A 60948-nucleotide genomic window follows, 5' to 3' on the forward strand; every position below is an offset into this window, starting at 1 on the left:
TTTATGTGGTGAATCTGAGCCCTCCCAGGGGCTCTGTGATTCAAGCTTCCAGGAGCACTTTGGCGTTTAATTTGTGTTTGGGATGTCAGTCTTGTTCTCTTTTAGGTTTCCTGATTCTTGTATTTTTTGAGTAGGTTTTATTGGCACCGACTGTTCACTCACTCTCTCTCTCTCTCTCTCTCTCTCTCTCTCACACACACACACACACACACACACATACACACACACTTTTTTAAACATTTAAAATGTTGAAGCAATATTCAGTCCTCTAAAGCTGTAGTTCTTAACCTGGGTGATATCACCCCCAGTGGGCGATTTCATTTTTCAGGGGGGCAATGGAACGAAAAGGGGTGTTGTGGGGGCAAAGGAACAGAAGGGGGCAATATGGGGTTGATGAAGTTATCATCACCCCCTCCCCGTGACGCCGGATACACAGCCATGGAAACTCACTGAGGGTGTGGAACTCCTTAAATATCGTTCCTTGAAAGCCTTATTAGGCTTTCGGTACATCAGTTCTGACTTGACAGTACGCAACAGCAGCAGCAGTAGCAACAACAACAAGCCATATAAGTCAATGCAAATCATCATGGAGTCCCCTCTACTCTAAAAATCCATATTCATTTGTTCCATAGTCGACTTTTTTTAGTTGGTTTAATTCAATGTATTCTCAAAGGCTTTCATGGCTGGGATCTGATGGTTGTTGTAGGTTTTTTGGGCTGTTTGGTCATGTCCTTAAGATTGTTCTTCCTAACGTTTTGCCAGTCTCTGTGGCCAGCATCTTCAGAGGACAGGAGTCAGAACTCTGATAGCCTGAAAAACCTACAACTATGAATGCATTCACATTGTTTTAAGCAGTGCATGGCTTGAGCAGATGCAGCTTAATGGCTGAAAGAGTGACCAGAAGCTGGTTCACTCAGCTTCCTAGTTTAATGTGGGCAGAGAGCTCAAGGTGAGGAAGGGGCATTCATGGGCATGTCAGCTTCCCTCAACTGAGCACCCATTTATCTCCAAATCATTTTAAAAATGTATGTTTGTATGTATGTATGTATGTATGTATGTATGTATGTATGTATGTATGTATGTATGTATGTATGTATGTATGTATGTATGTATGTATGTATGTATGTATGTATGTATGTATGTATGTAATGGCTTGGTACCAATGCAGGAATAAACTGGGGTGGCGGGGGAGGAAATCAACAATCAGCCCTTGTTTTCATGACAAGCTGCTGGAAGTCCATTGGCAGAGAGGAAAAAAACTGATAATTAGCCCTTGCTTGCAACTTCTTAAAGCTGCATTATTGTCAATTTCCTCTTCCATCTTTGCTGACTCCTGTGTGGTTGGCTAAAGCAAATTCACCCAGGGAAACTGACCTCATGGGTGCAAATTCATAGCTGATCAATCCACATTTTTCCCACTATGTAGCAGCACACAATGTATTAAAGAACATAGGAAGCTATTTCCTCTCCTTATTCAAACTTCAGCCACTAATTAAAATAATGCCTAATTTTCACGCTTCCACAGTAGGAAAAGATTAAAGCTTCTGTATCCTGCGCTCCCCAGTACATTAGTGTCCTGATCTGGATAAGGTTCTCTGCAGTTTCATTTGGTGGAGAGAGGGGAATGGAACCAAATATTTAAGGCAACCTTTTAAGCTTTGAACTGCTGGCCTAGGTTGTTAACTAAAACTGCAAGAATGCACTTACACAGTACAATATCCTGCAGTTAGGAAGACAGACGTCCTATCAAGTCATTAAGGCAGTGCCCTTATTCACCAGATAGTCCAGTTCCCTCCATTGCTGCTTTAGTCACATGGAAGTGGTAGGTATAAGAAAGGGAAACTTGCACTTGTCAAAGCTCTTCATGCATGTCTAAACCTTGATTTTCCTTTGTTCTAGCTTTCATAAACAGCCTTCATGAGTAAACAATTCTCCTCCTTTTTTTGTTGCTTTCAAGTCAGCAAAACAGCAAGGGAGCAGGTGAGTCAAAGACTCCCCTTTCTCACATGTCAAATTAACATGCTGCCTTGATGACTGAATAGAGCCAGAGAAGGCACATCCCTGTGTGACATGCGTTCTCAAGAACTACCTTCCTGGGACTAGTAAGGAGGAAAGAAAAACTGGTAATAGATCTACAAGCCCAACTTATACTGTATAAAGGTTCCAAATAAGAATATTATGAAATTTTCCTGTCTTACTCATGAAATGTCACAGGCAATCCAACTGTCATTGCCATCCATTTCTAAACTTCCTTTGTTTTTCCATCATTTTATCCATATTTTTCTGTCCATAGAAACTCCATTAAGAATGTATAGATGAGATCCGTGTACATTATCCTTTCATAGATTAAGACTTCCACGGAAAAGCTTGTAGTTCATGTCCTATTTCTATATTTGTTTCTCTCTTTGTCTCTCTGTCTCTCACACACATGCATATCATACAGTGTTGCTATGTCTGGCTTTAACTACATATCAAGCAGTCAGAAATGTAAAGCAGTTTCTGGCTCAGAGAATACACTAAACAGAAATGTAGTTCAAAAAGAAAATCAAGATGATTTCAGTATAGAAGTCTGTCTCTGGCAAGAGGTGATGGTGGCGGTGGGGAGAGGTGGGGTGAGAGACCTGGGAATGCTATCATGAGTTCGTCAGTAACAACAGTTAGCACTGCCACGTTTAGTAGAAAGTTCGCTAAAATAGTAGTACTACACTATGAATTGTGTTTTTTTAAAAGTTTATTACTTAATGATTTTGAAACTTTAAATGCCAGAAAAATAAAGATTTTAAATGAACATTTTTCTTTCTAAAATGTTTGCAGTTTCATTGGCCCATAGGGGGAGGGGTAGTATTGCTACGAGGAACCAAAATATATTGATGGATAATAACACTGGCCAGCCTTCAGCCTGTTGTCAGGATTGTCCATAATAAGCATGTGATATAAATGTGAAGATTTATTTATGACTGTTAAGCTGACTATCATCATCATCATCATCTTGGAAGTGCAATATAAACACAGAGAAAGTTCAAAAATATGGAAACAACTGTAGTTCTGTTTAGCTTCTCAGTAAAACAACATCACCTAGTGTTCTCCAGATGTAAATAAGAGAATCCTTACTAACTGAGGATGATTTCAAATGTATTAGTGAAATAACAAAAAATATCAGTCTTTCAGAGGTTAAAGTTGTTGTTTTTCTTTTTTAAAAAAAGAATTACATCATTCTCACCTTCAGTGAAAAAAGTTACCCTATATTGTATTACCCTTGATTAAATATCTGTAGATTACAAAAAAAAATGCGCAATCAGGGAATTGGAGTGGGTTGAAATGTAGACTTTCCACCAAAACTGTAAAAAGAATCTTAACATTGCAGCTTTCATATTCCTTTTAGTTATTTGCCAAAAATGGATTAAAAATGACATTAAAAAGTCATCACCACAAAACTATCAGTGGGTCAATGCAAGTGCAGGGTTAGTGCAATTAATTTCAGGAATTTTTCAGCAGAGTTCCCAGATCATGCTTCCATACAGTCAAAAGTGCAAAACAAAAGAGAATCCAAATGATGACAATGCTTAGCAATCATGTTTTGGATGTGGGTGCAATTCCACAAAGAGCAGTGGAATTTACCCTTCATGCAAAAATGAGGCATCTTTTCTGTTTATTTGAGGGGTCACTATGAGTATGTAACATAGCCATTATCTTCTGACAATGAACTTCCTCACAAGACAAATTAAAAGCAAAAAAAAGTGATGATGTGTAAACAGAGGAAGAATGTTGTCAATATACTACAAGAAGTGTATTATAGTCTAAGTTATATTTCTTAGAAATTGGCTGGAGAATTCAGCAGTTTTATCAATTCCTCTTTCCTAGACTATCAGACTATTAAATTCTTTTTTTAAAAAAATCTCGTTTATAAATTGAGGTATTCTAATAGGAGCTAGCTGTGACTTCTGTTTGCCCCAGAGTTGTCCCCAATAAAGCTACAACATATCAATGCTCTTTCTGGCAAGCCTGCACCACAGATGTCAATGTGATAAGAAATCACTGTTTCTCCCTTTTGAAAAGCCTTTTTGAGCACCAATAATTCAGCCGGGATTCTTTCCAAATAGAGAAAAGCTTCTGGGGCCAACAATTCTATTTTATGATAAGCAAGATTGGTCTTTTCAATTTACATGAGATAGTTAAATATGGTGTAGTTTAGAGTTGCCTATTTCTGAAGAAGGGAAAATGGTTTAAATCAAAACATATATAACTAAAAAACCCTTCTTCCAAACCTCCCCAAATTCAGCACAGACCAAAAATAATCTCTGTGCTACAACTTTGCGACATTTGGTGCTGATCTGAAGCTCAGTTTCAAAGTTTCTTTTTGTTTGTTTTTGTTTTTGTCTTTTGTTTTGCTTAGGCTATCCCCTGTTTCAGAATTGCATTTAAGAATGTTGATCTGCTTTGCCACATAATATCATTGATACATTCTGATGCAACAATAATCCTTTTTCTGTAACCAAACAACAGCTGCCTCAACTCTACACACAGAATTACCTCAGAAGGTGGAGCTAACTAGGGAACTGAGTGCCCATGCCTCTAATCCTCCCTTACATTTTGTTTGTTTTTCAAATTCATAAGTTTCCTTCCGCATATTGATTCTGTATTGCTCTTTCTCCATGTGTGTGTGTGTGTCTGTTTCTCACAAGTCCTGTATGTACAGCCAATGAATAAGGAAGCATTAATTGAAGACGCCAGCTTGCTGACCCAAAATTCTAGGCTACCAGTCAAAGCAGTGGCATGAGAATATAATTATCCTTACATGTAGCTTATACAAGGGTGAACTCAGAATCCATTCTAGCCTCTGTTCTCCAGGCAACACACTTCAGTAACAGCACTAGTTCTCACATTCATCTCCTGAGAGATTTACTAGGATGAAGGTTCAATCCATGTTTAAGTTGGCATAGACTTTATACTGCAGCAGTATTGTGATTGGATGTGGCAATTTATTATTCTAAAATTCTACTTTACATTTTGATAAGATGGATTGCAAAGTAGTGGTTTCGATCTACAGTGTTGTCTTATTGAGATTCAATTCAATTTTTTTAAGAAAACAAAGTCTTATAGCTACAGCACCATGAATTTTAGATCCTGGGAATAAGAAGGGCAGGGAGAGAAAGAAAGGAAGGAAAATATTAAAAAGCAGGCTCCCTGTGCTGCCCTTCAAGAAGGAATCAAAGAAGACTATGTCTATTGTCCTTCACTCACTGGGTGAAATCCAGTAGAAAGTCACAATTAGAATATGCCTATTGAATCAGTTGAACTTGTGGAAGAGTTGATTTACCAGATCCTCACTGATTCAATGAGTCTACTCAAGTTGTGACATAAAACTGGATTTTTGTCACTATCTTCCTGGCCACTGCCCTATGAAGCTAATTGGGACCTTCTCCCAGTGGCTGGAAAAATAAAGGAAATAGAAATAAAATAAGTGCACCGAGGTCTATTGGCTGAGTCTTCCAATTTGTGCTTCACCGTTGTCTTCACCATAGCAATGGTGTCTACATGGACAGCCAGATGTGCCCAGATACTTTCAAGGACCTGTGAGGAAATCAGATGGGTCATGTTGTACTTCTCCAGGCCACTACAGGTGGCACTTTTCTGCATGAGAAAGAAGACTTGTTTTGCTCTACCTCAGACTGCACCAAGGACGTATCACACTGAGCCATTCTTAATTGCTTGTTAACAGAGGTTCTCATGAGAACTGAAGGGAGGGGTTGAGAGAAGTTACATTTTGAGGGTGAGGTTACTGGACAAAGGACTTGAACCTGATTGGATTACATCACGTTGGGGGATCATGGATTTAAGATCTAACAAGAGGCTAGTTAGGGGCTGCTCTTTGTCAAGCTAGCTATCCTTTCATTTGCCTGTCTGCAGATGATGAATTAGGCATAGAGATACAGTAGCAGAGACTCAGCTGGTAAATAGTTTTTAGGCAGAAGCAGTTAGATTTTTTAATGGGGAAAGCTTTCTTACAGCTCACTTAATTATTTGAATATGCATTCCTTATTGCTTTTTAATGGTTTTCTAACAGTACAACTTCCTTTTTTATTCTTTATACTTTTTAATAATTTTAATAAACCGTTTAAATAATTTTACCCAAGTGTGATCCTTGGAGGAAAAGGGGTTTGAATGTCTAAAGAAGATCCTTTGGCTAAGAGACTACATTCACTGAGTTTGTTCCTTTGGGTAGTTTACCTTGCCTGGTTGGTGTGCTGCATACAAGAAATGCACAATCAAGAAAGAACTCTGTCTCAGGTAAGGAGGCAGGGGGGAAATCTAGGTTAGAAGTTTGCCCATAGTGCTATTTCATGCACCCTCCAGGTTTCACTCAGCCTGGAGTTTAAAGGGTGATGAGTATACATAGAGGCTCCTTCACCTAGTGGAAAACCCTTAGAAGGTTCTTTACAGCAGTGATCCCCAACCTTTTTAGCCCCGCGGACCATCTGGGGAAGGCGGGGCACGCCCCTGTGCTAGTGCACATGGGGGAAGGAAGGGCACTCGTGCGCATGTGCGAAGGGGTGGGGGAGTGCTCATGCATGCACATGTACAAGGGGAAGTGTGTGCAGGGGGGAGGTCTGTCTCCGCGGCCCTGTCCAGGTCAGGCCACGGACCAGCACTGGGCCGTGGACTGGAGTTTGGGGACCTCTGCCTTACAGGAGCCAGACAAGGTTAGAGCAAGTCACTGGAACTATGTACATCCCAGACAATAACTGCCTGGTGTTTATGCTTGTTCTTGTATAGCTTAAATATGTTTCTTAGATCAAATTTACATACTATGTTATGCATATGGGAATGAGAGACTAGAAACATGTGGAAAAACAATCTCCCCTGAATATCAGGTGGGTTGAATAGGAAGAGAGGGAGGGACAGTGACAAGTAAGAAACATTTGGCTAATACTGAAGTGATATTTTCATTGTAATTTCCTCCAAAGGCTGCTTCACATGACCATGTTTTCTGTCACAACTCATTTCAAGGAAAACTTTTACACAAGCCTGAATCTATCTATCTATCATCTCTCCCCCCCCCCCCCCGCTGAGTTTTCCATCTGGTTTGTGCTTTTTGTGTTTTGCCAACACTTTTTTTAAAACATATGTTTATGATAAAGAATACATACCAAGGGTGAACTACACATGGAGAATATGAGTTATAATAACAATTGTGTTGGGATTTGGGGAATAATAAACCCACCTATTTAATATAAGTCTGTATTCCATATATAGAAGTGGAAACTTGTAAAAACATACATCTAGGAAATGAAATAATCCTGTCAGGTCTCCATATCAACCATAAAGTTTTGTGATTTACTGGGGGGGGGGGGGAAATACCTGCAGATAAAAAGGGTTCCAAAGAATGAAAATATCAAATGTTATACAAGATTATGTGATAGCTGGAGGCTACTTTGACAGACTGGCAAAAATGAACACCAGTTTGAGGTTGATAGGGACAGTGGCTGAAATCTTGTAGTACAAGATGTGAATATCTCCATTATCTGTTCCATGCTAAGTTGCTGTGACTCAGTACACAGCAGATGTTTACAAATATTTCTCTCCTTGTAGCAGTTCATTTCCAAAAGTGATGCTATTTGCATAACTGTGCAACAGGTTTCCTTTGTTATCTATCTCCCTGTGTGAATCGGAAGAAATTAGGACACATAGAGAATGTGAGCACAGTTCTGTCCTTAATTATTTCAGTACACAGAAGGAAAGAGATACAGTAGGCAATATTAGTGGAGCTATTTTGCTGCTGTTCACACTTGCAGAAAAACAGCCCTGAGAATTATTTATCATGCTGCCCTTTCATCTGTTCCCAGAAAGATTAGGACCAAACACACTAGAAAGACCACTGTTAACGACTGTTGACGACCCATGACAATGGGTACAGAAGGACTGCAGAAGTGGGATTATCCCTCACCTCCAGTCCTTTGTCCTTATGAGCCTATTCAGACCAGGGGAAAGTGAAATCATCATGGAGAATACATCGGGGACCTCCTACCAACTCTCTTGAGACTGAAGAAGCTACTTGGATGAGTAGCAAAAAAGGAGGAATAATCAGGAATAAATTGAGATTTAAAAGGAATATAAAAAGGGAGAGACCGGGAATAGAGGAATAAATAAGAAAAAAAGGGAGAATTCTGGGAAGAAATATATATATTACTTCTAGGAAGAAATATATATTACTTCTGGGAAGAAATATATATGTAATATATATAAAATATTATAGATAATTATATACTTCATATGTTGAAATTTATATTTGAATATTTATGCATTATATATGGGGAAAAAGGAAAAAAGGGTAGTTATGGATATGTTTGGGGTAAAATAGAATTCATATAATATAACAGAGTGAGACAGGGAGAGAGTCGCAGCAGATAAGGACAGACACATTCTCTTCCCCCCCCCCCCAGGGTCTGTACGAGAGACCAAAAGAGTCTGTTAGAAGATGGGGGGGAGAGAAAATTAGTAGTGGGGAATCAATAGGAATTCAATGCATTTTTTGTTGTTTTTTAATGGGGGAGCACAGTAGTACACAAACCAGGACTAGTATTAATTTTTTTAAAAAATAAATTGAGTGTGGTTAAACATTTAAGGTTTTTAACATGGAATGTGAAAGGCCTGGGTCTAATATGAAGAGGGCTAGGATACAAAATGTGTTGAATAAAAGTAATATGGATATTGTATTTTGCAAGAAACTCATAGAAAAAGAGGGTTTAAATGAATTGAAGGGCAAATGGATTCAAATTTATGAAAAATCATTTGGGACTTCAAAGTCTCAGGGAGTAGCAATATTAATATCAAAAAATAGTAAATTTAAAATAGAGACAATGGAAAAAGATACTCAAGGCAGATATCTGATAATGCAAGATAAAATAAAAGGTGAAGATATTACACTTGTAAATGTTTATGCACCTAATGAGAGACAGGAGGAATTTTACAAAAATATATTAATTACGTTGGATAAATTGAGGAAAGGTTTTGTGATATTATCAGGTGATTTCAGTCTGGTAATGGACTTGAATAAAGACAAATCAAGGTTGTGAAATGGGGAAGGGAAAATTAAATGTACAGTATTAAATAGATTGATAAATAAAAAAGATTTGAAAGCGTGATGAAAGAAAATTTTCCTTCTACTCACAGGTGCATAGTGCATATTCAAAAACAGATTATATATTTGTATCTAAAGATTTACTGCCTAGGGTTAATGATACAGTTATTGAAGTCGTACAAATATTGGACCATATCAGAGTGAGTATGGAATTGATGATTAAATGTGATTATAAGGAGGTAAACAGGTGGAAAATTGATACAAATATATTTAGGCACCAAAACCTGATTTAAAAATTTCAAAAAGATTTAGAAGTGATGTGGGAAATAAATGAGAAGGGAGGAGGTCATCCTCAAATAATCTGGGACACTATGAAGTCTGTGGCAAGAGAGTACGCATGTAAGGTATCATATATGCTTAAGAAAAACCAGGGGAAAAGAATACAGGATTTAGAAGACAATATAAAGGAATTAGAAAAAATAGTTATAAGAACTAGAGATAAAAAAAGCTATAATAGAATTACAAGCAAAGAGGAAGGAATTGGAAGGGATTCATTTGGAAAAGGTTCAAAGAAATTTAATTTATCTAAAAAGAAACTTTTTTGAATATAGTAATAAGAACTCCAAGTTATTAGCTAAAGCGTCTTCTTTTAAAAAGAATAAAAGTAATACAGGAGTAGTAGAAATAAAAATAGGAGTAGTACAAGATATGAAAGGGAAAAGATGCAATAAAATGAAAGAGAAATTGGAAGCATTTCAAACATTTTATAAAATTTTAAATACTAGTAAAAATCCTTCCACAATGAAAATTCAAGAGTATATAAAAATAACTTTAATAAGAAACTGTTAGATGATGATAAAAATAAAATGGAACAGTTCATTACGGATAAAGAAATAGAGAATGTTATAAATAATTTAAAGACAGGAAAGACCCCTGGAACAGATGGATTAGGCCCAGAATACTATAAAGTATTTAAAAAGATTCTTATACCAAAGTTAAAAGAGTTATTTAATAAGATACTAATGGGAGAAGAAATCCCTCTATCATGGAAAGAGTACCTGATTATTTTAATACTGAAACCAGATAAAAATCCAATAAATATGGAAGTATATAAACCCATATAACTGATAAACCAAGATGCTAAGATATTCACGGCAACAATGGCAAAGAGACTAAATAGTTCTATGGGGAAATATATTGAAAAAGATCAAAATGGATTTATACAAGGCAGACAAATGTCAGATGTAATGAGAAGGATACTTAACTTAATGCACTTAGCTAAAGAAACTAACTCTAAAGCCGTAGTAATATCGTTAGACATATTTAAAGCATTTGATTCAGTGGAATGGGGCTCATTAAAGATATTAATTAAATATTTAGAGTTTGGACCTAATTTTAGGCAAATAATTCACCAACTATACTCACAGAATTATAGGGATAGAAAATAAAGAAAATGGTAAGATAAACTTGTTTGCTGATGATATATTATTAATGGTTAAAAATCCAAGAGAAACAATAGAAAGGCTTATATTACATTTGAAGGAATTTGAGAGTATAACTGGATTAAGGGTAAATTGGGGAAAGTCAGAATGTTTATTGTTAAATCACTCGGATAAGGAGAAAAGAAAAATGAAAATTATATTTGAAGGTAAAATGGGAAACGTTATGAAATAGAGATTAATATTACTTGGAATTTACAGGAAATAATTAAAATAAATTTGGACAGACTGAAAAGAGAGGTAAATGGAAGGATAAAAGAATATCAGAAAGTAAAGATTTCAAGGTTTGGTGGAGTGGTATTATGTAAATGTTAATAATTCCTAGATTGAATTTTATATTTTGGATGCTTCTATAAAGATTACAGAAAAACAACTTAAAGAATTGCAGATAATGATAAATTGCTATCGTAATGGAAATAAACAAGTGAGGATTAATAAAAAATTATGGTATACAACACAAAAAGGGAGGTCTTGGACTACCCAACATAAAATTATATTATATAACAAATCAGCCTAGACATATATTATTAAAGGTAATAAAAATTTAATTTGGACAGAAATAGAAATGGAGGGTAAGGAAGAAAGAGTGGGAAATATATTGTTTAAAGAAAAAATGGAGAAGAGATTTAAAAGATTATAAATCCTTTCCTTAAAACTATGTTAGAAAATTGGAAAAATTTTAGAGGATTGCTGAGTCCAACTGATTTCCCCTTTATCACAGGTGGCGGAGTTAAAGAACTTTCCTGAAAATCTTTTTAAAAATCTTAAGAATTTATTAAAAAGTAAAGGGATAAATAGGTTAAAAGACTGAATGGAGAAGATGAGAGATAAAGAAAATATAAAACGTTTTAGGAGGAGAGGGGATTTCATGGTTTAATATGATTCAATTAGGGAATGGAATAGCAAAGAAGGGAAAAGTAGAAAAATGACAGAATTTGAAGAGATTATTGAAAAAGGATTGAAATCAGAGGAAAAGACAGAAAAAAGGGAACTGCAAGTCAAATATATAACTTATTAATGCAAGCTGAACAGGGTACGCAAGGATTAAAAATGCAATGGCAATATGATCTGGATAAAGAAGTAAAAGGTGAAGAATTAGATAAAATATGTGATCAAAGAATTATGAAGAACATGTCTGTAAGGATAAAAGAAAATTATTATTAGGTAATATGGAGGTGATATTTAATGCCGGTAAAATTAAACATAATAAATAAAAATGTATCATCACTATGGTGGAGGTGTAAAAAGAGAAGGGGACGTACATACATATGTGATGGTCATGTGAAGTAAGAAAGCAAGAATGGGATCAAGTCTTTAAAGTGAAATAACTGGATTAAATATTCAAGTGTCCCTATTAATTGCTTTATTGAATTTGGTTAAGAAGGATCAATTGTTGAAAGAAAATAAGGATCTAATTGTAATAATGATTATGGCAGCAAGATTCATTTTTGCAAGAAACTGGAGAAACAATAATAAATTCAGTTTAGAGGAATGGTATAGAGAATTATGGATTATGGCAATTAATGATAAACTGACGTGTGATATGAAAATAAGAAGAGGCCAATCAAAAATTGATGATTTCAAGAAAATATGGAGTGTATTCTTGGAATATGTTTTTCGAAGAGGGAAGGGGTAAACACCGAGGGAAGAAACAATGAATTTTTGGAGAGAAAATGGATTGAATGAAGTTTAATGCTAGCCCTGAAGGTGATGGTGGCACTATATGATATGTAGCGCTATCCTTCCAAGTATGCAAATCTTTCAGCACTACATTCCTCAAACATTAGAGATGAAAACAAACCTGTGCTATCTTCCAAATGATTTGTTAATCACAAAACTAAAACAGTGTCATTTTCCAGGTGTGCACTGAAGAAAGTTCATGTCTGAATAAACTCTCCCCTCCCCCGCCTTCAGGGTGCACTGTTTCTACACAAAGATTCTGTGTCTTGTCCAGTTAGGCCCTGAAATTATATTATTCCATGGCCAGAATATTATTGTGGATTTATGCTGAAGTACCTGTAATGCCATATATCATGGTGGTGAGTTGGAATTAATGGACAAGTTGCCACTTAGTCTTAGTTACAAGTGACACGTTACTAGGAATGCACATGACAACTTGTCAGTCAGTAGCAACTTGCTGCCACAGTTTATGCCATTAGACTTATGATGGTGTAAATCAACAATAAAAGTCTGACCTGTGGTTTCATTTGTATATCGGTTTAATATTTAATGTAGATCATATCAAATCATTTGATTACTGAGCATCCTAGAATAACTAAATGTTCAAAGATGGTTTGAACAAATGTTCATTTTGACTCAAACCACCACTGAAAATTGCACAAGGAGTTTGTACATTTCCATCTCATGAGCAGTCTAACACTTTCTGGTATCTTTGTGTGAACACTAGTATTTATCCTCCACTCCCCCCACCTTTCTTTAATGATGTCCTAGGAGACAAATTCCAATCTGAGAAAAGATATAGAGGCCTTCATTCCAGCAACAGGTGAGGCAGAGTGGGTGGGATTGAAAGCAAAGTGAGTATAACAAGGCTTAATTCTTACTAATTTGGACATTTTCCCAGCAAGCATAATGACTGCACAGCTTGCAAACTGCACAGCTCACTTCCAGGCAATGGCAAAGGAATCTGAAAAGTAAACATCTGAATCGCATGCCATAGTTTGCACTGCTGAATTCCAAGTAGCAGGTTTCAAAGTACGGCACTCAGTTCCATAAGTACCTTTTAAACCAAGATGTTGTTACGTGCCATCAAGTTGCTTCTGATTTATGGCAACCCTAGGAGTAAGTGACTTCAGAAAGGTCCTGCTCAGCTCTTGCAAATTCAAGATGTATTGAGTCAATTGAGGCAGTTACCAAAATATCAACTATGAAAACATAAGGGGGGGGGGTGATCCCACCTACTCTGCCTCACCTATTGCTGGAATGAGGGCCTCTGGATCTCAGATTGGAATTTTTCTCCTTAGGACATCATTCCTTAGGTGCAAAATTCACTGGTTCTCTGCAGAGTTCCTTAAAATTTAGATATCATGTTTTCTGAAATCATAAATTGGAGTTATAACCATAAATAAACTGTTGCAGAAAGTCATGGGGGCCGTCTCCACTAACTGGGTCTGAGTTCCTTATCACCTAGAAAGTGGTTTCAGGCTTTTGTCCATTCAAACTCTTAAATAAGTGTTATTCCCTCTGGTGGGACTGGTCCCAAATCCCCTGCTGGGCAAGAGTGGTTCTCTCCAACTCCCCAAGAGTCAGGGTGAGATTCCCAACCTATAGTTCACCAGAAGACTGGAGCATTGGTGGTGCAGACTTGGACAACACCTTGTAGTCACAGCAGGGTTGGGACCTAAGGAGGAGAATGAGGGGGAAGAGAGGAACTGTTGGGCAGATCCCATGGATTGGGAGGCATTTGAGGTACAAGAGGTGTTGGCTGGGAAACTATCTGCCACCAGGATCCTGACATAAGGCGGTGGGAGGAGCTCCTGGTGCTGCGGAAGGAAGCAGCCCAGGTATGCTGAGATGAGGTGAAGTGAAGCAAGGCAAGGTGGGAAGGCTGGAGAACCAGTGGCAGGCACACCGGTGGCAAAGGAAGCAGTGGGGCAAGCAGTCCTATGGCAAGGACATCTTGGTCAGGATACCCAAAGCCAGTCACCCAGCCCTCCTCTTCCTATCTCACCTCCCTCCAAACTTCTCTACTCTGGTGAGCCCCATCATGTCAGAATGGACTTTGGCTGTGCCTCCAAGGAGGAGTTTCACAAGTATGGAGCATCTGTCACTAGCGGTGACTGTAGAGGCATAGCTGGGGAAGGAGTCCCTGCAATGCTATTCCAGGGACAGCTGATTGCCTGCATGCAGCAACCTTGTTGCAACACTTCTTGTTTAGCCCACTTGCAAGGGGCTCTAGAACTGGTAGAGGAGGCTGGGCTGCCTCCTCCCTGTTAGGTTGTTATCCTTCTTTGAACTGTTTGGAAGTGAAGTTAACTCCCTGGCACCCTAGAAGTGTATAAGTTTTATTGTTGACCCCTGTTGGCTTGTTAGAAGTTATGTTGCTCCAATAAAAGAGCATTTGTTCCTGCAAGTACTTGTCATACCATGATGGCAGGGGCCACGGGGGCCACTCACACCTGTTTTTCATGTTCATGGTGAGCCCTATTCCTTCTATTGCCAAGATAACACAGCATTTGCCCGAGAGGAAGGCAGAAGCATACAGAATGACTTGAAACAAAATCATCCCCTACAGAGCTGTTTTGTTGTTGTTATTGTTGTTTATGTTTTTTAAAAAAATACATTTTTATTAATAGCCATTCAAAGGAATATACAGGATTAAATAATGCAAAAAATCATAAGCAATACAGCAAGATTTTTAAAGCCCTGGATTGTATACATGTAGGTCAGAACACTGCTGCTTATTTACATCTGTGTTAAGGAAATCACATGAGTTTCGGTGACAAGCTGCTGCTCATTAACAAGGTCCTGAATGCATTTCTGGACATGCAAGTACAAGCAAATACCCAGGAACTCAACCAGTGCCATTAAAGAGCATCAGTTTGCCACTATGATTTACATGATTTCCCTTGAGCAAGCATAGATTGACAACATGATTCTCACCTTGGGTTTTTCAACAGTTTCTTACCTTCCATATTGTTCAAAGGAAATCACCTCCCTTCTGTGCAAATAGAAGTGAGAGTACCTCTGAAAGAGCTTGAAAATGTTCATTAGAGGCAAATTGAACTTTCTCATCTGATGTGACCACTTCAGCTGGCAAATTATCAGCCAAAAAATATTGGCTTACAGAAACCCTAAACCATTGCAGTTTTGTGCAGTGACAAGATAAAGACAAGGAATGCACCAGGAAAACACCTGAGTCTCCTGAAAGATAGAGAGACGGGTTTCGAAATAAAGAAGTTAGGCAAAAGTCTCCTCCTAGTGGCAAATGAAGAGCAGGACTCAGCTCTACAGAAATGTGCACAAATTCATTTCTTTAACATTCATGAACATTTATGGGATTCTCTAAGAAGCCTTTTTAATCTACATTTGTAGAGCTTTGACTTGATTAATATACAATCCACTTTCCAGAATATTTCTGCGTATATTTTTGGGAGCTATCTGTCAAAGTAGCTCTACTAGGGATGGCTATTTTTTTCTTTAAAAATATTTGAAAAGCTTTTTCTTTGAAGACAGCTTAAGGCTTTCTTTGACTCCACAATGTCTCTAATAACATTTCCTTTGAGAACATCCTACTGATAGCTTCCTACCCAGAAAAATTAATACGCTTAAAGCTTCCTTTTTCATGTGATTATTTTATTAGGTTTTTGAAGCCTTATAAATCAGTGGGGGGGGGGAGGCAAGAAGGAAAATTACATGCAAGTTGTACCTTGTGGGTTCCCTAGATGTTTCCTGCTACAGAAAATTAGCTACATGTAAGGATTCATCACTATACTACAACTACACTTTTGTATTGCAGCTATTTGCAAAGTTTGGGACAGATTGTGCAGCTTTGCTCATCTGTGTTCAAATACACAGAATAACCAGGCTAGATTTTACACATATTGGCACAAAAATTTAACCAAGCACATTTATATGCACAACCACATATTCTGCATGAAACCAGTCCCAAAATTTAATTTGCAGTAACTATCACAGACAAAACAAAAACAAACCCCAAAACAGAATATTCAACCAAAATTTCCCTGAAATTACAGGAGACAAGGCTCTTGAAATAACACAGAGATAGGACAAGTTGGGTTGGGGGGGGAGTTGGGGAATTGTTTCTGGGCCATTTGACAGTAGAACACACACAAGGAGGATCAGGGTCAAACTTAGCTAGACAGGTTATAGACAACTGGTGCTACTAGGCGCATCATGGTGCAGTAGTTAAACTGCAGTTCTGCAACAAAAACTCTGCTCACGACCCAGGTAGCCAGTTCAGTTCACTAAGCCCTTGATCATTCCAAGGTCAGTAAATTGAGGATCCAGCCCATGGGGGGGGGGACAGCAAATGTGTAGCCTGTATAATTAAAACATTATAAGCCTCCCAGAGAGCACTTTAAGCACTCCAGGGCAGTATATAAACAGCACACTTTGCTCTGGTGGATAAAAGGGGGACTAGAACTCAGGAGACCAGGTTTCAAATCCCTGCCCAACACATGGAAACTCACTGGGAATGTGTGGGATAGGTAAGATTGGTTCTTAAATATTTCACTCATCTTGAAAGCCCTGCTAAGTTCACTGTAAGTTGGTTTTAACTGATGGTGCATAATGTAACAGGGTATATGGCAGCCAACAACCAGAGAAGATTCCATCTGTTTGATAGCCTAGCAGGCAGCACAATGCATCCAGTTGCTGTTATACCTGTGACTAAAGAGGGGCATGAAGCCCAAAACAAATCAGGAAAATTCCCAATTCATTGCTTCGGATCAGTTCAGGTTCATCCAAACTGAAGAACCCAAACTTTATCCAAGCAATGAATTTTGGGGTGATTTATGAACCTCCTGGTCCATTGCCCCCAAACCTCTCCCCGCCTCTTACCACTTCCCTCTTCCCATTCTCTCTGCCACTTTCTCACTGCCCTGTCACCTGCCTATCTTGTCCTCATCTCCCTACCTTGTCCTCACCACCTCTGCAAACAGTGGTCGGCTTCCCTTTGGGCAGGTTAGCCTGCCCTATCTGCCTATTGCTTGCTGATCAGCTGATAGCTATGGGCTGTCTTTAAAAATGCACCAACGAATCAATTCATGGTTTGTCAATAAAGCATTTGGAAATTTGTTGTTCATGGTTCATCAACCTTGATGAACCATGAACCAAGATGAAGTGCCACTTTGGTGGTTCGTGCCCATCTGCAGCTATGACCTTTCTTGCTAGGGCTTGCATCCTGGACAGTATTGCCTCTATCCTTCATGATCATAGAAATCATAGAAAAGTGAAGATGGAAGGGGCCTACAAGGCCATCATGTCCAACCCCCTGCTCGATGCAAGAATGATGAATGAGGAGATCTGCTAGGTTGTATGCTGCCACTGGGCATTGGAGAAAGCTCACTGGTAGGAGTCAGGATTTTCTCCCCCAGACCTTATGCTGATGCATCTATGGTTTGCAGAACAAGAAAGCTCACGAGTCATGACAAGAGTGCTTTCCTACAAATAGAATGATGGGGATCAGTGCATGCAGCCACCATCTCTCTGTGCAACCCTTCCTCTTTAATCCTGGACTTTTTTGGACACCAACCTTGCACAGATGCAAACCACAGATTAACATCTTTGTGCTCAGCCAATGAACCCTAGCGCCACCTGGAGATAAATAAAGGTAGTGGGTGGCCAGGCTTTAATGTCATCATCAAACATTCAAAAATAAAACATCCTCCTCCTTCAGCAGAGCTTGCTTTAATATTTGACTCCCCCTGGAGGCCTGGAGAAGCAGAACGATTACAGAAGGACCACTGTATCCACTGAATCAATACCTGCAGTTTCACTTAACTGTGGGTGACCAGTCAACTCTTCCGCTACTATAAATCCATTGCTTGGATCCAGGCCAGGTTTTCAGAATGCCTGGACCAGGTAGGAGGCAGAGAAGAACTCCCCTCAAGGCCAGGCAGGGGATGGGATTTTCCTGGCTTCTTCCTTCTCACTCAGGGAGGGTCCTGTGCGTATGAGTGCAGGCTGGGTTGGGCGCTTGGCCAAAGTGAGGCAGCGTGAGGAATGAGTGCTCCTATCCTGGCTTCTGCTTGCAAGCCAGAATGGTTGCAATCACACTAGGAACTTCCCCATCCAGTTTGTGAGCTGCAGATCGTGGGACTTGTAGTCCAACAAAATCATATGGCACCAAGTTAGGTAAGGTTCATCTAGTCCATGATCACAGCCTAATGGTTGTGCAACAACTAGAATGGGACCAGGAAAACCATAATATATTGTTAGAGTATCGCTGCTATTGTTCCTACCATTGGACATATTGGTTGAGAATTGGAACTCAAACCCCAAAACATATGGAGAACCACAAGCTTTCCAGTCCTGCACTAGCTGTGCCCACCTGGGAATGGGAGAATCCTAAGTGAAACTGCATTTGAATACGGAACTCAACATGACTTTAAGTAAAAAAACACCATATCTGCACAGTAGGATCCCCACTGTTAATGAGTCCTTCTGTGTCAGATTGAGAGCCTGTGTAGTGTTGGATTGAAGCCTGGGAGATCCATATTCTAGCCCTTACTGACCCTTGGAACTCAATGAATGACCTTGAGTCAGTTATTCTCCCTATCAACCTAGCATACCGAAAAAGGCTGTTGTTGTGGGGATAAAATTAGTACACTGCCTTGAGTTCATTTCAGGAAAGAGGGCATATTAAAAAATAATAATTAGATAATACAATCAATATAACCCGATCAGTAGCAGGCAAGGGAAATGGTGTTGATGTAGGCTCTGGAAACCAAGTTCTTTTTCAAAGATTGAAAAACTTTCTGTATTTAGTGTGGACAACACAGGATTGGGAGGCAATATGATAATAAATATATGGTGGCATGCTCATTCTGACTTTATGAAGACCATTTCCATAATGTCTAAGCACAGAATATTCAAAAGTAGTTCACCATTTCCTTCTTCTGAGGAGATCCAGGACTGAGCAGCTTGCCCAAGGCTACACAGGCTGTCTCTTCTCCCAGGAGGCATAGTGCCAAATCAAACTCCCCGTGTCTGCCAGGTAACCAATTCACTAGGCTATCCAACTGAATATGGCAATATGGTAGCCCTCTTCAAATACCTGAAAAGCTGTCATATATAACTGAGCACATTTCGTTTCTGTTGCTCCAGAGCTTAGGACCTGAGTGAATGTCCCTATCTAGATGTGAGGGCACTCACAACACATATTCATGCCCTTGTAATCTCAAAAATAGACTACTGCAGTGCTCTCTACGTGGGACTATCCTTGAGGCTGATGCAGAGACTTCAACTGGTCCAGAATTTGGCAGCCAGATTCATAACTGAGGTGAAGAAATTCCAGCACATCTCCCCACTCTGGCCACCCTTCAATGGCTACTGGTTCATTTCCACATCGGCTGCAAGGTTATGATGATATAAATCAAAGCGACAAGCGGTTTACGACCTAGGTACCTAGTAGAAGGCCTGCTCCCAGCCAGATCTGTCCATGATACCCATTCTTCACAGGCAGGGCAGTTGAGGGCCTTGACTCCGAAGAAGGCCTGGAGGGAAAGAACAAGAAACCGGGCCTTCTTGGTGGTCACCCCCCACCTATGGAACAACCTACCTGTTGAGATCCGCCTGGCACCCTCGCTGGATGGGTTCAAACGAGCATTGAAGACCTGGCTCTTCAGCCAGGCTTTCCTGGAGCATTAAGATCTCAGCCTCCCTTCTACCATCCTTTTTGCCATCTTTTCCATCACCCTTTTTACAACCTTCATTGCCATCTGTTTTAATTTATCCTATTTGGTTATGTATTAATTCACTTTTTATTGTATTTTAATACTGCAGCTGATATTGTTGTTAGCCCCCCAGAGTGGTCTGGTTGCCAGATGGTGCGGGATATAAATTCAATAAAATAAAAAAATAAATAAGTAAATGTATTAAAATGACAAAAATGGGGATTTTAACTAAATATTGCCAGGATCTTCTGGTTGGTACAAGATGTTTGATGCTGATTTGGAAGATGGGAATCTATTCTAGCTAACGACTTTTAAGGAGAGGGTGGGTGGCCGGCATCAGGGATGCTGAGGAAGTGGTTTTTCAATTTTTTTTCTTTATTTATTTGCACTAGCAACTGCACTGGGTGTTCTTTAACATCCCTTCCAGCTTTACAATTCCAAGTACAATTTTCCTGTGAAAATTGCTTTGCTATATTTAAATGATTGCATAGCAAAGCATTTATCATGAGCTACCAGAATTACATGATCATGGAATGATGTTTCATGTGGGATATGCTCAGAATTCAGGTGTCTTCAGATAAATCAATGGCTGAAATCAATTTTTTTAAAATGGATTTCACCCTGCAGAACCTCACACGACAATTTTTAGATCACAGGATCACTTATGATAAGTGATTGTTTTAGATAACCTTTTAAATACACCAGGCACTGAAGAAGCATCTCTGACACACAAGCAGATTCATAAAACCTTTATAAATAGGCAACTATGTAATCTTGCTACCCTCTTGTGGACAAGTAGAAATTATTGCACTGCTTCAGTTCATGAAACAAATAGTGTGGTCCTATTGAAATACTGCAAGCCAAAAGCCTCAGCTTGGTCTGAGTGAATTTTAATATAGTCTCCTTTAAAGTGTATTTGGGGGATAAAACTCAAATGGATGAGGTAATATTAAACCAGGTTCAGGAAAGAGTTAAATCATACATTTAGGATACTTCACAGAATAACTTCTGAAGGCCTGTCTGTATGGCTGGGCTCAAGCAGGCTAAATAAGATTGCTAGGAAAACCAGTATGCTACTGGGTGCAGTCCTCGCATTCAAATGGCATATCAATCTCAAGCAGCTCTATTTGGTCTGCTTTTTAGTGTATGTATATTAGATATGTGCATTACAAGTCATCTTTAAGAGAAAGGTATTGGATATGTGTCTACCTAATATACTTCTGTTAAAGATCCAATGGAGAGCCTGCCATAGCCTAAGACATACACTAATATACATCTTTCCATGATATTAAAGGGCATGTCAATAGACCGGCCTTTAAGACAAGGGAAAGAAAAGATTTTAATTTTTTTATATAAATGATGTAGCACATTTTCCTTGCCGAAATGGAAGCAAAAAAAAAAAATCACATTTGCCCTTCCACCAAGGAGCACAGGAAGTGTTTAAAATAGCAATATCCTGAAGTGGCTCTATTAAGCCACATCAAGCTATTGGCAAATCAAAAAAAGGAATATTTTTGGTTTGTTCCCAGCTACCACACATTGTGGAAACAGACCATAACAAAGCAATCCTGCTCACACCAAAAAAGGAGCTCATCACAGGAGCCAGAAAAGTAGGGGTAGGAATACTCTAGAGGCAGGCCAGTTCGCTCCAGCAAAGATGTCTAATTGTCAGCTTTAGGAACAAAACAGTCTATTCCTGCTGCGGACCAAACAATGTGCTAAATGCCCACATAAACAGCCTTTCAGTGTTTAATTGGTTCTCCTGTAGTCCCATTAAGGCAAAACAATATTTAGTTCTTCACTAATTATGAAAGCTGAACCATTTAATACTTTTTCAGATCATACTATACATGTAAACATTGAAAAAGCCTTCGAAGATTGACTTTGCTGCTCTGCTCGAGAGATGAAACCTCAGCCGCGGCAAAAAGGAACTGAGGTGCTCACCAGGATGGGCGGGCCACGTGTACTAAGGGGGCGGTCTTGGCAAACACATGTTAAAGCTCTAGAACATTTTGGTGACCTCTGCACAAGCGCAGAACAAACTCTATAGTATGCATTCACAGAGACCACGAAGAAGAAACAGCCTCGACAACTGGTTTGTTTTTGGCAAAAGTGGTTAACTGATCATTAAAAAAGAGAAAAAACAGTGACTGGTCCTGGGACCTTCCTCTGCTTCTTGTCTCTTTGTGAACAGTAGTGAGTGTTTGGAATTATGGATAGAGAAGTATAATATCCCACATTCAAAAACCAGATTGTTTTCAAAAAAAAAAAGAATTGAATAGTGTCTTGAGTTGCAATTACCAGCACTGTAATTCAGAGTATTCACTTATATTTTAAAACACCCACATTATCTACCACAGTAAATACATTTTACTCATGGTGTGGTTGCTTTCACTATAGCTGCCATGTTTTTGGTTTTTCATTCAGCTACTGTTCCCTTCAACTCCACTATATGGCAAATCACGGTCTGATTAATGACTAGATAGGCGGGGTATAAATAAATAAATAAATAAATAAATAAATAAATAAATAAATAAATAAATAAATAAATAAATAAATAAATAAATAAATAAATCTCAACAGAAAACCCATCGTTTGTGCCTTCCTGGGTTTGCAAGTTACTGCAAACTGTGGTGTGCCCCTTTGAACAGAAAAGCATGGCCCTGAAGCTTCTCCCAGTTTATTCTTGTAACACCAAGCCATGGTTTGCCAATATGTCTGGGCATCATATATTTATGATCTAACAATTTGTGTTTTTTGCAGTATTATAAATTTGTTATTTCCCCCCCTCAGTAAAGCACAGCTGGAACTGTCCATTAAATCAGTGGTTCTTAACCTTGGGTTACTCGGGGGGTTTTGTACTGCAACTCCCAGAAACGCCAACCAGCACAGCTGGTGGTGAAGGCTTCTGGGAGATGCAGTCCAAAAACATCTGAGTAACCCAAGGTTAAGAACCTACAAGGTAGGCTTCAGCAGTATGTGGACCGAGAACTCCCAGAAGTACAAGCTGGATTCCGAAGAGGCAGAGGAACTCGAGACCAAATTGCTAACTTGCGCTGGATTATGGAGAAAGCCAGAGAGTTCCAGAAAAATATCTACTTGTGCTTCATTGACTATGCGAAAGCCTTTGACTGTGTGGACCACAGCAAACTATGGCAAGTTCTTAAAGAAATGGGAGTGCCTGACCACTTTATCTGTCTCCTGAGAAACCTATATGTGGGACAGGAAGCAACAGTTAGAACTGGTCATGGAACAACTGATTGGTTCAAAATTGGGAAAGGAGTACGGCAAGGCTGTATATTGTCCCCCAGCTTATTTAACTTATATGCAGAATACATCATGCGGAAGGCTGGACTGGAAGAAACCCAAGCCGGAATTAAGATTGCCGGAAGAAATATCAACAACCTCCGATATGCAGATGATACCACTCTGATGGCAGAAAGTGAGGAGGAATTAAAGAACCTTGTAATGAGAGTGAAAGAGGAGAGTGCAAAAAACGGTCTGAAACTCAACATCAAAAAAACTAAGATCATGGCCACTGGTCCCATCACCTCCTGGGAAATAGAAGGGGAAGATATGGAGGCAGTGTCAAATTTTATCTTCCTGGGCTCCATGATCACTGCAGATGGAGACAGCAGCCCTGAAATTAAAAGACGCCTTCTTCTTGGGAGGAAAGCGATGACAAATCTTGACAGCATCTTGAAAAGCAGAGACATCACCTTACCAACAAAAGTCCAAATAGTCAAAGCTATGGTTTTTCCTGTCGTGATGTATGGAAGTGAGAGCTGGACCATAAAGAAAGCTGACCGCCGAAGAATTGATGCCTTTGAATTGTGGTGCTGGAGGAGGCTCTTGAGAATCCCCTGGACTGCAAGGAGAACAAACCTATCAGTTCTAAAGGAAATCAACCCTGAGTGCTCACTGGAAGGACAGATCCTGAAGCTGAGGCTCCAGTACTTTGGCCATCTCATGAGAAGAAAAGAGTCCTTGGAAAAAACCTTGATGTTAGGAAGGTGTGATGGCAAGAGGAGAAGGGGACGACTGAGGATGAGATGGCTGGACAGTGTCTGCGAAGCAACCAACATGAACCTGACACAACTCCGGGAGGCAGTAGAAGACAGGAGGGCCTGGCGTGCTCTGGTCCATGGGGTCACGAAGAGTCGGACACGACTAAACGACTAAACACACAGAAGAACCACTGCATTAAATGATGATGTCATTCAAACCTCAGTTAGATCACAATAAATCAGTCTCAAAAGTGCCAATTTTAAGAAGTGTCACTGGACTTTAGATCAATGACATCCAGTTCACACAACTACTCTGACAACATGAAAATAAGCCTGTCATCTTGTAAGATGTCAAATGGCCACATCTCAGAAATGACACCAAGCAATTACCTGCTTGTACTTTTGCCATGGTAATATTTCTGCTGTGAAACTGTTGGTGTGCATTGGCCATAAATAAACAAAACAAATCTTCAGGCCATTCCACTTATTTTGTTACTCATTTTGTCCTCCAGAGGTCAGTAGCAAAAACAAAATGGAAAGTGCATATTGATGATTATTCATATAGAATGCTTAAGATTATTCATATAGCATGCTAAAGGTTGAAAAGTGCTCTGCAATAGGTATACCTGCTTGAAAGCAGAGAGAGGGAATACCTTTCATGAACACAGTTTGCTAGCAGTAAGATGTCCTTGTTTCACCCATGCCATCACAAGTGTATGCATGTGACAAGACAGGATAAATGTTGACAACAAAACTGCTGCATTACGGTAATAAATGGAGCAATGCCTTCACATTGGAGTCATTTTTGACTGCAGTTCTATTCCATAAGTTAATGGTGCAGCTGTGGCAATTTTTCAGAAATGAAACATTTCTGTCTCAAGATGGGCACAGACGGCTGGCACGGCCCAGTTATTTTAATCCGGCAATGGGTGTTTTCCAGCTCAGCACCCCACCCCTTCCAGAGGGCACCACCTCAGAGGCAGTTTCCTGGCTTCCCTGCCCCACATCCTCCAGGTGCTGCCTCTGAGGGGGTGACTGCCAGAGGGGGCAGGGTGCCCCACTGCTGAACACCTGTTGCAGCAGTAAATGAAGCAGGATTAACTGCTGAACTAGTACTTTTTTTCCCATCTCTATTTCCAACCCCTGAGGGTCTCAAGGAATGCCTTTCCTCATTGGAAAGCTGGGGGGGGTAAAAGATGGAGGAGTCTTTAATACTGAAAATGGTTGCCAGGATTACTTTTCTGGTGGCGGCAATTTGGGGAAGCTAAAGGATAATCCTGCCACCTTGCAGTTCTCAATGACTTCCTGAGAGATTTCATGAAGACCTCAGGACTTTCCAGAGGTGGAGATGTCAGAAATATTTTATTTCCAAAGGAGTAGGCCTACTCTAAGCATGACTAAAGTACGTCATGGTTAGTTTAGCCCTATTTGAATCAATAGGACTCAATGGTGAATTGATTCAATAAATCCCCATTGATTACTCTAGTCCAATTGACTCTGCTATGCACCAGGGTTTGGGCCGCAGTGTTCACAATCTGTGTTTTGCACTACAGAAACACATGAATTACCATGGGGTATATATTGAAACTCTTGCTTTTAGTTCTTTTGAAAGAGAGCTCTAGTAACCTCACAGCACAATCCTCTGAATTTCTAAGTATACCCCTTCTTTTCTTTTGGGGTTATCAGCAAGGCCATTCTATCTTTGAAGTTAACACCGTAATAATGTGCAGAGAATTGCACCCCAAAGGCTACAAAGACAGGCTTGGTAGATTGAAAAATGCCTGATGAAATCTTAGCATCTGGGAAGAAATGAAGGATTGGCAGAGGTGCATTATCTTCTACCTTTTATATTTTTAATAGTTTATGCAGTTTACAGAATTCTGCTGTTTGGGGGTGCAGAAAAATTATTGGAATATACAGAAGAAGACAATGCTAGAGTAAAAGAGTTTTACCCTGCATTAGAGGTGGTCAGCCTGCAATGATACATCAGTTGGGGTTTTTTATTCGTGTATCTAGGGGATTGTACATAGCAACCACTTAAGCGTTGAAGTTGTGGTCAAATACAGGCTGACTTGAGTTGCATGCAAAACATGTCTGGTGGCCTTTGCTTTGTTCAAGACCTGTGTACTTTTACACAGCATCACCACTCTCTTCATCATCACTTTAACCTAACAGTGGTTTGCAATAGTCATATTATTTTGTCTTCACAATGACTCTTAGGTTAATGTTTAGGAGGCAGCTCAAAGCAGTATTTTTCGAGGCATTCCGCAAAGATGTCATGTCTCTCCTTTCACTCTGTACCACTGGTGGAGGATGTTTTTTTATGGTTTTTACTCTTTTTAATTTTTTTTATACATGTATTGTTATGTTTGTTTACTTTACTTGTTGTGAACTGCCCAGAATAGTGCTCTACACCTACTGGGCAGTATATAAAGCAAATAAATAAATACATAAACAAATATAAAGAGAGCCCTGCCTTCCTGTTGAGTATTTCTTTACCTCTCTTTCCTATATTGGTGACAGTTGTTTGCTTGCTGTTGATCAGTTTGGTTGGCTACTAAGTATGTGTGCAGTAAAGAAAGCAGCATTCCTAAGTCTGTAATTTCAAACAACTGTAAGTAAGAAATGATGTTTCTGTTATTGAGACTTTAGGTGCCAATTAATGAGAAAGGTTTGGACTGTAGGGAACTTGCAGTTACAGTGGTGCCCCGCATAACAACGACCCTGCTAAACGATGAATCCACAGGATGATGATTTTTGTGATCTCTATAGTGGTCGCAGAATGATGTTTCCTATGGGGGATTTTTGTTTGACGATGATTAGGTCTGTGCTTCGCGAACCGTTTGTTCGCAAGATGACAATTTTTCCAGCTGATCATTGGGTTCCTAAAATGGCTGCCATGTGTTTTCCAGACCCATGCTTCGCAGGGCAGCCATTTTAACAGCTGATCAGCGCTCGGAAAATGGCTTCCTTATGGGCGATCTTCGCTGGATGATGACGTAATTTCCCCACTGGAACACATTAAATGGGTTTCAATGCATTCCAATGGGGAATTGGTTTTCGCATGACAACGATGTTGCTTAATAGCGATTTCAGGGGAACGGATTATCGTCGTCATGTGGGGCACCACTGTACTCTCCTCTGTGGGTTTCTGTACCTCTACTGCATAGTAAAAAAGAATTTTACCTTTTACAAAACTCTGCAACAGCAGTGACTACTACTTCAACTTTATATCATGAAAATGGCAAGGATACTGTCTCAGCTTATATGGGTGCAATTTGTTTGCAGGCTTGTTAAAGAAATATCCTTCCTCAATGGAGACTTGTCATAATGTCTGGATTAATACTGAGTTTTTGAAATGTGGTGACAGTTCACAGCCAGTTAAAGCAGACTGTCAGAGAAGGAAACACACCTGAGACTTGGAGAATATGACTTTTATAAGAACGTCAACAACAGTTCACCTTTTTCTCATTGTGCACTCTGGCAGGTGCAAAAATGAAAACTTCTTGAATTTGCTTCAGAATACTTGCTTAAAATTTCCAGCAGCTTCATCTGTCAATGCTAATCTCTTTATGCAGAAGACATGCTGCGCCATATTGCTATCCATATTGTCTCTCCAGAGATAATCTCTCCCAGTGAGTCCTCACAACCAATTACTTCAGAACATATGTTTGGAAACCTAGTGTGATGATTGATATCTCTGAAGAGATTCTGCTATACCTGTTTGTACACTATTTACTGAAATTTCCATGCCCTGTATTCAGGATGATTTGGGCTATTCAGGGCATAATTGCTCTTTATATGATGTACAAAACTTCTCACAAATTTTATCATTATATATTATCAAATTAAAACCACATGATCCCCTCTTAAAACTGATCTGCAATAATGGCTTATCACAACTATTAAAGTGGTTAATAAAAAAACAGAGCCCAAAATCTCAGCTGTATAACACATGCCTATGCAACCTTCTTAACTTGTAGTAATTTGCCAACAAGACAATTGAATTATGCTGGCATTAAAGCAACATGATATCGGCCAGATAATTACTGAGACCTGTAAGAAAAGCCCTTATAACCCCAATGGATGTGAAGTCCTTTGGCTTTCTCCTTTTTCATCCCTAGACTGTGGAAAAGCCTCCCAGCCTTAACCAGCTTTAATGCTGGTCCCAGTTTTTCAGTCATTGAGACATGCTCAAGAATTAGGACACAACACTTTCATTTGGCCTTTCAAACTGAGGATACCTGTTTCAGCATCGTTTTAACACTTTAATTTGGCTTTATTTCTTTATGTGTCTCTTTCATGCAAGCTGTTCTACTCACACAGTAACTCATCTAAACAGGAATATTTGTGGGAAGGTAATTTATAAGCGTCACTAACAAGTAATAAATAATAACTGTAAACTAAGGAAGGGTTTTGCAGGATCAAAACTAAGCCATAACTTCTGCAAAAGTTTCAAAATTTGCTGCAATGTTATGTTTTATAACAGTAAGGGGAAGCTATGGCTGTCCAGATGTTGTTTAACCAACTCCCATCATCTCCAGCTCCAAACATGGTCATGATGGTAGTTGTAGTACAACACTGACTAATCTACTATTTCCCCAGCCCTGTTTTATATGAGTAGCTCTTCAAACACCCTTTGGAGAGAAATCAACCCCCCATGACTGCCATCTCAGGAACTTTAATTATAATTACTTTCAATATATCATTGTCAAACAGGCCAGAACACAGATGTAATTAACCAGAGAAAGTGACTGGTAATTAAATTCATATCAGCAGGGAAAAAAGGGGGGGGGACAAATTCTACCAAACAGAACAACATCATTGTTCATATGTAAATTGATGAAACACAAGTTAAGGGAAAATATTAATCCAGAAGATTAATGAAACTGACAGGAATGTGATATTACGTTTTCCGGCCTAAGGAACATTAATATTATTTTCTTGAATAAAAGTAGATTCCCATGAGAAACTAGTGAAACTACATCTGCTGAAGAAGCAAAGGCTTGGGCTGTCTTAAACAACTGGTACAGAGCAGTCGTCATCGCCCCCTCCCCAAAAACTGTTTCTGGGGATGGAGGCGCTCTCCAGAATAGCATGGCTTGTGTTATGGGGTAGGAGGTGACAGAAATTAGAGGCTATGTTTGGAATAGGATAGAGAAGACAAGGCACACCAAACTATGAGAAAAGTGTGCCTTCTGCATGGCTCCTTTGATAGGGAGTCCAAGACAGCAATATCTGTGCCTGGAGATACATGGCACATGAACACATGCAGACGTATGGAATGTTTTAACAGAAATGCTTTCCCAAGTCATGATCAAGGTGGCCAGATATAGATATATAAAAAAGACTGTCCTTCTGCTTTTTTTGAAACTGTAATCAATGTCATAGAGCCAACTCTGTCCTGAAAGCTACATCTTCTGAAATGCCAGAAGGTGCCACTGAAGGTGCAGGAGCGGTGTTCTCTTTTGTATGTGGCCAGCATAAAGAAAACACATTTTGTTAGTGGTAAAAAATGGACAGAAATGCCATGACTTCACCAAAGGAAAGCCAGTGTGGTGATGAGCAACCTGCAGTCCAAAATATGTTCTGAACAATCTCCCAGAAGCAGTTGTCGGCACAGCCCATAGCCAAGGATTTTGAGCACTGAAATGAAGAGTGTCTGGACAGCCAAAGATTGAGAACCACTAATGCAGCATTTTGGACCAGAACTGAACAGACCTAGGCTCAACCTTCTGTTCAGCTTTGAGGTTTATCCATTGCCCTTGGGTCAATTGGTCTCTCCCCACCCCTCACTTCTCTGACCTATTGTCATAAGTGTAACAAGAATAAATCAACTAGAAACCCTACTCTCTGACCTAGAAAGTTCACCTTAGTCCTAGATATATGTGGGTCAAACTAAGTGACTGAAATGGAAGACAGATGTTTTGGAAAGATTGATGGTAAAGCAAAAAAAAAATTTTTTTTTTTGCTTTTACAGTTGTACGATGCAAGCAAATATGTGGCATAATAAAGCTCTTCAGATTGCTTCATCTGCATTCAAGCAAAAGCCTGGCACTGCAATTTATGCTTACCATTGCACAAGATTATCAATAAATGTTACCACCTTCACCTAGAACCTGTGCCCAGCAAATGACATTCTATTTTGAGAAAAAAGTCCTACTATGTTCAAAAGGAGCTGAACATATTCATACGTAGGTCAAATAGCACCATCCTGTTTGTATCTGACAGCTAGACCCTGATAAGATACTTACATGCAAAGAGAACTCTCCTCTAATATGTTCTGGGGAAAACTCACTTTGATTGGTTAATAGTTGCCATCTGAAGGGAAGGTAGAAAAGAATATAAAATTAACAAAATCCCTTATGAAAGGGAGACCCCATCTCTTTAGATTCAGCTATTGGTAAGAACTGGCTCTCTGTAGTAGTTCAGAAACTTCACTAAATCTAATCCACTGGTCCACCCAAGTTTAAAATAAACTAGAAATGGCTTTCTTACTTTTCTTATGGGGGAGTTTTCTGCACCTATCATTCTTTTTTACTTGATGGGTCTTACTCGCTTATTGATGTCAAAGTATTTTTCTTTTTCCTATTTCTAAACAAAATTGAAAGTCTCCCATTGGTGTGCCTTTCTTATGGTTGGAGAAAGGCTTGGTTTTGAGTTCAGTGGCCAAGGGTTTGGACTGGCTATGATTAAAACAAAAACACAAACATTATTACACTTTGTAGTTTGGTCTGCCTTGCAGCGCTGGTCTTGGTTCTCGCATAACCAGATAGGCGGGATACAAATACAAATACAATAAATAAATAATAAATAAATAAAGGAGAGATGTACTAGTTTTGTACTACCCTGACGGAAGTAATGCAGCTGGAATGCAGCTGTACTTTGGCTGAGCACTCAAGGGGCTTTTCAGAAGGGATCTATGCAAGTGGTATAATGCTTGCATGGAGGCTCCCTGATGCATGGGTACCATTATTATTCCAAAGTGCCCCAAGAACAGGCAAGCATTCTTGACAAAGGGTAAAATCAGAAACAATCCAAGGTCAATACAAAGGATCAGAGAGCATGTTAGACAAGAAATGAGTGAGAAGAGTAGTCACAGCTGTCTCTTACACAGTGTTTCCAGTCAGCAAAACAGGATATGGCGGTGCCTGGAGTAGTTAAAAATAATCATTCACTTAGACTCAGACTGAGGGCTTTAATTAAGAGTTCCCACAGCTCCACTCAAAGTCCAAAAACAAGCTTTGAGAAAAAAAATCCTCCTTACAAAGAGATGCCTGGACCTGAGTCGTTTTTTATTCATGACAGGTCCTCTGCAGAAACATGATGCTCTTCTAAACATAAAGGTTTTGACTTATCTCTTTAGATGTTGACTGTCTGGGAAGACTGGGCAGTACTGCTTTCTCTGACTTTGATGTAGGACTCCTTTCTTGCTATGGTTTCTGAATCCCTTTCCAAATAGAGGTCATAGCAGCAATGCTGTCCTTTCAGCCGGGTGGAGACCAGGAAAGAAAAACAGTGAGAGCGGCATGTAGGTGAACAACAAAGCTTTCTTTGCAACTGTTTGAAGGGATGCTATGGCCTGATTCAAACTCTCTGAGGATTAGATGTACCATGAGCTAGTGATCCCATCGCCACTTTAGAGTAACCAAGATCTGTGAAGAAACCTAACTCCAAGTCTTTACTACTCAGAGGAGACACTTCTTGCTGCTGCTTCTCTTTAAGACTTCAAATGAGTTATTCCTAATTAAGCATGCTGCATTTTGAGCCCACAAACAAAAATATGGGGAAAAAGGAAAGCTAGTATTTCTGAGGGAAGGATTAAATAGAAGGCAAGTCAAAGAGGCGAGCATGACACAATTTGGTTTAATTAACATTCAATGTTAGATGCTGACAGGCTTTACACTTGCTGAACTTGCTGCTGAGTTGACACTCTAAGCTACAGAGCTACTAAAATATAACACATTTGTATTTGATTAAGTGACTTGAGGCCTGATCCGTGGAGCTTGCTGAGAGGGAAGAGAGGAGCCTGCTGCCTAGCCAATTATTCTGCGATAAATAAATCCTGGCCACAGTACCAATCCAAGAAGTGAATTACAAATAGAAAAGAGCTGAAACCTAATAAAGTCAGTGTCTCGTGGGAATATTTCCTTCATAAGAGTTCATGTTAGAATTAGATATTAAAATAGTATACCTGGTGGCTAAGTGCTTACAGTTCTATAGAAAAATATGCTGACTAAATCATCCAAGGTGACTAACACAAGTATATGACCAACAGCATCTAGGGGTTGTTGTTTTTTTGTCCCTTTCAACCAGCCATTCTCAATCTTGGATACCAAAGCTCCCAGAATCCTTGGCCACTGGCCATGCTACCTGAAACTTTTGGGGAGTTGAAATCCAACAGTATCTGCATACCCAAGGTTGGAAGCCAGTGGTCGAAAATGACCCCAGTAAAAGCACTGCATGTTCATTGCATAAACTGTGTGTGAACTCAAGAAGATTTCCTATACCATGTCAGAATCATAGTCCTGAGCTAGTCAAACAAATAATCTGAGGACCGTCTATATGCTACACCAGTACCTGCCTGAGAACACTGAAGTTGTTCAGCCTTTCCATTCACTCTCAGCAGTGACCCTCATCCTCCTTCTCTATCTGCACTACTGACAGAATTTCTCCCTCGATCACTACAACAGAATTTAGTATCAAATCATCAGCACCTATAATCACAGAATATTATCTTCCCAGATAGAAGCAGTTTACACTATTTCGAAGTATTCCAAAGTTTTTGGAAAAGTTATATAGGAAGTTTTGTTTTGCCAGTTTTCTTAACCAGGATCAGCAAGCATGTTGCACTGAAGCAGGATTAGCTCCTCCAGCCTGCTGGGTAATTTGCAAGTACATGGAGCAGATTAATAACAGGTTGCCACTTACCAAATTCATTCCAGAGCTGTCAATCACCATTCTTTCTTGACTTGGTTGACTAAAACTTTTTAATGAACGTCAATGGGAATTAGGCCAATGTTGACAACAAGCCTAATGCTATGTGACATTTCCTGTAGATTGGGACTCAACATTCACAAAGAGCAATGTGTCCTTTTAACATTAATTGAACAAACAGAATCAAATGCAGTCATTTACTTTCTATTTAGTTCACTACAGAAAGCATGTGCTTCTTTCGGTTTAGCATACTATCAATTGCCTGAACTTTTAAAGAGGCCAAATGTACCTGATGATAAATATTTGTGACATTTTTTCACATATTCATCAACATGAGTTTATAACCATTAAAAAAGTTATTACCATAAAGTAAGAAATGCTTCTGGTAAAGTCATATGATTGTTTTGCTATGGAGATTAACATATGTACATTTCATTATGTCTATATTCTGAGTGCCAGCAGTTCTCAACTACTTGTATCTTACTGCTCACTGTATCAGAGAATCTGGCTCCCATCATTAAAGAAACAAAAGTCTATTGTTTCCAAGGACTTCTGTGGTTTTACAAGGCACATCATAGCATTCATTTATGGTGGTTCAGAATAAAAGCAAACAAATAAAGATAATACTGTAATTTTGTTAGTGGTTGTGGTGTCCGCCCAGGTTATGAATATTCATATGCTATCTGCATAGACCAATGGGAGTGCTGGAGGTGCAGAGTCACAAGATATAAGAAACTCAGCAGGAGGAAGGGGGGTTAGATAGTGAGTTTGGAGAGGTCTTGGAGTTTGGGTGGGGGAGTGGTGGTTGAGAGTGGATAAAGGAGAATGTTTGTTTAAGAGTTAACAACATTGTTCTGTCAACACCTGTAACTAGAAACAATTTCTATTTGGTTCTTTTAAAATGACATACGGCCTGGACCTCAATTAATAATAGGTAATGTTGATGTAATCAACTGTTGGCAGCTGAGAGGCACGTAGTGTGAGCTTCCAGTTTGGTGAAATAAGTAGGGGCCATGTGGGGATTGTGACAGTGGCTGAGCACTGAAATTGAATATAAATTTTATTACCTGTAAAACATCCACAACAGAAATGAAAATGCAACAGTATTATTGAGAATAATTTTTATTACTATGGCTGAAACACAGACATCCCCATCCCACCTGATCATATCTTTTCATGTTATGAAAACCCTACTTTCCACCTAGACCACCTATATACTGTATTCCATAGGTAGCACATGTGTGACTTGGGCTGAGAATACAGATACAGTACTTTTCCAAAGCTATCCAATGAACAACAAGAAGAAAGACAAGAGAAGCCAGTACGAGATCTGCAGACTGAGCCAAGAGAGGAGGATCTTTTTCTAGTGTATATGGGATCCTGCTGCATGAAAAGGAAAAATATAGGATGACTACAGTCTGATATCCTTCTACCACTATAATCTCCACTAGAAACAGCTGCTAAATTCTGTTGGTGTTTGCATAATCTGCTGCATGTAACTGATGAGGAGCATTTCAGCTGCATGACTGGTCATAGAACCAATTGTACAACCATGATATACACCAACACCTCAAGTTATGAAACCTTGTGCAATTCCAACAGAACTCCAAACAATGGGAGTTATTTTTTTTAGACACATTAAGAATTGTGCTGTGAATCTCAGTAAGCTGTTTCCTGATCTTTGGCTGTGCATGAAGCATATTTATTACAGATAAGGAATTGGGAAAGTAAGGCCCTCATGAAGGTGTTGCATTGCAACTCCCATCATTCTTCACCAGTGGCTATGCTGATTACAGCTGAAGAAAATTACAACATCTAGAGGAACATGTAGTTTCAGCCCTTAGTATAGATACAGAAGTTGGAATCTCTTAGTAGACTGACAGAAATCTGGCACCTACCTCTGTGACTTGAAAATGTCACATAGCATGCTACACATGACATTTCCTATATTCAGCTGCAAATATCTACTCAAAGTGCACATCTGAACATCCACAGAGCAAATACATTGCTTATATTTTACATGCTCAACAAAGTTCTGCAACTTTTTATGAAAACACATAGATGCTACAAAAATGCATACAGACATCAAGATCTCGATAACATCTGATATGGGGGTGCCGTTCCCAAGGTTGCTAAGCAGCATGGGTGTTGTAGTGAGGGAAAACTCTCCTAGCATCCTGTGGCTGCTTCTGAGGGAAGGAGCTACCACCATTCTTCCTCTTTCTCATTATCATAGAGAGCTTGCCATAGAGGCCTTTCCTTAAGCCAATCAGAGGGCTTGATTAATTGCCTTTCCCCAGACCAACCCTAATAACATGATGTAATCATTGTCCTATCTGAACCCTGTCTACTATCTGTAATGCTGTCATTACCTGTGACCTTGTAATGTTAATAAAAGGACAGTCTCCTGGGGGCAGGGAACCAGAAGAAAACTTCTCATTCTGCTTCCTTGATGAGTCGCCCACCAGGAGTACTGCTGGCAGACATTCATCTGTGTGTGTGGCTGACTTCTTCTATCTATTGCTAAGAGACTCTTTGCTATCCTATTATCCATTATCTGGTGATCACCACAAAGCCCATCAGCCTGCTCACTGCCTGAACCCAACAATCTGTTATTTACATCTGTTCTAGTACCACTTCTAACCTGAACACTTTGATTGCCCTGACCATAAAGAGGAAACAGAGAGGACTGTGGCCCTCTTGGTTCTTGATCTCTCAGTGCTGTTTAGTACTGTCCCACACAGTATCCTTCTAAGCCACATTGCTGGGATGTGGCTGAGTGGTATTAACAGAAACTACTTATTTGAGGGTTTGGGCTCTGGATGCTTCTTTTTTTAAAATCTGTTTCTATTTTGTCACTGCATTGATCTAGTGCAAAGCCAGTTTAAAACCTATTTTGAAAATTAAATATTAAAAACACAAGCAGACTAGGGACAGGCTGCTGCTCTGACACAATCACCCCTGCAGCTGCACTAAAATTCATGATTTTTGCTCCCCCGACCATTTTCTGAAAGCTCTCTGTGAGCCACCCATGATGAGAGGGTGAATCTTTGTAGAAAAAGAAGCTTTATTATTTTTTTTTTTGGGGGGGGAGATTGGGTCCAGCTTCACCGTGAACAGAAATAGACTTTGTTAGACCCAGGCCCTGACAGGCAGTGGGTAAATGGTCCTTTGGAGACCCAGGGCCTCCAGGGCTGCTAACTGAAAGGTCCTTAGCAAGACTGGACCCCTCTGGGCAAGGCACAACATAGTTCTTGTCCCACAAAGGCTCTGTCAAGCTGGGGATGGAAGAAGTCCTTGTGGACTCAGGCCGTTCTGGGCAGGTAGCAGACAAGTCCTCGACTAGGTGCAGCTTCTGTAATGAGCCACAGACCCTTCTGGAGCCACATTCCCTAGTCCTTGGTCCCTGACAGAACATTCATAACACACCCACTCCTGGGTGGCAGAACTAGAGACCTGGAGATGGCTGAGTGCGGGGCACGGAGGCAGAAATCAGGCTGAGTGTAGTAACTGGAGAATCAGGGCTCAAGGCGGGAGACCAGCTACTTGCATGCTTTGACCCCATCAGCACCTGGTGCCTTTCTAGTTTTCCAGGTGCCTTGGCTCTTGGGGCCTCACTCTATCTCACCTTACCCTGGCAGTTCCTTCAGGCAGCTAGTCCTCTTCATGGCAGCAGTGCCACACAGACTTCTCCTCCCTTGAGTGCAGCCCAGTCTTCTTCTGCATCTTGCCAGTGTTCTTCCTCCTCTCAGTCTTCCAGTTTGCCTTTTAGCTCTAGCTCAGCCATTCCCACAGCTGTGCCTGCAAGGGTGGAGGCGCTGGCATTTCCCCTAGCCTCCCCACAGGTTCTAGGTGTAGCATGCTGAGAAAGAACACCTGCCATGCCGGAGAAGGTGATCTGCCCACTACACTGGCCAGCCCCGGCAGTGGCAGGCTCCCCCTCCCCCTCACAGGAATGCAGATTGTGCCCTCTCTTTCAGTTCCTTGGAATTCCCAGTAATTAGAGAAAGCAGGGTTGTTGGTCTTCAAAGCAAGGAGCCACCATCACTTACCCATCCTCCCTGCAGCCTGAGAGAAACCGTCACCAGGTGGAAAGCTGAAAGACACTCCCCTTTCCCATCTACTTACAATTTAGAGGCAAGACATGGAGGTAGCAATTTCCATGAGGATGCACACACTGACACAAAAACCACATGGCATTATATTGATTCTAATAACCCTGAACCAGCTCCCAATTAAATTCAGCAGTATAGCTGCACTCTCAGCCCCCAATGTAGGTTTCATTTTAACACAACACAACACTCCAAATCATTAGGACTAAGGGGTGTTGTGTTAGCCTACCTTGACCTCACAACTCTTAAAATACCTATATAACACTACAAGACAAAGCTACATGTAGCAGTTTAGACTGAAATGTCTTCAGAATGCTGATGACAATAATCTCTCTCTCTCTCTCTGATTTCGTCTTTAGATGTTACAGAAACTGTGTAACTCCTAACACAATTCCAGGATAAGATGGGTTTAAAAAATTTCAAACTAAAATTTAGTTGAGAAAAGACTTAGGTATTGATAGTTTTCATTTCCACATATATGAATATCAGTTTGCAACCTACTATAGACTTTCATTCTCCCACAAGAATATTCTTTGATCTGTTGCTGTTGCATTATGTTCATATAGTAAGGCTTGCTGGAGCATGTTTTATCCAAATTTGGTGTCTGTAACTTTTCATAAAGAAATGGAATTGTTTCTATTGTTCATGTCCTAATTACACTCCAGTTTTATTATTTTAATACTTTCCTGCTAGACTGTCTTTTCAGGTAGTTCCGACATTTATTCAGGTCTAGGGTTTTGACTACAGCCTAGCCACTGGATCATACAATTTCCATGTTGTATAATCTTATTAGTGATCTGTTTACTTCCCAGCTCAATTCAGGATAATAGTCTATGGCTAGAATTCTTTAAGAATATCTACAACCTTAGAAAATTATTGGTGGCTTAAAAATTGTTTCAGGGAAACTATATCCCATCACAATTAGAAGGCATGCGTGATGCCACTTTAGTGTAACACCATCAATTTTTGGAATCACCTCCTTAGAAATTTATTTATTTATTTATTTGATATAAACCTTGCCCATCCAGACCAAAGTCTACTCTGGGCAGCTAACTATCAAATGTATTCTCGTTAGTTTGTTATGCACTCACACAGGTTATTAAGTGGTTGCTACTGCTGCTGGAATGTTTTAATTGACGAATATAATGCTTTAATTGTTGTTACCTCTATCTTAAATACTATTGTTTTGCTGTTTTAGAGCTACAGTTAGTTTGGAATACAAGGTCACCAAAAAGTTACCCATATATTAAGTCTGCAACCCTATATTTTCTCTCACACATTCACACAAACGTATAATGAAAATCAATTAACTAACGAGATTACAAAGCTAATTCACATTAGTAGGTTAAGTAGCAAAATAAGATCATTAGGGAAGTTACTAAACGAAAACATTTTTGCGGAGGATCTGATGGGACCCCAACACTGAAAGCTAAACAGACCCTTCAGGCTCAAAGATAACACCAATTCGTTATCTATGGACAAGTCTGCAACCATGCTTCCAACAAGCAGGGCTAGTCCTGTATGTGGCAAGCAAGGCAGCCATTTCAGGAGGCAGATACTGACGGGCAGAGAGCAGCAGAAGAGCAACTCCATGCCCAGAAGCGATCAAAGAACACATTTTTTTTTCAGCCAGGGTAGGAGTTGAGCGAGAAGCTGAATTCATAGGAAGGAAGGCTATTTCGCTTTCTGCAATGCGCAGGTGGGGGACCTTTTTTTCCAAGCGTCCCTCACACCCCGACCGCGCTCTACGTCACGGAAAACTCAAAAAGGGGAAACCTCAGAAGAACGAGTTTCCTCTACGCGGCTGTTACGCGCACAGCAGGCTCTCCGCCACGCCACGCCTCCCTGCCACAGAAGCCCGCAGACTGGCTAGAAGGGAAGACGAGGGTAGAACGCGTCTCACGCGCCGGATAGGACACTTCCGAGTCTGTTTGTGGATTCCCCCCCCCTAACGAAGTGGGAACTCCGTATTTTAAATCTGCGAGAACTATCCGGAGAATTTAATGCAGGAATGGGTCTTCAGTGCACCTGTCGCTAACAGCTGTGTGCCTCTTGCCCTCAGACAAAGGGAGTCCCTGGTGACAAAAAGAAATGTCATTTTTTTTTCAGTGTCACTTCCACTGGCAAGCGAACCCACAATTTTGACATTGCAAGAGTGTTAATGAGACGAGGGCAGTGCGATTTACAACATGTAGTCGGAAGTCCACTGTTCAAATATTGCTGTTTGAGAACGTCATTTGTAACTCTTCGATTTAGTCCAGTGTTATGATACCCTTACTGGAATGAGAGATTCTCAAGACAGACTCGAACTCTGGAGAGTAGGGTTCGAATTCCCACTTGGCCGTGGAAACTCACTGGGGGAGTGGAACTGGTAAAACCACTCCTTAAATACAGCAGCTCCATGCCTTGACAGGTGTCACTGCGACGATATAATCGAGGCTATTGACTTCGTTTGTCAGCGGTGTTAATGTGGCTGATCAGCGTACAGTATCTCATTTTGAAAGCCCTATTCGGGTCGCTCTAAGTCGGTTCCGACTTGATGGCACGGAACACGCACACACAGACGCACAGAGAGAGAGAGAGAAAGAGAGAAGAATGACAGTAAAGTAGTATACCCTGCAATTTCATCCATTGGGTCGAGAATGGGATTTACAACACTGATCGTCCAAGCGGGTTTGTGCTAATTTTGATTCCTAATTGTGGACAGCCTCCCTATGAAATCACTCTTTTATTAAAAGCTACTCCCTTAGCCTGCCTTCCTGTCCAAATGTCGAACCTAGGAGGAGAAGCTTCGGGCATCATCGGCTGTTTAAAAAAAAAATTAAAAGGTGGGATCCAATGTCCATATACCACGAAACACGAAAGTTCTTTGTCTATCATTAACAACAACTTTCCCTTGTTGTATACAAGATTAAAGCGTGGGGAGAACGGGCGCCCCTCCGGTTCGCCAAACGTAAAATTCACGGACGGCTTCGCGCTGTTTTTCCAGCCGCCATCCTTACTTCCGCTCCACCGGAGCACAAGGAGGGGAAAAACCGGAAGTCGAGCCACGCGATCTCTCTCTCTCTCTCTCTCTCTCTCTCTCTTTCCAGCGCTCTGTGCAGTCGAGGCCGCCTCTTGTGACTGACGTCGGTTCTTCTCTAGGACGGGAGGGGGGGCGGCGGAGTTGTCGAGGCGGAACGAAACTTTTCGTGCCTGAAGACCCGCCCGCCGGTGGGACAGAGGAGCGGGTGACGCGCGGGTTCCAGGGTGCCGAAAGAGAACAAAGGCAAGAGGAGCGGAGGGGGGGAGAAGGTAAAGGAGAAGGGGCAGTTTCCCTTCCCACCTTGGAGATCCCCCTCCTAACAAGCAATGGTTTAGTCCGGAAGAGGAAAGGGGGCGGGGCGAGGCGGGGGGAGTTCCCGCGCGAGGAGACTAGGCCGAACTCGGCGCTCGGGGTTTGGTCCTGGCGCCGCCACCGCCTCCTCCTCCTCCTCCTCCGTGGCAGCTGCTTTGAGAGACGTTTCGTGAGAACGGAGGGGGGGAGGTCAAAGTGGAGAGGCGGAGAAGGCAGCGCACCTGTGAACGCGCGGCCCGGGTGAGGAGAACCGCCAACTCGGGACGCCCAGAAGGCGCGGGGGGCGGGTCGGGGGGGGCGCGGTGGTGGTGGGCCCTGGGAGGTGGTGCCGGGGGTTGATCTTGGTAAGGGCGGGAGAGTAGCGCGAGGCCGGCCGGCCGAGTGAGGCACGAGAGTCCCGAGGAGCGAGTTTTCCCAGGTGAAGAGAAGAAGCGAAGGGCGTCCCAAGCAGAGTACTGGGGGGGGGGGGGGGGAAAGTGCAGTCGCGGCGGGTGGGAGGAAAAAGTTGGGCTCCTCCTCCTCCTCCTCCTCCTCCCAGTCGTTTTCCCAGGAGTCGCCTTTCTGCCCGGGTGCGAGTGAGGAGGGCCGGGTTTGGGGGCCTCGAGGGGGCTGCTCGAACAGAGGAGTCGCGGCTGCACTCCGTGTTTGTGAGTAGCTGCGATCTCCTCTTATCTCCCCCCCCCCCGCCTTTATCTCTCCGTTTCTTACCTTTCCCCCTCGAGGTGCTGCTGCTGCCAGTGGGCGGATATTTCGTATGGCGGATTGGGTGTGGGGGGGGGCGCCCTGAAAACATGTCGCTGAACTCTGTTTTAATATTCGTTAATTGAACAAGGGGTGGGGGTTAAGTTTTGGGACGAAAGACCATCGCAGTGCTTAAGTGCTGTTCCCCTTAGAGAAGGTCGAAATGGGGGAGGGGGTGTTTCTCTGAGCATGTGTCAAGTGCCTTTAATTTTGTCACAGCCAGGTTCAAATTTGAGGGATGGGAATCAAGAGCGTCGTTGACTTCTCTGGAGAAAACCAGCTGATTAAAAGATGACATGTAAAACGAGTCTGGGTTCTCAGAGACGTGGGTTGAACCGTCAGACTCATTAGCTATGGTCAGGTCATTAATTTTTGTCACTGGCTCCATTTTTTTAAAAGAAGGATTAAAAGATATGCTTGTTTAGTGGTTTTTGGGGTGGAAAATGTGGCAAATTAAAAAAAGCTTTTGGCCTCTGAATCCTTGTTTCCAGTTCACTACCTGTTAAACAGACACTCAAACATGTTTTAACTGTCAAGAGTGTTCATTGAAGTTACAATTAACATATTATAATATATTAATAACCCAAACTTTAATTGGATTTAATTATTGCTCAAAACAAGGTACATATTGCATTGGGGCCTTGTATGAGCAAAATGATTTTGGTAGTTCAGCGTGTTAACTAACTCAGAATAATATTGCCACAATACCAACAAGTCATTTTTGTTTTTGTACTGGGAAAAACAGCTACAGGTGTTTCTCAAAAAGATGAGTAAAAGCTGCAAGTCTGTTCCAGTTTTTAGGTGGGTGACAATGCAAAAAGCATCTGCTGGTGATTGCCAAGCTGAATTGGGATGAAGCTTTTAGGAGTTTTGATACAGCTAATTGTTCACAGGAAACCAGAGTGAGCAGGTTAAAAATAAGTGCTTTGTTTTCTTTCATGTCAGGCTAAGGAAAAATATGATTTGTATATAATTCAATATAATTACGTATAATTTAAATGCATGTATAATGAATTTTAAAATATTTAAATACAGTGGGGTCTTGACTTGAGAACTTAATCCGTATTGGGAGGCGGTTCTCAAGTCAAAAAGTCTGTTAGTCAAGTCTCCATTGACCTACAGTGCATTGAAAACCGATTAATCCCATAACAGGCCTTTTTTGTTCCATTTTGGTTTTTTTCTGGTCTGTAAGTCAATTCTCAGGCTGCAAGTCAAACCTAAATTTTGCGGCCAAAGAAGTCTGTAACTCAAAAAGTCTGTAAGTCAAGCCGTCTGTAAGTCAAGGGTCCACTGTAATGCAGAAGAAGTGAACTAATCCTGTAGTCTTAAATTATGTAAAAAGAATAAAGATATCATTACGTAGATTTCAGTTTTTACACAATGAGTTGTTCATTTCTTTCACTCCTTTTAACTCTTGGTCACATGCTAATTTTGGAGCTAGGTTGAAGCTGTTTTCTGTTTCATTTTCTCTTTTAGGGACACTATGAACGAAGAGCAGTTTGTTAACATTGATTTGAATGATGATAATGTTTGCAGTGTGTGCAAATTAGGAACAGAAAGGGAGACACTCTCATTTTGCCATATTTGTTTTGAGCTAAACCTTGAAGGTAAGTGTAGCTTATTGTACAATAATACTGTGCTATTGACATTGGAGACAGGGAGAAATTCTAAAACCAGATTGTAAGAAGTGTAACCTTGTTGAAGAAAGGAATTTTGTGTTCTCAAATAATAAGAGTAGTACATCTGTATTTAACGGTTTAATATATTCATGGAAATTCTCCTCCCCCAAACATGTAACAACAAAGCAATGTAGAGTAAATGATATATAATCTACTGTATTTAAGAGCTTATTTAGACATTTTGCAGTAGGGTTTCTTCTTAGTTTTATTAACATAATATGCTTGTTCATGTTTTATAGAATATAGCTTTTGAAAAGATGTGCTGGCATCTACTTGGCATTTGAATTTATATTGCTTGTACTCATCTGTTCTGAGTACAGATGAGTACAAGCAATACACTTGCTTATGGGTAGCCAGCTAGACATGGACACTTCATATTTATATTTTGGGGTACGACTATGAACTGTAGCACCACATGTGCTGTGGGGCCCAATTCCCTCCCAGAATCAGCCAGCACACTCACTGGCCTCTGGAAGGTGCTGCCGTCACCTTCGGTAGTGGCATACCAATCCAAGCAGGAGCCAACTTGGGCCTTCCCTGCCCCCCTATGCAGCCAGCCACTTTCCTGCTGAGTAGGGAGACTCCCTGTCTCACCTCCATGCTGAAGTACTGTAGTCAGCTGAGCAGGAGGGCGTGGAGGGGCCAGCCAGGCTCCTGCCAGGGTTGTCATGCCTCTGGCGAAGGAGGACCGCAGCACTGCACAGAGCCTGGTGAGTGAGCCAGCCAGTTCTGGGGGAGGGAACTGAAGCACCTGTGATACCACGGTTCATATTTGTATATCTAAGATACGAATATGAAGTGCCCGTTGCTACTGCCAACTGTAGATGGCTAGCAGATAAGCAGACAATGATAGACACTATTTTTGAGATTCTAGTCTTGACACTCAACTTGATTGGAGATTATTGTTCTAGAAAAAGAGCAATAGTTACAGGGTCTGATACATTGCTGGGGGGGCAATGTGTAGCCTGTATAATTAAAATTGTAAACCGCCCGGAGAGTGCTTGTAGCGCTATGGGGCGGTATATAAGTCCAATAAATAAATAAATAAATAAATACATTTATAGTTATATGGACTTTAATGGCTGGTCAGCTCATCTCTAAACACTTGGCATCAGTTCCATGCTACAAGGTAACATGTTTCTTCTGAAGGCTATAAATCTCAGTTCTGTCACAGGCAAAAGTGTCTGAATAATTACAGTGATGAATCTCAGTGCTGTTCATGTTGCATCCCATTATCAAGTAGTTTGTTAGTTACTATGCTATTATAATGTTCCATTACTCCTTGCACCTACTGAAGCTGCCCTCTTCTGTTCCTATTACTATGACTAAATCTCTGCTTCTACTTCAGTCTCAAGCTTGTATGGTGGTGGGATGGTGTCTGTCCTTAGTGTTACGAGATTTGGACAGAATATAAAGGTGGCAAGGATGTTATTGTTGTGCATCACTCTATGTGACTTAGCAGGGGTACACCAGGATTCATTTTAAGGAAAAGGCATAATACCTTCCCAAGAGTCATAAATAAAATCCATAAAGGCTAAGAAAGCAACAAGATCTCTTCCCGTTTGGGGACGTAAAAACTACAATTGGAGCAAGATAATCTACTTTCCACTATTGTTCAAACGTTTAGGAAAGAGCTGCTGTTTCCATTAAAAAAAATTGGGGAGGGGTTGCTAAAACAATAATGTAACTGCCCAAATTGACTATCAGAGCTACTCAAGTGGTCAAGGCCTTGTAGTCTGGCCATGAGACAAGAACTCAGACAAATCAATAGCTGGTGAATCATTTTGTAAAACTCTTTGCAGATAAAATATTCCTTCTAATTTAAATCTTGTAGGAATGTCTCAGTGGATCTGTCTTCAGCTCATGCTTGTCTAGTGATAATCCAGTGATAAGTTTCAGCTTGTACAGCTTTATGATGTGGACAGGATCCATGGAGAGATGAGGCCATCTGTGTATGTCATGGATTTCTGCCTTTCTGGCTTGTGAAAGAGACCATGGGTAGACTAGCTAATTTGATAATCAGAGTACAGAATGTCTCTGAGTGTTCTGGCTTACCTAAAAGAGGTTGCGGGAGGAGCTAACCTTGAGCCCTCCTCTGTCAGATAATTACTGGCCAGTTCAATATTGAGTATTCAGTTCTTGGTGAAGGTGCCAGACAATGTAAACTTTTTGCTCCAAGACTTCCTAAATGCAGCAGATTATCTAGATCCATTTGAATCTGACTTCAGGTCTGGTTATAGGATAGAGATGGATTTAGCCACCTTGGTCATGGTTCTGGGGGAAGGGCAGAATAAAAATCAAATATATAAAATAAATCAAATGTAAAAGACTAAAAGCTGCAAAGCTGTACATAAATAGATAGATTTTAAAGAAATATATTAGGAATCAGTTTTATTGATAGAATTGGATACTTACATTGGGAAAGATGTCCTTTCCTTATTCCCCCTCTGACAAAATGTTTTTATCTTTCCCTTGTACCTTAGGTTAAGGTGGTTCATTGGAATAGATTATCTTCATGTGCATTTTGCTGTATGCAAGCTTTCCAGTACTGTATTTTGATCAACATAGTGTATGTTATCAGTGCCCCTACATGAATAAGCTGCACCGCAGGTGCCACAGACATATACGTACTGTATTCCCTCCCCTAGAACTGCCCAGTCCACTCATTAGTTGCCACGCAATCCTGGGATCCTTCCTCGTTGGCGCATTAATCATGGAAGGAGTGTGGCTGGTTCTTCCCTTTCTCCCTGTGCAGCTGACCACTCGTCAGCTGAGTGGGGAGACTCACCATCCCACCTCCTCACCAAAGTGGTTGGCTGCATAAGGAGGTGGGGAAGAGCCAGCCAGGCTTCTTTGCGATTGCCGCGAGGATGACAATGACAAAGGACCCCAGTGTTGTGCAGTGAGTGGACTGGATGATTCGGGGGGGGGGGGAATGGACCTTCGTGACACCTATGGTGCTGCTGTTCATGTTTGAATCCACAGGGATACGAATATGAATAGCCCATGTCTAATTATAATCAATTATAATTTCACTTGTATACTAATACTTTGCTTGTATACTAATTAAAATTGCAGCGTGCTTTTTAAAAAATTGTTAGTAAATGTGCTGGCCCATGGACTTAGACAGAAATTCGTTACAAAATGCTGCAGCAAAAACCTTAACAAAATTCTGTTTTGCTCACACAGTCCCATCTAACAATCTAAAAGTCTAAAATGTCATTGTATTTAATGATCAGTTACATAGGGATAATTCTTTTTAAGCAAATAAGTACTTTAACACCATCCAGCCTGGTGAAACAATGGGGTTGGTGGAGAGAAAGAGATAGAGTGGGGAGTTGATGGCTTTGTTGCAACTCCTGGCGACAGAGCTATGTCTGTGCTTGTTCTTTGTTCTTTGAACTTGCACAGCTGCTAGCAGAACTCGGAGGAGCCAAGACTTGCACATAAAAAGAAAACAAACTCATCAGCTATTGTGTAACAGAGCATCATGAGCTGGGTACAAAAGCTAATGCTGGCTGTTACATATAATGAGATAGATCTTCAATTGTGGAAGGCTGCAGAAATAGTTTTAAAGTGTTTATTGGAAAGTAGATAATACAGTTGTAGGTTTTGTAATTTACATTATGTTGTAAATATGTTTTTATCTTTAAGAAGATAAAAATAAGTTGGGACAAAATTTCTTTTTAATATTCAGTTAAAACTCTTCAAATACAGAGAATCCTTATTGGCATAGTGTAAGTGTCAGGCTTAGTAGGTACCCACTGTGGTGTAGTGGATAGAGTGAAGGGCTAGCACTCTGGAAACTAGAGCTCAAATCCCCCCTTAGCCACAGAAATTAACTGGGGAAGTGTAATTGGTAAAGCCACTCCTTAAATATTTCATTCACCTGGAAAGCCCTATGAGAGTTGCTATAAATTGGTTCCAACTTGATAGGAGGACATAATGTACTAACTAAGCTGTTAGCCAGTGGCTGTTTATTACTTAATTTACAACTGTTGGAAGGTGATTTACGTTTAGATTATGATACAAAATTGTTAGGAATAGAGCTGCAAACTAGGCCTGTGTGACTGATTCAGGTAAATCCTGTATTAGCTCTGGGTTAGACTGGCAAAAACTCACTTGATGATTTGGACATCAGAGTCAGAAAGGGGAAAAAGGTCAGACAGTGTATTTCCACAGTGTTGTAAAACAGCTCCATAAAATAAAAATGCTAAGGTAATGTGGAGGATAGGTGAATTTTGCTAACTGATAATGATAATTTCTTATCTGGAGCAGTTCATTTGTCTTTTAATGTTTAGCAACTAGTTAGTCACTTGTTGTTAAGTTGTGTCTGACTCTTCGTGACCCCATGGACCAGAGCATGCCAGGTCCGCCTGTCTTCCACTGCCTCCCGGAGTTTGGTCAAAAGTTAGTCACTAACCAATCTTATTTGAATTATTTAATGAAATCCTGCCATGTGGCCATCAGGCTGCAGAATGCTAAATTCAGTCTCTAGGATGAGTTTGAGATGTCACATTAGACTTCTGTTGTTTTTTTTAACATTTTATTAGTTTTTCACTCTATCTACATTTGATTTGTGCTTATCAAACTTTGTGTTACATGATTTGCTTACAATTATTTATTTTTTACATCTCAGTGGCTTCCCAGTTGTCCCCCCAAATTCCAGACATCTTTCAAAAATTCGAACCATTCATGTATGTACAGTGGTGCCTCGCACAACGATGTTAATTGGTTCAAAAAAATTCATCGCAGTGTGAAACCATCGTTCTGCGAAACACCATTTCCCATAGGAATGCATTGAAAACCGGTTAATCCGTTCCAATTGGAACGGATTGCCGTCCTTAAGCGAAAATCGCCATAGGAAACATCATTGTGTGAAACCCGGTTCCCCAATTGAAATGCATTGAAGCCGACTCAATGCATTTGAATGGGTTTGCGAAGTCAATTTTTGCAAATTTAAGTGTGTCATAAAGGGGTCTAAAATGGTTTTAAATGCTTGGAATAGCTTCTGCACCTTCTAAAACGGGTGCAAACTTAATTTGGCTTTGATCTCACTTTTCATTAATTTTTGCTGAATTTTTTCCTCCCCCACCAACTTTTGACAGCTGTCAAAATTTGACAGCTCCATTGTTTCCTTTGGGGGAGGAAAAAATTCACCAAAAATTAACAAAGGCTCATATCAAAGCCAAATCAGGTGTGCACCCGTATTAGAAGGTGCTTCAACGATCCCAAGCGTTTAACACTATTTCTGAGTCTTTGTTAATTTTTGGTGATTTTTTTCCTCCCCCATAGGAAACAATTGAGCTCTTGGGCTCAATTGTTTCCTATGGGGGAGGAAAAAAATCACCAAATATTAACAAAGATTCAGATCAAAGCCAAATCAGGTGTGCACCCGTATTAGAAGGTGCTTCAATGATCCCAAGCGTTTAACACTGTTTCTGAGTCTTTGTTAATTTATGGTGATTTTTTTCCTCCCCCATAGGAAACAATTGAGCTCTTGGGCTCAATTGTTTCCTATGGGGGAAGAAAAAAATCACCAAAAATTAACAAAGACTCAGATCAAAGCCAAATCAGGTGTGCACCCGTATTAGAAGGTGCTTCAACGATCCCAAGCGTTTAACACTGTTTCTGAGTCTTTGTTAATTTTGGTGATTTTTTTCCTCCCCCATAGGAAAATGAAACTGTATTTCTCTGTTTGAATCATATTACTTTAAAATAGACATTTGAAAGTACCATGTTAAACCATGTGTTCCATTGCAACCTGTTTGTAATACTAAACTACCCACGTGGCATGATTAAAACTGTGTACATAGCTATAGCACACCAGATAAATGTCATATATTTGAGAAGATAAGCTGTAAATGTAAATACGTTCATATTTATGAATCATTGTTTTCAGTATTGCTCTGGAAGCCTGTTTCTTAATAATGAGATTTTGTTGATATCACTTATAAAAAAAGCAAAGCAAAAGCAAAGTGTGCTGCTTATATACCGCCCCATAGTGCTTCAAGCACTCTCTGAGCGGTTTACAAGTTAATTATGCAGTCTACACATTGCCCCTCCCCAGCAAGCTGGGTACTCATTTTACCGACCTCGGAAGGATAGAAGGCTGAGTCAGCCTTGAGCCAGCTACCTGGAATTGAACCCCAGGTCGTGAGCACAGTTTTGACTGCAGTACAGCAGTTTAACCACTGCACCATGAGGCTCAGTGGTTATCATTTACATTGCTTAGCATGTACTTAAAGGATGGTTTTGAATTCTGTATTTTTCTTTTTAAAATTCTTGGATTCTTTCATTTGATATTATGTTTGTTATATCAACATACACATTTTTCTTCCCTAGGTATACCAAAATCTGATCTTCTGCATACAAGATCATTAAGGGGACACAGAGACTGCTTTGAGAAGTTCCATTTAATAGCAAATCAGAGTTGCCCACGGTCAAAACTTTCTAAGAGTACATATGCAGAACTGAAAAATATCTTGAGCAAAAAAATTAACTGGATTATACAATATGCACAAAACAAAGATTTGGATTTGGATACTGAAGATTCAAAACAAACGGAGCACCGGCTTTTTAGCTTTAGACGTCAGAGAGAGAGAAAGCTACTTCCACAATTTGATTCTCAGGTCCCTAAATATTCTGCAAAATGGATAGATGGGAACTCTGGGAGTATCTCAAACTGTTCACAAAATATTCTGAAGCCAAGAGAATCCAGTGATTTTAAACTTGATGTACTGCAACAAACGGGTACTGCATTTTGTTGCGGTAGTTCATTGTGGTCAAATCATAACCAGTCTTCAGAGTCAGAAAAAACTAAAGAGGACTCAGATACTTCTGTCCAAAGAAGATATCCCCAGTACAGCAGGGAGCAATGTAAGTGGAAGAAGTTATGAGATCTGTGTACTTTTGAATGTGTTTTGTTCTGTACTTTTAGGAAAATCTTAAGAGCAGGTTTGTTGGAAAGTTACTTGAAGGGAGAGAGAATAAATGTAATTTTGGTATGCTCGCCTAAAACATGTCTGGATAGATCTGGCAGTTGTACCAAATTGTCAAATGTAGCATGAAATGTGGGAAATTTTCCTTACTAAACCTGCTTGCCCAGTGCTTCTATTGACCTGACAATTCACCAGTAGAGTCTTCTCAGTTCATGCAGATACCGAAGTAGTGTAAACAAAACGACTTGATTTTACATTTTTGGAAATCATCTGTCATATTTATCACTTTGTTAAAAGTGTGATTTTAGGCTATAGTCTGAAACACACTTAATCCCAGGGTATGTGATCCATTGAGGATCTTCTTGAGTAAAGTTGAATAATATTGCAGTGCTAACTTAATATTGTGGTGTCTTTTTTGATCAATTTTAGAATGATAGATAAACGTTTAGTATTTATTATGCAAGCCTAGTTCTAGCTAGGAGGGACCTAAATGCTGTGCTCACAGGTGAAGAAGCAATAAATAATAAACGGGCATGCTTTTTGCTGAATAGGAGCTATTCTGTTCATAGTCTTCTTAAAGCATCAAGATTCATAAGGAATAAAATCAGAATAATATGGTCAGAGCAATATGATTTGCTGCTTTTAGAAATCAAAGGTACTAGTGTTTTTAGAATATTAGTTTAGAGCTACAATAAAAGGGAAAATCTGAACTGCTGTCAAGCGGTAAATTGATTTTATCCTTAACATAGCTGCTACCACGATTGTAAATATTATATTGGCAGATAATGTTTCCAGTTACACCTATAAGGTGCCCTGCTTCCTAGTCTTTTGCTGCTTAACCTGTGACACTTTGTTCATGTTTCAGTGAATATGATGACTCTTGGGGAGGTGGAACAACTGAATAAGAAGTTTCTCAAGCAAATACAAGGTGAGTTTTAGTAGCATATCAGCACTTATTTGTTGTTTCTGTGATTTACACTTTTGGGTTCTGTTTTAAAAATTTTTTAAATTAATTTTTTCGGCTTAGTTCCATTCGTGCTTGTTAAACTACTTGTTACATGAGTTGCTCATAAATATTTGTTTTCTGTGTCTTAGTGTCTTCTTGGTTATCTCTTCAAAATCTATATTTTTAAACATCTATACCATTCATTTGTATATTTTAATATACAATTTTGGCTACTATCATGATATTGCTCTCAGAGCATACAGTGCTCTCAAAATCCTCTAGAAACATACCCAGCAAAAGTAGTCCCAGTTCCAAATCTATATAACTTTGAGGTGATTTAACCGATGAACTTTATATTTTATGCCAATAATAACTGAGTAGGTTCCTAACACATAATAGATGTTATCTAAAGCATTTACTGATTTTCTTTATATAATTGTTTAGCCATTTCTATCTCCACATTTTCTATCATGTCTATATCTAGTGTATATTAAGTACTATTTGATTTGCCCCATCCTTATATCTAGCTTCAGTTGATCTTGAAAACCACCGTTGTATGCCTTTATCCTGATCTGTGATCCCTTATTTCAGTTTAGTTTCCTTTTTTATGATAAGATATGCCCCTTTACATGCCTTTTGTGTTGAGGGCTAACTTAATATTTTCTTCTTTTTCATCTGTCTAAGTGATTTCTTCTCTTGTGCGTCTTTTCCCAATATTTGTTTCTGTCTCCCTAAAAATTCTGCCGTCCCTTGTGTCTTCTGAAAACATTTTATACAGTTTATTCGCGAAGGCTTTCACGGCCGGGATCTAATGGTTGTTGTGGGTTTTTCGGGCTTCTTGGTCGTGTTCTGAAAGTGGTTCTTCCTAACGTTTCGCCAGTCTCTGTGGCTGGCATCTTCAGAGGACAGCAAATTGTGCTCTGGGTAGGCTTGAGAGTGGGTGGAGTATTTATGGCTGTGAGAAGGCTAGTTTGTGAGGTAGGCTATTGTCCTAATCAGGAGATGGTTGATTAATGTGTTTTGTTGTGGATGTATTGTTTTGATGAGGAGGGGAGATTATCTGTCCCTGTGGTTTTGTTGAGTTTTGTTGAGTTTCAGACATTCCTCCTTCCGGTTGAAGTTTTGTTTATGCTTGTGGATTTCAATGGCTTCCCTGTGCAGTCTGACGTAATGATTGCTGGTGTTGTCCAGTATTTCAGTATTTCGGAAGGAGGAATGTCTGAAACTCAACAAAACCTGGCTCCCAGCTCTCAAAAACACAGAGTGCAAAAGGTCAATGAACTCTACCCAGCCACAAGGTCAGGGGATTACTGCACACAAAAGACCAGCTAATGACACCCATCAACCACAGGGACAGATAATCTCCCCTCCTCATCAAAACAATACATCCACAACAAAACACATTAATCAACCATCTCCTGATTAGGACAATAGCCTACCTCACAAACTAGCCTTCTCACAGCCATAAATACTCCACCCACTCTCAAGCCTACCCAGAGCACAGTTTGCTGTCCTCTGAAGATGCCGGCCACAGAGACTGGCGAAACGTTAGGAAGAACCACTTTCAGAACACGGCCAAGAAGCCCGAAAAACCCACAACAACCATTTTATACAGTTGATCTATCTCCAATAGATCTTTATGTACTTGATCTATCTCCATTAAATCTTCCTGGCTATTTTAAATTAATTTTGCTGGTTTTATCCCTTTATCTTCCCTTAGCACAGCTAAGGTTCTCCTCAGCTTTAGGACTGGAGTTAAATATCCTGCCTTTTCCCCTCTACTTCTCTCCAGCCCTTCTTTTGGTTGGCATATATCATCCTCCACCCTCACATTTCCTTGTTCATAATTCTCTGTATCCTGTGGAATAAAGTCCTTCTTTAGTTGCGCATTGAATGCTTTCACATCTTCATTATGGGATCTTACTATTTCTAAGATTGCTTGAAGGGTAGATTTTGTTTCATCCCAAAATTTTCCTTGTAGTAGTTTTGTGTCCCAAGATGCCAAGTATTTATATTCCAAGTAAAATACGTCTAGTAGCTTAAAGCAATCAGTGTAGTTCCACCAATGATTGGTTCAATAAATCACTCTGACGTAAGTTGGCAGCCTTGTTCATTCGATGCTTGTATTAGACTTTCCAGAGTTAATTGTCTATGTTTTGGTCAGTTCTCAGGAAAAAAAATGGAGAGTCAAAACAAGAGTTCAAAGTTTGAGTATTCAAGGTCATGCTCTGGGCGTTTTGCCAACTCTGTAGATAGTCAAAACAATTTAAAACTCCCAGCATCATTAGGCTAAAATAGTTTAAAGAGGAGAATTTCTTAATTTTAACTTCAAAATACTACTGAACTTCCTTCCTTGAAGTACAGTGGTGCCTCGCTTAACAGGCGCCCCGTTTAATGACGAATCCGCATAGCGATGTGGATCTTGCAATCGCAAAAGTGATCGCATTGCGATGTTCCCTATGGGCTCCCCTGCGCTCCTTCCCAGCTGGCCGAAAAGGCCGGTGGGCGCTTTGGAAGGACCGCGGGGGAGCCCTCCCACCACTCCTTCCCAAGTGCTCGCTGGTCAGCTGGCCGAAAAAGCTGGTGGGCGCTTCGGAAGGAGTGCGGGGGAGCCCTCCCCCACGCTCCTTCCCAAGCGCCCGCCACTCAGCTGGGCGAAAATGCCGGCTAGGGCTTTGCGAGGACCGCGGGGGAGCCCTCCCCCGTGGTCCTCCCAAAGGCCCCATTTTCACACAGCTGATCGGCGGTTCCAAAATGGCTGCCCACAACGTTTTCGCACCAATTTCTCACTTACCGAGGCGGCGAAAATGGCGGCCCTGTGGAGGATTCCTGCTTAGCGGTGAGTTTACCCCCCCCATAGGAACGCATTAAACAGAGTTTAATGCTTTCCTATGGGGTTTTTCTTTCCGTATAGCGATGTTTCCGGATAGCAACGTTTTTCCTGGAACAGATTAACGTCACTATGCAGGGCACCATTGTATAATTGTTTAGTTAATGTCCAATTTATTTTCTTTGCATCTCTTGCATCTCTTTCCCCTTCTCCAGATCCACTGCTGTTCAGTTTAGTGGTTGGGCAAAAATACACTTTTTTATGTTTAAAGGGATTATTATTCCATCCAGGAATGGTGATAGAACAATACAATTTAGATTTTATATCTCACCCAGTGGTAACAACATTGTTAAGTTGGCTGATTTATCGCTTCTTCTTTTGCCAGCTTCTGGCGACTTGCAAGCAAGCTGTTTCAGCTGCTTGTTTCCGCCCGCTGGTTGTTTGGGGAGTTTCCTGGGTAAAACGTAGGTAACTGCTGTCCCTCTCGTGATCAAGAGGCTTCTCCTCCCATTTCACCACTTGTTCGGCATGGTTTTAACCCCCTGGGGTGTCCCAAACAGGTCGGAGGTCAGCCCAGGGGAAGGAGCTCAGTCGTCCTGCTGCTGTCTCATTGCAGCGTCAAGCCGGAAGTCTACACTTTCAGGTTTTTTATGCACATGTGCAAAACTCCCTCAGAAATTTATGGAGCCTAAAAAGTCTGTTAGATTGGTCCCACCCTATGATGAATCCTCAGTTTCCTTTCAGCTACCTCTGAGGAAACATCTCTTGAATCATTTCAGACCCTTCTTTTAAAAAAAAAAAAACTTGTCATGGACTGTGTTCTCCTTGTCCTTCATTTTTTTGTTGTCTTTGTCCTATCAGTATTTCTCCTATTTTAAAAAAAGTTTTCATTGTCCCGAGGTCTTCCCCCCTTTGTTGGCTCCAACAGGCCTATTAAGAAAGTGAACCCCCTCACACTCAAAATACCTCTACTGTTTGGATGAGGGGCACCAGACAAAAACCTGACAGTTTTGCTGAAATTTTATTAAAGGGGCTATGAAAAATCACCAATCCTGTTTTAAATCTGTCTGTGGAAGAAATCACTACATGCTGTCAACAGCATCTCTAAAGAAACAGCAACCTGTGTGTTTACACTTCCCATATTTAAGACACCATTCAAACAGCAGATACTAATGGAGGCAATTCTTCATTAGGATGATCCAGCATCTCAGGATACATAATCTGCACAACTGGCACCTCTCCTCGATGTTGAGCATAGGCCTTCAACAGTGAGATCTACATCTTCACTGACATCAGTGTCTTCCTCTACGGCTAAAAAGAGGAAGAAACCTTTTGATTCTTAGGCCAGCAAACCAAGGTCCCCTCTAAGCCATCATGTGTGCGCAACTCTGCCTTCCTCCACACAGGGAGATTTCTTCCTCCTTCATGCAGCAATCTTGTTTAACTTCTTTGGTTCTGTTCATGTCAACCCTGTGTGGTTATGTGTGGAGTCGCGAGAGAGAGAGAGAGAGAGAGAGAGGCAGAAGCAGAGCTCAGCCCAGCAGTTCTCAAAATTAGAGGGTATGTTGCAGCAAACCCAAAATGACAAAACTGAAGATTCCTTAGTACTGAGACTTCACTGGCTTTCAGCCACTTACCAGATTGCAGCCACCTCACTCAGCAAGCTGTAGAGAAACGGTCCACTTTGTGGAAGCCTTGCTAATCTGGTGAAATAGCTCAAGGCCAATCCAGTTTCCACTAGTCTTTATCGGGAACAGCATTTACAGTTTGGGAGAGGCATTCTCCATCCCTGAAGCATCAGCAAAAGCTCCATCACTCCCAATCCATGATGGAAACAGTGATCTCACACAAATTGTATTCCACCTTGATCAATCTCCAGATCACTGGTGCTGGAGAGAGACCTGACATGGAATCAATGCCAACTGCAATGTAACTCATATGGTTTAGAAGTCATTAACATCAAAACGAGTCAAGAGGCAGAAGACCCATTCAGACAAAAGGTCATCCCAATCAGATTTGAGGGCTCCTGCACCAATTCTGAGGAAACCTAAGGACACTACTTCTGCACTGAGACAGAAACAAAGGCCTATGTAAACATTGAAGCCTTTGGAACCAGCAACTGAACACCATCTTTCATGCCTTCCTCAGAATCATCAGGAATGGTTCAACACTGAAGCCAAAGACCCCATGAGCTAATTTTCCTTCCAGATGGTCTTATCATTTTAAAAGGTAAAAATATGCAGTGCTCCCTTGATATCGAGAGATCATTGAAATTGAAACCAACCTCAAACCCAGCAACTAAATACTCTAAAGATGCTTCAAAGTGTTCTACCATGGAACACTGAACGAAAGAGACTCTTACCAGGCCTGCTCCATGAAAATGAGGTCCTTTTTACTCGTGGGTAAAAAAACTTAATAAAAAACTGACACTAGGTTGCTTGCAGGTGCAATTAATTGAAGATTTATTTAACCCAATGAACAGAGATGTTAAGATTATCTTTTGTTTGTTTGGAAAGGATGAAATATTTTCAAGTAGAAATCAGAACAGCAACTTTCCATGAAAACAATAACATTCATAAAAATCAAACCAGTTATTACATACATTTTCCTGCACAAAGCAGCCTGATTCCTTCCTCACTAAAGCCATTTGAATAGATACAACAAAATAGAAATAATTTCAATAAATAACTATAAATACAAGTTGTTCTGATTTACACTTTTAATTTCATTGTTGTTTTATGTCAGGAATTCATTGATTTTCCTTTGGTTTCTTTTATAATGTTTCATTTCATGGTTCTTATTCTCTGTTTATGTGCTGCAGTTTAAATAAATCTTCAAATCAATTGCACTGGTGCATAGCCTCAGATAATCTCTAGTTTCACTTTTTGCCCACTGAGGTAAATAAATACCTCATTTTCACTCAATCTTCATTGAGTGCAAAGAGGCACCACAAGCCATCTTCCATTCCTGAGGGAAAGGAATAACAGGAAATTAGCGGTACCTTGGTTTGCAAGCCTCCAAATCCAATGACTCATCAGATGCCGCCACCCCCCCTTCTCTTCTGACTACTCCGAAATCAGAGACACATATCCACCCTCCCCATCTGAAGACTTTCAGTCTTACTCCAGTCTCATATATCAGGTGGCAAGATCAAAGAGATTCACTACATAATTTCTAGTAACAGGGAGGGCTGCAAGATTTAATTGGTATGAGGATATATTCAGCCACAGCATTGGGAATAAGAGTGGGGAATTATCAGGATGCAATGGGAGAGTACCACAGATTTCTGTGGGACAACATTCAGTCCATTTGGACAGCCTGTGTGAGGATATGTACTTTAGCTGTGACTTTTCAACAGGAGGCCCTGACACTTGCCACACAGGAGATGCATGCAACAAGACATGCCACAGTCTGCATGACTAATGACATGTCTGCAGCAGTACACTCTGTAAATGTGCTCAGCTACACTCTGGTGGTCTTTTGGAGGACTCCAGATCACCCACATATGATCTACCATTTGATAGGGGCGGGGGGGGTTAACAGGAAGACTGACAATATAATAGATAACCTGCATAAGAAGAGGAAAACAATAAAAGGTATGGGGTTGTATTCACAGTACCAACAACATTAGTTTCACTCTCACTGAAAATGTCCGTAACACTGCCAGTTTCCCAAACTTCGCTCTGAAAGACAAAACAAACAAACAAAAAACCCATCCATCCTCCCCTCAGTCTGTCACTCCAGATTGTGTAATTGGACAATGGCAGACTGAGAAATGTGAAGATTCACCACAAGATAAGCAGAGCATACACAATGCAGAGGATCAGTCTAACAGACCTTTTAGGCTCTGGGATGTTCTAAGGGAGTTTTGTGCAGGCTCAGAAAGAACCCATAGGTGTGAATTCACAGATGAACACTCAAAGAACTACAGTTACAGTTAAGCAACCCCCCTTCCACCCTGTCCCCCTGGATTTCTTTTACTGATAAAACATAATAGGCCCTGTTGCTAAATACAGATGATAGTTTTCCATTCCTGGCAATATAGAAGCTAATTTTGGAAACTGGCATTTAATGCAAAGTAGCCATATTCGTTCTAGAGAAGCTAGTATAGGCAAAGCCAATGTAGATGCTCATTAGTTTCCCCTTATTTTTCTTGAAAATTCAACTATAGAATTGCAAACCCTTGATGGAAGCTTGAAAGACTAACTAGATGCTAACTTTTATTTCAGATGTGTTTGAAGAGCTGACTCAACAAGTACAAGAAAAAGACTCATTGGCTTCACAACTTAATGTCCGTCATATTGCTATAGAGCAGTTGCTAAAGAACTGTTCCAAATTGCCATGTCTACAGATGGGACGAGCAGCAATGAAATCTAACACATCCATATAGGTGCAGCAATGCTTGTGTTTCTCACCTTCCTTAATTTCATTCTGATGCATTTGGAAAATTCTAAACCTGTATCAGTTAGAAGGTACAAAGGATGTTACATGCATTATTTCATTTTAAACAGTTAAAAGTGTTTGGGGACCAGTTTCGGCTCTGAAAGTCACCTAGTTTCCTATTATTAACTGTGTTCTTGTAGTGACCAGTGAGAAATATTCCAGTGTTCACTATTTCAGACTGCCTGTAAATAACATTGGAGATTAACAAGGGAAATGTTTTTAGGTATCAAGAATTGGTGGGGTAAGCAGTATTCATGAAACCTACATTTTTTTATTTATTGCAAGCAATATTTTATTACTGAAATTTTATAAAAGAAATGACTATTTTAGGTACTTTTCAGCATCTCTTTATAAAGTTTTGAATGACAGTAAGTAACATTTTTGCCTTGTGTAAGTATTGTTTACTCTTTTTCAGGTCATTGTACTTAACTTTCATGATGAGAATTGTTTAAAAATCTTGTTTTCCAAAGACACAGACTCAGTGGCTGTAATGCATTACTTCTAGTTTTCAGCAGTGTGGAATTTTTTTGGCATGGATTGTATCTTATCAGAAGAAATTCAAGCACAGCACCTCATTTTGGAATGACAGTTCATGTTATGTTAACATATGCAGAGCTGGAGTTCAGTTTTGTACGTGAATTTCTAAATCTTAATAGAAGTACATGACTTCAAAGAAATAAACCTATAATACCTCATAAAACTGGATCTTCATCTTCTTTTATAGGACTTGTAACAAAACGCCTCTCACACGAAGGTGTTTATGCAAAGAAGAAAAGTGAGATAAAAGTTTTGTCTACACAGAACTATGGAGTGTGAGAGCTTGGAATTGTTGCTTTTTAAAGCAATGCATTAGTCATTAATTTTCACTAGTAATTTTCATGACTAAAAAGTAAATTGATGGGTTGTGAGACCAGAAGTGAGAGAGAGAGACCCCTCTCACGGGACTGCCTTCCACCAACCGCTGAGAAAGAAAGTCAAACCCCACCAGTTCCCCACCCAGAAAGACAAGACCACCTGGACCAGACCCGGGGAACCTAGAGAAGAGTTTAAACGAAATAATGGTTAAAGAGACTGGGACTCTCTTGGTGGACGCAGGAGAAAAAGGGCAGGAAGTAGTGGAGGCGGGGTTCCGAGATTATAAAAAGAGAAGGGGAGTTACTGGATAATTGGGAATGGATTTTGATAGAAGACCCTTGGACTGGGCAAGTGGAAAAGCTAAGGGTTGCAAAGGAAGAAGCGGATGCACAGAGGAGAACTCACTCCCAAGCCATCTTACTGGGGTGAGAAAGAGACAAAGGAGTGGCGGAAGAAGTTAAGGGAAGAGAAGGAGAAGGTTGAGAGGGAGCAGAGAGGATGGAAAGGAGGATGTGGGAGATGCATCAGAGGGGAATTGAGAGACCCCCTGGCAGATACCCGGGAGTGTGACTGGGTGGACTTTTGAGAAGAGGGCACCACCCCCCTATTGGAAGGAGAGAAAGGATTATTATTGAACGCGGACAACCCGCCTGAGTGGCCCGGCCCTTGGAATGTTCAGAGCGGAAACCCTTTTATGTTTGAAGATTGGAAACCCCCGGTTGACTGGTTGTTTGACTGGGAGAAAACTTGGAACACATTCGTTGATGCTGGACTGTTATTAAATAATCCAATAAATGTTACCCCATTGCAAAACATAAGCCTGGTGATTTATTTGGAGCAAAAGTGGAGCCATACATAGAACCCTCACATGGGTTTCATTAATATCCTTGTTTTTTATTTTTTTAAAAAACGCCCTAAATCTTCTGAAATATGTCTGCATAATGCTCCCAATCCCTTATCAATCTCATTTTTGTAAAATCATCAGTGCCCTATGTTACTCAAGAAAAAAGGAAAAATAAAGTTTGTAAAATATTTACAAACTTCTCTGATGGCTAAATTCTGCACAAGGCATGGTTCCTTTTTTCAGCAGTTCCTTCTCAATACTCAAGCCTTACATAATAACCTCATTTATTCTCTTTCTTTATGCACTCCCCAACAATTATTTTAATTGTTTGAATAAAAACTACTTAGCAATTTACACTGCTTATACTTGAGTTGTAGTTGAAACAAACCACTGAAGCTTTTTGTGTTAATTTCAAGAATAGATCATGCTGTGGCTTTCTGACTGCTTAATGTAATCCAAAATTTCACAATATTGACTACTTTGTCATTTTAAGTAACCTTGCCACATAAAATTATCAAAGCTTTTTGAGAAATCTTGTATTTAGTGCATATTTTAAATTCATTTCAATTGAACTGTTTGCCTTTATGCTCGATTTCTAAATCATCTGCCATCTTTCTAACTCTCTTCTGGACACAGTGCAAACTGTCAATACATTATCTTTTATGTAATGTATTTATTTATTTATTTATTTATTTAGCTTCTGTATTGCTACATAGTTCATGGCACTCTGGGCAGTTTAAAATTGAAATTTCAATCAAATAAAATACAGTATACTATAAACATACAATTTATAAATATAGTAATTAATCCTCTGCCACAAACAATCCAACATTAAATTAAAAAGCTTAAAATCTCAGGTCAATATTAATAAAAAAGCTGCTTTTAAAAGTATAACTTTTATCTGCTTTTTAAAGACATCATAGCTGTTCTCCAGTGTAAAAGAAGGAAAAACAGATTCTGGAAAACAGAGTGTTGGTACTTATTTGCACATTCCAGTGAAAGCTTGTCCAGTACCATTGCTGTTCTCAAGGAATAACTGCTTATAATGGTTGGAGCGTCTTTTGTTTTGAAAACAAGGATGGGGAAATGACAGGAAGTGGAAAAAGCCAACTAGATGTGTGAATACATCTTTAAATCCTTAAAACACATTTGTGGTTCATTTATCTGCTGAAAGCTCAGTGAATTCAATTCTCTGTTGTGCCTCCCTGAAGAGCCAGCCTATGTGGCTTTTAATCCCAACATGTGCCCAGAGGAAAGCACTGATAAACCTCTGCTGAGTGCTTGTATACCTAGAAAACATTTAAAATCATCACCAAAATCA

At 40.3% G+C, this 60948-nt stretch overlaps 1 protein-coding gene across 9 annotated transcripts; it reads left to right on the top strand.

The window, feature by feature from the left end:
* Positions 1-40123: 40123 nt before the first annotated feature.
* C3H21orf91 (chromosome 3 C21orf91 homolog) lies at positions 40124-59601 on the top strand. 9 transcript variants are annotated; one of them, XM_072994052.2, is made up of 6 exons: positions 40395-40588; positions 41835-41890; positions 42566-42696; positions 49114-49647; positions 50575-50637; positions 55634-57452. In XM_072994052.2, the coding sequence occupies exons 2-6, from the start codon at positions 41856-41858 to the stop codon at positions 55657-55659; spliced, it is 789 nt and encodes a 262-aa protein (XP_072850153.1). In that variant the 5' UTR covers positions 40395-40588; positions 41835-41855; the 3' UTR covers positions 55660-57452. The 9 variants fall into 9 exon arrangements, with proteins under 9 accessions (XP_020641119.1, XP_072850153.1, XP_078245087.1 ...); XM_078388961.1 differs by lacking the exons at positions 41835-41890; positions 55634-57452 and adding exons at positions 57715-57875; positions 58344-58628 and having other exon boundaries at positions 40397-40588; XM_078388959.1 differs by lacking the exons at positions 40395-40588; positions 55634-57452 and adding exons at positions 57715-57875; positions 58653-59601.
* Positions 59602-60948: the final 1347 nt, after the last annotated feature.

Source organism: Pogona vitticeps, chromosome 3 (genome assembly GCF_051106095.1).
Source record: "Pogona vitticeps strain Pit_001003342236 chromosome 3, PviZW2.1, whole genome shotgun sequence".
Lineage (NCBI taxonomy): Eukaryota > Metazoa > Chordata > Lepidosauria > Squamata > Agamidae > Pogona > Pogona vitticeps.

What these genes read in the sequence shown, in the direction of transcription:
- C3H21orf91 (XM_078388959.1), top strand. Translation starts at nt 41,856, where the DNA reads ATGAGTAAAAGCTGCAAGTCTGTTCCAGTTTTTAG. An exon ending in CCAGTACAGCAGGGAGCAAT is followed by an intron (nt 49,648 to 50,574) that starts GTAAGTGGAAGA and finishes TTCATGTTTCAG; the next exon opens with TGAATATGATGACTCTTGGG. An exon ending in GTTTCTCAAGCAAATACAAG is followed by an intron (nt 50,638 to 57,714) that starts GTGAGTTTTAGT and finishes CTTTTATTTCAG; the next exon opens with ATGTGTTTGAAGAGCTGACT.